The sequence below is a fragment of the Amblyraja radiata genome, chromosome 26, assembly GCF_010909765.2.
Source record: "Amblyraja radiata isolate CabotCenter1 chromosome 26, sAmbRad1.1.pri, whole genome shotgun sequence".
Taxonomy (NCBI): Eukaryota; Metazoa; Chordata; class Chondrichthyes; order Rajiformes; family Rajidae; genus Amblyraja; species Amblyraja radiata.
Genome location: NC_045981.1, coordinates 7,361,309 through 7,433,397, shown reverse-complemented (window position 1 = coordinate 7,433,397; position 72,089 = coordinate 7,361,309). Strand labels below are relative to the sequence as shown.

Here is a 72,089-nt window from a genome sequence, read left to right as displayed (position 1 = left end):
CGTGGCCAGTCGCCGCCCCTCTCCCACCACCGCCCCAGCCCAGTCAAAGTGTGGGCAGTCTTCCAGCAGACAGGAGCGGGCCAAGCGGCGAAGGGCCATGGGGGAGAGAAGATGGGACGGGTCCGGAGAGTGGTCCATGGCGAGTCTGGGGAAGAGAAGGGGGGGGGGTTAACATGACGAGCGGTTGACACTTGACCAACACTCGCTGGAGTTTAGAAGGATGGGAAGGGGGGGGGGGGGGGGGGGGCGCTCATTGGAACTTAAGGGCCTGTCCCACTTACGTGTCCTTGGCACGCAAATTACGCGACCCCGTTCTCCCCCTGGAAGAATAGAGGACAGATAGGCTCGAAGGGCCGAATGGCCTACTCCTGCACCTATTTTCTATAGAGGGGGAGAAAGGGAAGAAGAGATTGGGGAGATAATGGGAAGGGGAGCGAGGGGGGGCGGAATAATGCGGGAGAGGGATTGGGGAGACAGAATGGGGGAAAGGAAGGGGGAGAGAGAGAGGGGAGAGAGGAGGAAGTAGAGGGAGGGATGAGGAGAGGAAGAGTAGCACAGATAGAGAGAGAGAGGGGAAAACAAAGATGAGTAGCGGGTAGAGAGAGCTCGTAAATGCAAGGTTATAGGAGCAGAATTAGGCCGTTTGACCCATCAATTTTATTCCGCCAATCAATCATGGCTATCTTTTCGTCTCAACCCCATTCTCCTGCCTTATCCCCATAACCGCAGACACTCTTACTAATCAATATAAGATAGAGAGAGAGAGAAGGGGAGGGGGGGCTGGTAAATGGGCAAAGATCCATATCAAATCTTTCCCCCTTCACCTTAAGCCTCTGTCCTCTGGTCCTCGGTTCACCTACTTTGGGCAAGAGTCTCTCTCTGTGCATCTACCCGATCTATTCCTCTCATGGTCTTATACAGTTGATAGACACAAAATGCTGGAGTAACTCAGCGGGACACGCAGCGTCTGTGGAGAAGGAATAGATGACGTTTCGGGCCGTGACCCTATAAGATCACAACCTCATCCTCCCGAGCTCCAAGGAATAGAGTCGCAGACAATGGGTTATAAAGTAGAATTGGGGCAGAGAAAGATGGGGGAACTGGATGGAGGATGGGAGGAGGGGGTGGGGAGGGAGTGAGTGAGGGGAGTGAGAAGGTGTGGTGGAGATAGAGGGAGAGATAACGAGGGGAGAGAGGGAGTGTGGGAGAGAGGGAGTGTGGGAGAGATGGGATGGGGGGGGGGGGTGGAGCGAGATTGAGATAGTATGGGGGCGGAGCGAGACCCGATCATCTGTCTTCACCTTGGAACTGTGCAAGGGCACCAGTCGGCATCACTGGTAAACATATTCTGCTGATAAAGGAGGGTCCTTCGTGCTCCGTGTGGATACCTTAAGTTATTCGGACAGAGTCAGTGCCCCAGCAAGATTGGAGAGTAGAGGGACAGAGGGAGTGGTAAAGGGCGCATGATGTGGCGAGGATGTTTCCATTGGTGGGAGAGTCTAGCACTAGAGGTCGCAGCCTCATCAATAAAGGACGTTCCTATAGGAAGGCAATGAGAAGGAATTGATTTAGTCGGAGGATTGGAGAGGAAGAGAAAGAGTCGAGGAGAGGGAGTGGGAGAGATTGAAAGGCGGAGTGAAGAAGAGATCGAGAGAGGGGGGGGGTGGAAGAGAGGGGGTTGAACGACTCGATCGTCGGCCTCTGTCTTCGATTGCGTAAGGTCATCGACAGTCCGTACCATGGTAAACACTGACTGACGATAAGGGAGAGAGCAAAGGTTGAGTCTTTAGTGTGTAGGACCCGTCCTGAGTTCGTGCAGACCTAGAGAGAATAGAACAGCGGAGAGGGAAAGGCAGGGGTAGGGAGAGGGGGGGAGAGAAAACGAGAGAGAGAGAGGCGGTGAGGGGGGGGGGGGGGTTGAGAGAGAGATAGAGAGGGCAAGAGAGTTGGGGAGAGAGAGGGGTTGAAGGACTCGATCCCCTGCCTCTATCTCGCATTCAGTAAGGTCATCGACAGTCTATACAGGTAAACACTCATTGGTGATAAGCGAATGCAAAGATTCCTATTAAATCCTCCACCCCTTCACCTTAAACCTTTGTCCTTTAGTCCTCGATTCACCCTTTCTGGACATGAGAATGCCTGTACCCAATCCATTCCTCTCATTATGTTATACAGATGATAGACACAAAATGCTGGAGTAACTCAGCGGGACAGGCAGCATCTCTGGAGAGAAGGCATGAGTGACGTTTCACCCCTCATCCTCCTGAGCTCCAATGCATAGAGTTCCAGCCTGTTTAATCTCTGCCGGCAGCTCTGTCCATCTCGCCCAGGCAACATCCTCGTAGATCCTCTCTGTGTGCCCTTTGCAGTTTGACAACTCGAGGGAGTGGGGTGAAGATATTAGGTTGTAAAGTGGGATTGGGGCAGAGAAAGATGGGGTAGTGGGATAGAAACGGTGGAGAGAACGAGGGAGTGGGGAGAGAGGGAGGGTTAGGGAGTGGTGCAGATGGATGGAGAGGCAGCGAGCGCAGAAGAGAGGGAGAGACGGGGTGGATGGTGGGGAGAGAGAGATAGAGAGAGTATGGGGACGGAGCGAGACCCGTCCAGTCTTCACCTTGGATTGTGTAAGGGCAAAGACAGTCGTTACCACTGGTGATCATATTCAGGTGATAATGGAGGCCAAAGGGTATCCCCTTAGTGCCCAGTGGAGACGCCTAAAGCTATTCGGAGCGAGGGAGAGCTCCTGCAAGATCAAGAAGAGAGGGTGAGAGGGGATGGCAAAGTGTGGATGTGCAGAAGATGTTTCCTACAGTGGGGGGAGTCTAGGGCTAGACTTCATAGCCTCAGAATGAAAGGACGTTCGTTAAAGCAGGAATTTCTTGAGTCAGAAGTTGGTGAATCTGTGGAATTCTTTGCCACAGAAGGCTATGGAGGCCGTCAATGGATATTTCCAATGCAAGTGTCCAGTGATAGATGGATTCGTGGTTAGTACGTGTGTCTGGGGTTGTGGGGACCAGGCGGGTGGATGGGGGTTAGCAGGGAGAGATAAACCAGTTTTTGAATGGCGGAGTAGACTTAATGGGCCGAATGACCTAATTCTACTCCAACCACTTGTGTCCTTGTGACCAGAGAGGCACAGAAAAAGAATAGATGGGTTGGCAGAGAATGGGAGAGGGAGAGGGACGGGGAGAGGGACGGGGAGAAAGGCGGAGTGGAGAGAGCGAGAGAGACAGGGAGAGAGGGGGGGGGGGGAAGAGAGAGAGAGGGGGGTGGGGGGTGAGAAAGAGAGAGAGAGAGAGAGAGAGAGAGATAGAGAGAGAGAAGGGTGAGAGAGAGACAGGGAGAAGGGGAGAGAAAGAAAGAGAGAGAGAGAGAGAGAGAGAAGGGAGAGAGAGAGAGAGAGGAGAGAGAGAAGGGAGAGAGAGAGGAGAGAGAGAGAGAGAAGGGGAAGAGAGAGAGATAGAGAGAGAGAGGGGCGGGTGTCTCACCTTCCACACACACAAGACGGTCGCAATGCAGACTGAAGCACTCCTGTATAGACGACTCCTATAACTCCCAGTTCTAACTCTTTAAACCCCACCTGCACTCTTTATCTCCCACCCTCCTGTTTCCTCTAACCCGCCCCCACTCGCCCTCTAATCACGCCTCTCTCTGGCCGCCTTTACTTGTTCAACCTTTGGAACATCTAAATCTTGCTCTGTCTCTATTGCTGACCACTTCATTCTCGCATGTCTGAGCTTGTTTCCCCTATCATAACTCCCTTCCCCTCTTCCCTGTCCGCTCTTTCCCCTTCATTCCCAATCCTCTATCCATCTGCCCTCTTTTCCCTCTCGTTACCTTCTCCACCCTCTCCTTCTCCCCTTCCTCATCACTCTCTCCCTCCAACGTCCTACATCTCTCTCCCTCCATGTCCCTCTCCCGTACTCTCCTTCTCACCCACTCTCCCCCTCGCTCCCTCTCTGTCATTATCGCCCCTCTCACTTTCTCACTCCCCCTCTCTCTCATCCTCTCTGTGTCTCTCTCTCTCTCTCTGCACATCTGAACCATCCCTGTCTCTCTGTCGGTCTCAACCTCCGATCCATGAGATTGCACGCCGCCACTTGAGCCCCCTGACAGCCCGTCCCCGTCTCACCCCTTCTCATCCTTTACCGCTCTCCCCTGGCTCCCACCCCACCAGCCGGGAGTGGGGGGAAACAGATGGAGTAGGGAGGGGAATGGGAGAGATGGTGTGGAGGGAGAGAGGGAATGGGGACAGAGAGAGGAACTAAGGGGGCAGAGACAAGGGGTGTGAGATGGGAGAGTGAATGAGACAAGGGTGCAGAGAGACGGAGAGAAGAGGGGGGAGACGGGTGGGAGGAAATAGGCGGGGGGTGGGAGATGGGGAGGGTGGCAAGTGTGAGGGAGCATGGAAGATGCTCCAGAAAATGGGGGAGAGAGCCTGTTGGAGAAAGTGGGGGAGGATTGGAAGATGAAAGGTGTGTATGGTGAGAGAGGGAGGGAATGCGAGCGAGCGAGAACGTCTTGACTTCCAAAAGAGGCAGAGAGACGGGGTGGAGGGGGGTGGATGAAGTCAGTGTCAATCTGGGCAGAGAGAGAGAAAGGAGGGAGAGCGGAGAAAAAGGGAACAGACAGTGTGTATGTGTGAGAGAGAGAGACAGAGAGAGGAGGTTGGAGAGGGCGAGAGTGGGGGGGGGGGGGGGGGGGGGGGGGGGGAGAATGGAAGAGAGGGGGTTGAACGACTCGATCCTCTGCCTGTCTTCGATTACGTAAGGTCATCGACAGTCCGTACCATGGTAAACACTGACTGACGATAAGGGAGAGAGCAAAGGTTGATTCTATGGTGTGTAGGACCCGTCCTGAGTCCGAACAGGGCCAGAGTGAATAGAACACCGGAGAGGGGAAGGCAGGGAGAGGGGGGTGAGCGAGAGAGTGTGTATGAGAGAGAGGAAGAGAGAGGGAGGGAGGGAGAGAGGAAGAGAGAGAGAGAGAGACGTGAAGACAGAGCGTGAGAGACGCGAGTCTCACCTCCCCCACACACACGAGACCGTTGCGATGCAGATTGAATCACTCCTGTATAGACGACCCCTAACCCCAGTTCTGACTCTTTAACCCCCACCCACGTTATTTAACTCCAGGCCTCCTGTTTCCTCAAACCCCCCCCCCACTCGCCCTCTAATCACATCTCTCTCTCTCTCTTCCTCTCTCTGACCGCCTTTGCTTGTTCAACCTTTGAACAAACTATAATCTTGCACTCTGTATCTATCGCTGACCACTTCACTCTCACATTCCTGAGCTTTCTCTATCATAACTCCCTTCCCCCTTTCCCTGTCCCCTCTTCCTTCCTCTCTCCCAATCCCCTACCCATCTTCCCTCGCTCCCATCTTTACCTTCTCCACCCTCTCCTTCTCCCTCTGCCTCATTTCTCTCTCCTATGTCTTTCTCCCTCCATGTCCCACTCCCTCCCTCATATCTCCCTCCCTCCTCCTGTCTCTCCCCCTCCTCTTTTCCTCCTTCCAATCTCCGTCCCTCCTCCCTCCCTCACTCACTCTCCCTGTCCCTCTCCTCACCCTCTCCTCTCCCTTTCACTCACTCTCCCCCTCTCCATCTCCCCCACTCTCCCCACGATCACATTCTCATTCCCCCCCTCTCTCACTCTCTCTCTGTCTCTCTCTTGCCACGACCCTTCTCTGCACGTCCGAACCCCCCCTGGTTTTCTGTCGTTCTCTAAAGAGAGTTGAAAAAATGTCATGTTGAAGACTTCCTTCAACCTCCTTCGACTATGTTGAAGACTAGCTACGGCTAACTTCGGGAAAATTGGACTCCGAATACTGGAGAGTGAAAAGGACCTCCTTCGATCTCCTTCGACCTCCCTTCGACTATGATGAAGACTATCTACGGTTACCTACTCCGATTAAACCCACGAGTTAAAAAGGATCGATTTTTTCCATGGCGACCTTTTTCACTCGCGGATATTTTTCAACATGTTGAAAAAAAATGCCGCGGCCTAGCTGAGGCCTCGAGTGCATGGGGACTACTCTCGAGCATGAAGGAGAGTTACTTCATGCTTCATGCGAAATTTAAGTCCAGGGTCCGCGTACCGTAAGTGCGAATATCGCTCCCGTTAACGGCCGAGAAGCCAGGTCCTACCTTACGGACGCGGGCATCTCGAGGGGTCAGGGGGCAGGATGCTGGTTATGGCACCAGAGTCGACCAGGACACGGTGGCCGGAGTGGCGATCATGGACGTAGAGGCGTTCGTTCGGGCCGATCGCGTTTGCCTTTGCGGGCGATCGGCCAAGGCATTTCCCTGTAACGAACAGGGAACGCGACATCTTCAGGCTGAGCGAGTCCGGTCCTCCTTCTCGATTTCTCCTAGGCTGCACCCTGGCCGTGGCACCGGGGCTGGTGAAGGAGCAAACGTCTCGTCGTCTAGTGTTCCATAGCTCATCTGCTCTCTCCGCGCGGTGCTGGGGATCGCTGATTCCATCCATGTGAAGGATCTTCGCCGCCCTGTCTCGGCGGCTGAGCCCGAAGGTGTGTAACAGGACAGCCCTCAATCCCTCGTATTTGGCTGTTGCCGGCGGGTATCTTGTGTACGGCAGCAGCCTCGAGGCACAGTTCTGTGGTAGAGCCCACACCATGTGGAAATACATCGTCCCGTCAGCTGCGATACCGTGCAGATGAAACTGTGCCTCTATGTGGTCGAGCCAAACTTGCGCTTGATCCAGCCAGAACATCGGTAGTTCGTAACCCAGTGAGCTCTGCCTCGTGCCGGCCGATTCTGCGGGAACATATTCCTCCTGCATGATCCCTGTCTAACGACGGCTAGACGTCGGGGTCACCAATTTAGTGGATGCAGAGACGACGACCAGTTGATTTAAACAGAGTTTATTATGAAATCGTTTTATGGTCAACAGCTCTACACACATGCGACTGGCCACCACAACGGTCAGTCGCTCAACTGCCGCGCGAAAGCGAAAACCGCGCGAAAACAGCAGCCCCTCCCGGGTCATGTGACCGCGGCTTCCGAACACCGGGTTCGATACCTGCGTGCGCCACTATATCACTTTCAGATTGCTAATGCCAACATCACATGTGTTCAGGTTGTGTACCAAGGATCTCCCCTCTGCCTCAGCATAACACCCCAGTGAAGATCTTCAAAGAGACATCCATTCATCCATAGAATCCTAGTCATACAGCATGGAAACAGGCCATTCAGCCTAGCTTTCCCATGCTGACAAAGATGCTCCATCTATACTAGTCCTACCTTCCTGCGATTGGCCCACATTCCTCTAAACCCTTTGTACCTACTAATCCAGTGATCTTCAACATTTTAATACTTAGCGCACACTTTTGTAACTCTCGTGAGGGTGAAATTTCCATACCGCCCACTAATATTTAAATTTTTTTTAAAAATTACACGCCCAGAATAAAACAATAAAATTAATTGAAATTACCTTTAATTTAATGAGATCGTTGAGCCTGATGCTGAGAAACTAAATGTTGGAGATCTGGTTTGATTTTCTCCTCTTTCAGTGATTTTCAGACAGTTTCTCTGATTGGTGACAATACAGGGGGAGGCAACCCCTACAAACCCAATCAGAAAAGATACATGGAGTGACTGCTCCTTCACCCAATCATAAAACAGTACCTACAAACATCGTCATACATAATATCACAGTAGAAGCATCTTAGTACATAGAGAAACATACCATTGAAGACAATCAATCACGGGTGATGGTGGGGAGACACAGAAACAAAGTAGAAACATCTTTAGGGCAATAACAAACTTTCAGATGCAGGCCACCCTTCCTGACCAATTACAAGCAAGTATTAAGGGTCAGTGTTCTGGAGCTCCTGCAAAAGCCCAGACTTTGTGGCAACCAATGGGTCACAGGTGCAGAAGCTTCCTGAAACTTCTGCAAAGTTCCAGATTTAGTGGAGCCAGGTCCAGCAGCTTGCAAAGTGATGTCAGCAGCCCATTCTCACAGACACCCGTTTCCCAAGTACCCCAAGTACCTGCATATTTACATGTGCACCGGTGAATCAATATTGTGGCGTGTTGAATGAAAACGTTTTGGCACAATCTTGTTTTATGTACGTTCAATACCCGTATAAGTGAGTTTGGTATTCCGACTGCGCATGCCCAGGTTATAGGTCACTGGAGAAAAACATTGGATCGAACCGCGTCTCCTGCCATCTATCCCGTTGACTGCTGTTCCGTTGCGGGGACCGCTGCTCAGCGATTCCCGTCGCTGCACCAACTGAGGGTGGAGCTCCAGGTCTGTGGAGAATCACACCTGCCTTCCCCCACAGTGAGTGGGACCTGAATCCCTCGGCATCTTTACAGGTCACAGAGTGACCTCGGCGGGCCTGTGACCGTCTGCTGCGGCTCTCGCCTTTTCCAGTGGCTGTCGTTTGGCCCCTCGGTGCCGGAGTAGCGGCGGGGGAGGGCAGGTCAACGGGATAGATGGCAGAAGAGAAGAGGCAGGGACTGGGGAACGGGTGAGTGGCTTTTATTGGGCAGGTGTCCGGTGGCTGTCGGTTGTCCCACAGCCAGCACGGAGAAGCAGCACCTGCCCCTGCCCCGCCGCGCCAGCCGTCAGCCCCTGAGCTGGCGTGGGTCTCCAGCGCCGCGGGCGCCGCCGATCTGCGGCTGGGCCTTCCCCGTCCAAAGGCGGCCAGAGGTGTCGGGCTCGCAGCCGGGGCGGAGGGTGCGAGCCCGGAATTCGCTAGAATGTACTCGCTAGAATTTAGGAGATTGAGGGGGGATCTTATAGAAACGTACAAAATTCTTAAGGGGTTGGACAGGCTAGATGCAGGAAGATTGTTCTCGATGTTGGGGAAGTCCAGAACAAGGGGTCACAGCTTAAGGATAAGGGGGAAATCTTTTAGGACCGAGATGAGGAAAACATTTTTCACACAGAGAGTGGTGAATCTCTGGAATTCTCTGCCACAGAGGGTAGTTGAGGCCAGTTCATTGTGAGTTAGATGTGGCCCTTGTGGCTAAAGGGATCAGGGGGTATGGAGAGAAGGCAGGGATGGGATACTGAGTTGGATGATCAGCCATGATCATATTGAATGGCGGTGCAGGCTCGAAGGGCCGAATGGCCTACTCCTGCACCTATTTTCTATGTTTCTATGTTTCAGCCCGGCTCCACTCCAGCTCCCGGGGGGTTTGGTGGCAGTCAAACATTACAATATTTTACATAGTTAAAAATTAATGCTGCACAATAGTTTAAAATATATAATTCAAGTACTTTTCTATAAAATGATAATAACTTTTTCTTTTCACATACATTCTCTCACAGATTTGAGTTTGAATATTTTGGATGTTTTAATACAGCATGTAATTATTCTGCCACCCACCTGAAAGCTTAAATCGCCCACAAGTGGGCGCTATCGCCCAGGTTGAAGAGCACTGCACTAATCCAAGGTAGACACAAATGCTGGAGAAACTCAGCGGGCGAGGCAGCATCTGTGGAGCGAAGGAAATAAGCGATGTTTCGGGTCGAGACCCTTCTTCAGACTGATGTGGGGGTGGGGGGTGGGAAGAAGGCAGATTGGGCTTATTGCCACCCTTCCCACCCGTACCACCTCCTCCCCTGGTACTTTCCCTTGCAACCGCAGGAAATGCTACACTTGTCGCTTTACCTCTCCCCTTGAGTCCATCCAAAGACCCAAGCAATCTTTCCAGGTGCGGCAGAGGTTCACCTGCACCTCCTCCAACCTCATCTATTGCATCCGCTGCTCCAGGTGTCAGCTGCTCTACATCGGTGGGACCAAGCGCAGGCTTGGCGATCGCTTCGCCCAACACCTCCGCTCAGTTCGCAATAACCAACCTGATCTCCCAGTGGCTCAGCACTTCAACTCCCCCTCCCATTCCAAATCCGACCTTTCTGTCCTGGACCTCCTCCATGGCCAGAGTGAGGCCCACCACAAATTGGAGGAGCAGCACCTCATGTTTCACATGGGTAGTTTACACTGACTTGTGAACATTGACTTCTCTAATTTCAGGTAGTCCCTGCTATATCTTTCTTTCCCCTCCCCTTCCCAGCTCTCCCGCAGCCCACTGTCTCCACATCTTCCTTTCTTCTTCCCGGCCCCTCCTCACCCACACATCAGCCTGAAGAAGGTTCTCGACCTGAAACGTCGCCTATTTCCTTTGTTCCATAGATGCTGCCTCACCCGCTGAGTTTCTCCAGCATTTTTGTCTACCTTCGATTTTCCAGCATCTGTAGTTCCTTCTTAAACACTGCACTAATCCATGTACTTTCCTATCATGTGGCCTCCATGGTGAAAGTAGTTATCTTGGACTATTACTTTCAAAGATGGGTTAAGTTAAAGGATCAAATTCTAAATGCCAGATGAATATAATTTGTGCTTCAATGTATAGGCACTCCCAGACTTATGTAATAGGTAACTTATGTAAACTCGCACTTACGTAAATGGTCCCGTTTCCTGAATGACCTGTTATTGCAACAGGAGTATGGCGAGGGCTTCCCGCCTGCTTCATAGATAGAAAAGCGTTGCCTGGTCTCGCTGCTCTTCCAGTTTTGGCCGCTGTCTGTGCGACACTGGGAAGGCGAGTGGGAACGAGGCAGGCGGTGGAGAGCAACTCCCAGCCCAGTTGCCGACATCTTCCACAAGGTGCACCGGTGAACCCATCTTCACCAGCTGCTGCACCATCCTCGGCTGTTGTTGCAGTTCACGTTGTAGCCTTCCGCCTTCAAGCCGCCACCACTGCGCTCGGTCACCCTGGGTCTCACTCCGCTCTCACCAGCTGCCCTTCTTCCTGTAGGCTCTTGCTTTGTCTGCCCCCCCCCCCCTCCCCCCTTTCTGCATCACATGTTGCACCGTGGGACATGTCGACAACGCCGGGAGAGAAGGGGGAGGGGGCAGCAGTTCAGGGAGAAGCAGCGGAGTGGACAAAGCAACAGCCAACAGGAAGAAGCAGCGGATGTGGAGAGGGATGTGAAGCCCCATGGTGCTCACTTGCGTCCTGTTGGTGGTGGCAGCCTGAAGAAAGTGTTGCTGGCCTGGGGCTACAATGTGAACCCCTACAACAGACTCGCTGGTGTAGACCAGTACCCAGTTTAAATGATACCGCCTTGTGTAAAATCTGACTTTACCTACAGGTGTGAACCCTTACCTAAAGTGTCTGTAATAGTCAATTTATTTTTAAGTTAGGACACACGCAGACAACAAACAAAGTTATTTACTTTCTTTACATTCTAGCTCACAGTTGTGGAAGGCCGGTGTCTAAACGTTTAATGCCTCGTGTATTTACAAATCTAATGAAATCAAACACTTCCCATAAAGTGCTTGTTAGGTCTGTTTGCACAAAGATACATTTGCACCTTAGAGGCCCCAATTATTGGAGTGAACTGCAAAGCGTGATTTCATGTTTTGATGGGCTGTGGAATATGGAATCTGATATTGAAACAGAAGGCATAGGAGCCACTTTAATGCTGTGTAGAACCAGCACGCCAGGAAGTGTAATAATCATCAGTCAGATATGAACAGAGCTTTTTCACAAAGTACAATACTACTGTTGATCGGAGAAGCACATTGTAACAGTGCATTCCATTGTAACACTATCTGACATATAGCATCATAAACTTGTGGAGAAGGTAAACAATGGAGAGAAAACCTTCCAGGACGTGTAAGTGATATCTATCTTGATGACATGATGTATGGAGTGGACATGAAGCCCCGGGAATGTCAACAGTATTCTTCACCCTGCGCCTCCAAGATGTCATTCAGATCTGCAAAGACGGAGCCACTTGACATCTTGCGACCATTACTGGAGAGGTCGAGGAACTCCTCCGTTGAGCTTGGCACCGAGCTAATATACCGATCCCAGACTCGTTCTGCTGGCACTTCATGCTCAATCAGCTTTGGGGTTGTCTTTAGACTTCTTTCCAAGTTCTTCCTTTTGTGCTTGAACTCGAGGATGGTCTTTGTATAAGTGTTTATTGTAGTCACTGATGCAGCCATACAGCATGTAAATGATCCCCAAGCTAGACTGAGGGGAAACGTAAAATTAACAAATTAAAACTGAAATTGAATGTGCAGCATAAAATGTACAAGCTTTCCATGCCCAAAGCATAGTAAAGGATGATTTTAAAAATATATTATTATTCATAGGTTGTGTGGACATTTTGACATTTGCCCAAATGTCCCGTAAAGTGATGTGTTGGAAGGCAAATTCACAGGACAACAGGCGGCCTGAAATCACATATAGGCTGGTGTGACAAACATTAGTTTTCATTCCAGGATGTTGGGGAAGTCCAGGACAAGGGGTGAAAGTTTAAGGATAAAGGGGAAATCCTTTAGGACCGAGATGAGAAAAACATTTTTCACACAGAGAGTGGTGAATCTCTGGAACTCTCTGCCACAGAAGGTAGTTGAGGCCATAGTTCATTGGCTATATTTAAGAGGGAGTTAGATGTGGCCCTTGTGGCTAAAGGGATCAGGGGGTATGGAGAGAAGGCAGGTACGGGATACTGAGTTGAATGATCAGCCATGATCATATTGAATGGCGGTGCAGGCTCGAAGGGCCGAATGGCCAACTCCTGCACCTATTTTCTATGTTTCTATGATGTTAGCAAACCAAACTGTTTTTTTTTTACAACAATCCAATAATTTAGTAATAATAATAATAATGGATGGGATTTATATAGCGCCTTTCTAATACTCAAGGCGCTTTACATCGCATTATTCATTCACTCCTCAGTCACACTTGGTGGTGGTGAGCTACTTCTGTAGCCACAGCTGCCCTGGGGCAGACCGACGGAAGCGTGGCTGCCATTCTGCGCCTACGGCCCCTCCGACCACCACCAATCACTCACACACATTCACACACATTCACACACAGGCGAAGGTGGGTGAAGTGTCTTGCCCAAGGACACAACGACAGTATGCACTCCAAGCGGGATTCGAACCGGCTACCTTCCGGTCGCCAGCCGACCATTATTGAAACTATCTTTAATGCCTGACTTTATTTAACTTGAATGTCAAACGTTCTGCTGTTGCACCAGGAATCAAATGTGATTCTGGATCAAAGGTCCACATCCCTGGATATATGAGGAGTACCATGCTGATCAGTATCCAATTAACTGCAGAAGCTAGAAATCTGAAACATAACAAAATATATTAGAGTCGTTCAGCAGGTCAGGCGACAACTGTGGAAAGAGAAACGGTCAATGTTTCAATACTCTTCAGTACTCTTTCAGTGAATACTCTTCACTGGTAAAGTTAGCTTTCAGTAGCAAATATGATGGGAGAGTTGGATAGAACAAAGAAATATTTCTCATAGTGTGACAATGTAATTGTTGAAAAAGCATTATTCATTTTTGTTTGTGTTATGTATGTGTGTATACACACACCAAATTTCTCATTATATTGTTTACAGTGTACAGTGTCTGTTGTGCTGCAGCAAGTAAGAATGTCATTGTTCTATCTGGGACGTATGACAAAAGAATACTTGACTCTTCACTAATAGGAAGGTTACACTTTAATCAATTTGACAATCGAGAAGGTGGGACAAATATTCAGTCGTGACAAATATAGCGGAGGATTCTGCCAGATGAGCACAAAAGAATCAGCCATACTTTTAATTCCTTTTCTCTGCAGAAATATGACACAAAGCTGGGTGGCAGTGTGAACTGCGAAGAGGATGCTAGGAGGTTGCAGGTTGATTTGGACTTGAGTGAGTGGGCAGATGCATGGCAGATGCAGTTTAATGTAGATAAATGTGAGGTTATCCACTTTGGTGGCAAGAACAAGAAGGCAGATTATTATCTCAATAGTGTCAGATTAGGAAAAAGGGAAGTAACAAGACCTGGGTGTCTTTGTACACCAGTCACTGAAAGTAAACATGCAGGTCCGCAGGCAGTGAAGAAAGCTGATGGCATGTTGGCCTTCACAACAAGATGATTTGAGTATGGAGTAAAGTGGTCCTTTTGCAGTTTACAGGGCCCTGGTGAGGCCACATCTGGAATATTGTGTGCAGTTTTAGTCTCCTATTTTGAGGAGGGACATTGAGGCAGTGCAGCATAGGTTCACGAAGTTAATCCCCGGGATGGCATGACTGTCCTATGAGGAAAGACTGGGCTTGTATTCACTGGAATTTAGATGAGAGGGGATCTTATAGAAATGTATAAAATTATAAAAGGACTAGTTAAGCTAAATGCAGGAAAAATATTCCCAATGTTGGGGGAAGTCCAGAACCAGGGGCCACAGTCTAAGAATAAAGGGGAGGCCATTTAAGAACTGAGATGAGAAAAAACCTTTTCTCCCAGAGGGTTGTGAATTTGTGGAATTCTCTGCCACAGAAGGCAGTGGTGGCCAATTCACTGGATGAATTTAAAAGAAACATAGAAAATAGGTGCAGGAGGAGGCCATTCGGCCCTTTCCTGCAATTTCTTCTCTAGCTTCCCACAATGTCCTCAGATTTGTCTGATCAGGCCCGGGATATTTGGTTCCCTTTATAAGCGTGGGGACATTCAGCACCTTATTGACTGTAATACTGACTGCCCTCAAGACTTCCATTGACTGCCCCAGGTCTTTCTCAATGGTAAAAACAGAGGAGAAATACTCAAAGAGGATCTTGCTCATCTCCAGTGGCTCTGCACAGAGATGACTGCTTTGATTCTTGAGGGACCCTATTCTCTTCCTAGTTGCCCCTTTTCCCCTTCATGTACTTATATAAAACCTATTTGGATTTTCCTGAATATTATCTGCTGGGGCTATCTCCTGCCAGCTTTTCAACCACCTGATTTCCTCAGTTCCCGAAGCTCCTCCAGTGTACATTAGTGTCACAGTGGCCCCACCCACAGGTTTATTAGAGAGCTCTCTCTCTATCTCTATTAGACTAGTAGTATGCATGCTGAGATGAAACCTCTTTGAGTTACCTCTGCAGAGATGCTAATAAAAGACTGGATTCTAATCACTTTGTGTGAGCCTGATCTTTATCTAACATGGTGTCAGAAGTGGGATCGATATTTCACTGAAGTTAGGAATAAATTTCCCCAAGTAGTTTACCATGCCAAGGAATCTGCAGGCTGAGCACGTCTGTGGGTGCTGGTAACTCGTTAATAGCAATGGTTTTCGATGGATCAGCTTTGAGGCCATCTTTAGTGAAAACATGGCCTACATAGTTCACCTCATTTACCCTGAATTTGCACTCTTGAGGGTATAACGTGAGTTTTTTTTTAAATATGCGTCGTGTTCTTGAATAGTTTGTCCAGCAATAAGGATATCATCAACTATGATGGAGCATGGGTAGCCTTCAAACAATTGTTCCACAGAGCGTTGAAACACTTCACTAGCAGAGCTTATGCCGAATGGCATACGAAGAAATTTGTACCGTCCGAAGGGTGTGCTGAAGGTAGTTAACTTGGAGGAGTTGTGTTCCAGAGCAATCGGACAGAATGAACACTTGGCATCTAGTACTGTGAATAAAGTCGCTTCACCCAGCTGAGCTGCAATGTCTTCCACTGTGCGCATGGGATAGTGTGGTCACTTAATGGCTGTGTTTACATCCTTAGCATTGATGCAAATCTGTATTTCATCCTTATTCATTTTCGTTGCTACGACCATGATCGAGACCCATTCTGAGGGGTCAGTGACGGGGGCAATCACACCCATAGACACCATTCTGTCAAGCTCACCTTGTACAGGGTCCCGCATAGCATGGGCATCCGGTGTGCCAGACGGACAACTGGGAGTACATCAGGGTTAGTTGTGATCATGTACTTGACAGGCAACCTGCCCAGCTTGTCATCGAACAGACTTTTGTATTGTGTGTCAGGATTTGTTGAGTGAAGCCACATGTTGTCGACCAAGCCTCTTATGCTCACCTGCCTTGCCCTTCACTCTAACAGTAACACGCATGTCCTGAACATCCCATATTCCAGACGTTCCTCATCCTGAAAATAACTTGGCTCAATCAACTTGAGCGATTTCCTCTCTAACTGTACCATGTCCTGCGAGCGACTGACTCATTTTCATGGTGTCAGAAGTGGGATTCGAACCCACGCCTCCAGTTGGAGAGATTTGATGGACAGCAGGCCCAAAGGAGACCAGGCCTAGGTCCTGGCATGCATTGATGCCAAGCAGGATTGCAGAATCCCCCTGACCAATTAAAAAAATTAGTTTGTGAGCCTGTGACTCCACATTGCAGTTTAATTCAGTTTCTCCAAATAGGAGCAGTCCCTCTCCCCCATAGGCTTGTAACGTAGCCAAAGTGCTTTCAACACATTTAGTATTATGTATTTGTTTAAATTCAGATAAAGACATGACATTACATTTCGCACCAGTGTCTATCTTTGCAAGCGTATGTTCCCACTGAATGCCTAAGCAGCCTGGCATAGCACACGGCTGCTGATGTGACTCTACAATTACAGTCCTGTCACCCGGCGTGGCTGGCCAGATAAACAACACAGTACCCCACTTGTGATTCGCCCATACTATCTAGTTCGCGACAAACAGGACGGGATTATAATCAAGGGTCACAAAGTAGTTATCCCAGCTGTTCTCTGATGAGTACTTTGATGCTGTCCACAGGGTTCACCGCGGTGTGGAAGCAACTCTACGGCAAGCGCTGAGCAAGTTTTACTGGCCTGGTATGACCAAGTATATACGCGATAAAGTCAAAGTCTGCGCTATCTGCAACAGCCTAACGCCACACCAACAGAAACCTGCAAACAACAGCCCTCTGAACAGGACCAGTTCTTGGTAATGAAGGAGTCGGTAGCATGAACATTGAACTGGGATTATGGCCCAGAGCCCAAAGACCTTGTGTGGGAAGCAGTGAGTTCAGCGATTCTGCAAGCATGTTCAGCTCAGTCCAAAGTCAATTCTGTGTCCCGGAGCAACTCGTCTCGCATTTTGTCACTGTGTAAATGAGTCAGTCACTCGCACGACATGGTACAACATTATTTATTAAAGTTAGCTGACAGTACACTTCAGCATGTTGTTAAGGCAAGCGTAGCAGCTATTCGACTAACAGCAGGAGCTGAATTCTGATACTATGAACTGCATGCTAGGCGGTGCTTCTACTAATAAAGCACTACTATTGGTTAGGTGTGAGGTAACCAACCTACATTAACATCCTCAAAGTTGGCCTTGCCACAATTTAGAATTGTATGTCACGGGCCTGCCCCGTCTTTATTCATAACAATCTTAAAAGCTAATAGGTTGGTCACTGGTTCCATCCACGATCACGTCCCCCCCTCAATTTCTTAGGACGAGACCAAACATTCATTTCAGGAAATCTCACTACATTCATTTCAGGAAATGTGAAGAGGAAACAATTAGTTAAGACCAAAGTTGGATCCATGAGGACTGAAACAGGTGAATTTATTATACGGAACAAGGAAATGGCAGATGAGTTGCACAGGCACTTTGGATCCATCTTTGCTAAGGAAGACACAAACAATCTCCTGGATGTACTGTGTTCAAAAAGGAACTGCAGATGCTGGAATATCGAAGGTACACAAAATTGCTGGGGAAACTCAGCGGGTGCAGCAGCATCTATGGAGCGAAGGAAATAGGCGACGTTTCGGGCCGAAACCCTTCTTCAGTTTCGGCCCGAAACCTCGCCTATTTCCTTCGCTCCATAGATGCTGCTGCACCCGCTGAGTTTCCCCAGCAATTTTGTGTACCTCCTGGATGTACTAGTGGCCAGAGGATCTAGAGTGACGGAGGAACTGAAGAAATTAACATTAGACAGGAAATGGTGTTGGGTAGACTGATGGAACTGAAGGCTGATAAATCCCCATGGCCTGGTGGTTTGTGATAATTGCTCGTTTCTGAGCATCCCCCCCCAGTCTAGTTTCAGTAAAAACACACTAAATCAAGCACTTGAAGTAACTCAATTTTATTTTACCAAAGGCGCGTCACAGATCAAACACTGTGCCTATCCCCACCGCGGATTCGATCCCTGCGTCTGTCTGCTCAAGCCCTCTAGGCCTCGCGCAGACAGAGACACTCCAGAAGTTCTCCAGAAGATCGACCTTGAGCCTCGTGATCAATTTCTTCCAATTCCATCCTTCTTGGATCCCTTTGAACAATCCTTTCCATCCTTGTCTGCTTTTCTGAGGACGAAATAATAACGAAGTCAATTAACTATCAAAACCCCAATTAGTCCAAAGCCAGACTCCCCAAGTCCATTACAAATTCAAATTTTTTTTTAAAGTCTCCCCAATTCACCACCACCCAATTTCGAGACCGAATTCAGAATTTATAATGTTTAAGAAGGAACTGCAGATGCTGGAAAATCGAAGGTACACAAAAATGGTGGAGCAAATCAGCGGGTGCAGCAGCATCTATGGAGCGAAGGAAATAGGCAACGTTTCGTCCCGAAACGTTGCCTATTTCCTTCGCTCCATAGATGCTGCTGCACCTGCTGAGTTTCTCCACCATTTTTGTGTACCTCAGAATTTATAAATTTAGTTCTAAACCCCATAATTTAAATGCTATTCAAGTGTTCTGCCCCAAACCACAGAGAATTAATTTCTTCAAAATAATGTCTTCAAAAACAATTCTTCAGAGTAAGGACTGTCCCAAAAGTCATCGCAGGGCATTGATGTTATTCCCCTTCGAAAGTTTTTAAAATGTCTCTCATCCTCCTTTCTAATGTCTTTCCATTTATCGTTCTAGTAGCTAGGTGTTCAGATTCAGATTCAGATTCAGATTCAAACTTTATTGTCATTGTGCAGTGTACAGTAATAGAAACATAGAAACATAGAAATTAGGTGCAGGAGTAGGCCATTCGGCCCTTCGAGCCTGCACCGCCATTCAATATGATCATGGCTGATCATCCAACTCAGTATCCCGTACCTGCCTTCTCTCCATACCCCCTGATCCCCTTAGCCACAAGGGCCACATCTAACTCCCTCTTAAATATAGCCAATGAACTGGCCTCGACTACCCTCTGTGGCAGAGAGTTCCAGAGATTCACCACTCTCTATGTGAAAAAAGTTCTTCTCATCTCGGTTTTAAAGGATTTCCCCCTTATCCTTAAGCTGTGACCCCTTGTCCTGGACTTCCCCAACATCGGGAGCAATCTTCCTGCATCTAGCCTGTCCAACCCCTTAAGAATTTTGTAAGTTTCTATAAGATCCCCTCTCAATCTCCTAAATTCTAGAGAGTATAAACCAAGTCTATCCAGTCTTTCTTCATAAGACAGTCCTGACATCCCAGGAATCAGTCTGGTGAACCTTCTCTGCACTCCCTCTATGGCAATAATGTCCTTCCTCAGATTTGGAGACCAAAACTGTACGCAATACTCCAGGTGTGGTCTCACCAAGACCCTGTACAACTGCAGTAGAACCTCCCTGCTCCTATACTCAAATTCTTTTGCTATGAAAGCTAACATACCATTCGCTTTCTTCACTGCCTGCTGCACCTGCATGCCTACTTTCAATGACTGGTGTACCATGACACCCAGGTCTCGCTGCATCTCCCCTTTTCCTAGTCGGCCACCATTTAGATAATAGTCTGCTTTCCTGTTTTTGCCACCAAAATGGACAACCTCACATTTATCCACATTATACTGCATCAGCCAAACATTTGCCCACTCACCCAGCCTATCCAAGTCACCTTGCAGTCTCCTAGCATCCTCCTCACATCTAACACTGCCCCCCAGCTTAGTGTCATTCGCAAACTTGGAGATATTGCCTTCAATTCCCTCATCCAGATCATTAATATATATTGTAAATAGCTGGGGTCCCAGCACTGAGCCTTGCGGTACCCCACTAGTCACTGCCTGCCATTGTGAAAAGGACCCGTTTACTCCTACTCTTTGCTTCCTGTTTGCCAGCCAGTTCTCTATCCACATCAATACTGAACCCCCAATGCCGTGTGCTTTAAGTTTGTATACTAATCTCTTATGTGGGACCTTGTTGAAAGCCTTCTGGAAGTCCAGATACACCACATCCACTGGTTCTCCCCTATCCACGCTACTAGTTACATCCTCGAAGAATTCTATAAGATTCGTCAGACATGATTTACCTTTTGTAAATCCATGCTGACTTTGTCCAATGATTTCACCACTTTCCAAATGTGCTGCTATCCCATCTTTAATAACTGACTAGAAGTTTCCCCACTACCGATGTTAGACTAACTGGTCTGTAATTCCCCGTTTTCTCTCTCCCTCCCTTCTTAAAAAGTGGGGTTACGTTTGCTACCCGCCAATCCTCAGGAACTACTCCAGAATCTAAAGAGTTTTGAAAGATTATTACTAATGCATCCACTATTTCTGGAGCTACTTCCTTAAGTACTCTGGGATGCAGCCTATCTGGCCCTGGGGATTTATCGGCCTTTAATCCATTCAATTTACCCAACACCACTTCCCGGCTAACCTGGATTTCACTCAATTCCTCCAACTCCTTTGACCCGCGGTCCCCTGCTATTTCCGGCAGATTATTTATGTCTTCCTTAGTGAAGACGGAACCAAAGTAGTTATTCAAATGGTCCGCCATATCCTTGTTCCCCATGATCAACTCACCTGTTTCTGACTGCAAGGGACCTACATTTGTTTTAACTAATCTCTTTCTTTTCACATATCTATAAAAACTTTTGCAGTCAGTTTTTATGTTCCCTGCCAGTTTTCTTTCATAATCTATTTTTCCTTTCCTAATTAAGCCCTTTGTCCTCCTCTGCTGGTCTCTGAATTTCTCCCAGTATGCTGCTTTTTCTGGCTAATTTTTCTGGCTAATTTGTACGCATCATCCTTCGCTTTGATACTATCCCTGATTTCCCTTGTTATCCACAGTACAGAGACAACGAAATGCAGTGTTATAGGATGAGGCACTAGGGCAGGCTCTTTTCTTTCTCATTTTAACAATGGTGTCGGTTGCTAGGGAGTGGGGATTGCTGGGTGATTTTTAGGTATTTCTAAAGGGTAGGACAGTATTAATTATTTCCGTTTGGTTACCCTTTCCCTGCGGAGCTACATTACCTTCCGTTGTTTTCCTCCTGCTCTCAGAGATCTGCGTTCGAAATATAGAAACATAGAAAATAGGTGCAAGAGGAGGCCATTCGTCCCTTCGAGCCAGCACCGCCATTCATTGTGATCATGGCTGATCGTCCCCTATCAATAACCCATGCCTGCCTTCTCCCCATATCCCTTGACTCCACTAGCCCCTAGAGCTCTATCTAACTCTCTTAAATCCTTCCAGTGACTTGGCCTCCACTGCCCTCTGTTGCAGGGAATTCCATAAAGTCACAACTCTCTGGGTGAAAAAGTTTTTTCTCACCTCAGTCTTAAATGACCTCCCCTTTATTCTAAGACTGTGGCCCCTGGTTCTGGACTCGCCCAACATTGGGAACATTTTTCCTGCACCTAGCTTGTCCAGTCCTTTTATAATTGTATATGTTTCTATAGGATACCCCCTCATCCTTCTAAACCCCAGTGAATACAAGCCTAGTCTTTTCAATCTTTCCTCATATGACAGTCCCGCCATCCCAGGGATCAATCGCGTGAACCTACGCTGCACTGCCTCAATGACAAGGATGTCCTTCCTCAAATTAGGAGACCAAAACTTTATGCAATACTCCAGATGTGGTCTCACCAGAGCCCTATACAACTGCAGAAGAACCTCTTTACTCCTATACTGAAATCCTCTTGTTATGAAGGCCAACATTCCATTAGCTTTCTTCACTGCCTGCTGTACCTGCACGCCAACTTTCAGTGACCGGTGTAAAAAGACACCCAGGTCTCGCTGCACCTCCCCCTTACCTAACCTAACGCCATTGAGATAATAATCTGCCCTCTTATTTTTGCCGCCAAAGTGGATAACCTCACATTTATCTATATTATACTGCATCTGCCACGCTTCTGCCCACTCACTCAACTTGTCCAGGTCATCCTGCAATCTCTTAACATCCTCTTCTCAGTTCACACTGTAACCCAGCTTTGTGTCATCCACAAACTAGCTACTGTTGCTCCTAATTCCCTCTTCCAAATCATTAATTTATATGGTAAACAGTTGCGGCCCCAACACCGAGCCTTGCGGCACTCCACTCGCCACTGCCTGCCATTCTGAAAATGACCCGTTCACTCCTACTCTTTGTTACCGGTCTGCCAACCAATTTTCTATCCATGTCAACACCCTACCCCCAATACCATGTGCTCTAATTTTAGTCACCAGTCTCCCGTGCGGGACCTTATCAAAGGCTTTCTGAAAGTCTAGATACACTACATCCACTGGCATCCCATCATCCATTTTACTTGTCACATCCTCAAGAAATTCCAGAAGATTAGTCAAGCATGATTTCCCTTTCATAAATCCATGTTGACTTGGACTAATCCTTCTACTGCTATCCAAATGCCCCATTATTACCTCTTAAATAATTGACTCCAGCATCTTTCCCACCACCGAATCAGGCTAACTGGTCTGTAATTCCCCATTTTCTCTCTCGCTCCTTTCTTGAAAAGTGGAATAACATTAGCTATCCTTCAATCCACAGGAACTGATCCTGAATCTATTGAACATTGGAAAATGATCACTATTTCTAGAGCCACCTCCCTGAGGACCCTGGGATGCAGACCATCAGGTCAAGGGGATTTATCATCCTTCAGTCCCATTAGCCTACCCAATACTATTTCTCGCCTAATGAAAATTTCTTTCAGTTCCCCTACCCCCTTAGATCCTCTGTCCTCCAGTACTTCTGGGAGATTGTTTGTGCCTTTCTTAGTGAAGACAGATCCGAAGTATCTGTTCAACTCTTCTGCCATTTCCTTGTTGCCCAGTTGCGTTTTTTATACCTCATTCCCCAGGCAGTCCCTTGCTGGCCTACTGTCCTGCAGGCACAAAACTGAAGATGGGTTTCGGTCAGAAATGTCGCCTATTTCCTTTGCTCCATAGATGCTGCCGCACCCGCTGAGTTTCTCCAGCATTTTTGTCTACCTTCGATTTTCCAGCATCTGCAGTTCCTTCTTGAACATTAATACAGTATCTTCATTCCCCACTCCCATTCCTGCCCAATAAGCTTATTGTTTCTTTCCCCAGTGCCTCTATCTTTCTTCCACTGGTATCTTTCTCACCTAGCTACGCTGTTACTGTCCATCTTCCCTTCTTCCTTGAGAGTTTTCTGAGAGTCAGTTGAAGTGTTTTTCCCAGTCAAGAAAGGGGAAATGTCTCAGTACTTTGTTTAAGGCAGAGGACGCCTTTTAAATTTTTAGATGGTATGGTCACTCACTGGCAGGTCAGAGCCATTCGCTGCACTCTGAGTGGCTCCCTATGAGATTGATTATTGTTAGCAGTCTGAAGAATACTGATTGAGAGAGGAATTCAGCTGGGGGAGAATTGGAAAATTCAGTATTGAAGAGTTTCTGGGCTGAGGTAAAAACAAAATTGGCAACTTAGTTCAAAAATTGGCACTGAGGTCGAAAGTCGGGACTAAAATAAGATTGATGAATTACTTTGAAAAACTGCACTGAGTAAAATGTGTAATAATGTTGGGAAGAAGCGTCTGTGATATTCCAGGACTCTGTGATCCAAAGTTTTCTGCTCTAAATTCCGCTAACGTCTCCTGGACTTGCCGTGGAGGAGAGGCTCGTGTACTCCAGTGATCCTGAGAGCTATGCTGGATGGGGTTTCATATCCCTGGCAGGTTCAACCAAACCGGACTGGTCTCGGGTGAGGAGGCAGATGCAGCAGTCCCTGGTCCTCCAGGTTGGGGGTTGGGCGTGTTGTTAACTACCCCACCCTGGAAAAAAGTGTGAGTTACAGAAACTTTGACGAATGAAAACCAAATGATACGCTTGGTTGAAGAAGGTGCCCCAGCGATGGGGAACATGACGCTTCCCAGCCAAACCCGCAATGGCACTGCCAAGCTGACACGCCTACTGACGCCAAATAAATCCATCCTTGTGGGGACATGGAACATCCCAACCATGTTCCAGGCTGACAAGGCTGCCACAATTGCCAACAAAATGGTGTGCTCCAATCTCATAGTAAGAAGATGGACACAGTCAGGGGAGATCAAATTGGTCTTGAGCGGGCAGTCCATTATCTACTCTGGACAGGAAGAGGAGGGAGAGAAACATATAGAGGGAGTGGCCATCATGATTACGAAGGACACTAGAAAGGCTTTAACGGCATGGGAACCCATCAACTCTCACCTCATCTCTGCAACCTTCAAATCCAACAAGAGAGTGGACGCCCACGTAATCCAATGTTATGCACCCACCAATGATGCAGAGGACAAGGTCAAAGGCAGGTTCTATGACAGCTTGAACCACCTACTTGGTAGTATTGGAGGCAGAGACCTCATTATCCTGATGGGTGACATCAACGTTAAGGTTGGAGGCTACAACGAAGGATATGAGGCAGTAATGGAAAAGCATGGAGTGGGGAAAATGAATGAAAATGGCGAGATGCTCGCTGAGACCTGTGTTAACAATAACCTAGTGATTGGGGGGGGGGGGGTGTATTCCCTCATAAAACAATCTACAAAACAACTTGGGTGTCATCAGATCATGTCACAGAAAATCAAATTGACCACATTTTTATCTGTAAAAAGTTCAGAAGGTCCATGGAAGATATCAGAACAAGAAGCGGAGCAGTCACAGCTTCAGACCACCACCTCCTGGTAGGGACACTCAAGCTAAGGCTGAAGAGACACCACCAGGCCTAAAGCCAAAGAGCTAAATACAACATTGAATACCTCAGTATTACTCCAAGTGGTGATGGAGTTCAAGGATGCCCTCTCAAGGGAAAACACAGGGGCACAGCAGAGGAGGAAGGAAAGATGGGCAATAAATGAGGAGTGGGAACACCTAAAAGTTGCTTTAAACTCAACCTAGGGAGAAGGACCCAACAGCACAAAGATTGGATAAGACCAGAAACCCTCAACACAAGAGGAGAAAGTTAAAGGAGAAAATGAACAACTCTAGAACAAGAGCTGAAAAGGTTTGGGCCCAAAAGGAGTACAACAGGTGCCACAAAGAAGTGCGAAGGAACATCGGAAGGGACAAGAGACCACAGGTGGAGAGGCATATCCGGGACATATCCGCATAGTAATAAACCAATTACAGACAAGAATGGTCATCTGCTTTTAACCCAGGAGGCGAAGCTCGACAGATGGGTAGAACATTTCGAAGAAGTCCTAAACAGGCCACCACCGGTTGTACAGACACACATTCCCAAAGCCAGGACACCACTACATATTAACTGTGACAGATCAACAAAATCAGAAATAAAGCACCAGAAAACTGGCAAGGCTGCTGGCCCTGACTAGATTCCACCTGAAGCCATGAAAGTAGATATAGACTCATTAACCCTCTGGGAGAATTTGTGAAGAGGAAAAGTCACCCATAGAATGGGCAGAGGGATACATCATGAAACTGCCAAAAAAAAGGTGACGTAAGAAAATGTGACAATTAGCGAGCGATCACCCTGCTTTCTGTAGCCGGTAAAATTCTCAACCGGGTCATCCTCGACCATCTTCAGGAAGCTGTAGACAAGAGGCTACGGGACCAGCAAGCAGGATTCAGGAAGGATCGCTCATGCACAGACCAATGGCAACATTACGCATCATCATTGAGCGGTCTCTTGAATGAGACGCGTCCATGTACATCAACCTCATCGACTTTGAGAAAGCGTTTGACAGCTTAGACAGGCCAACACTATTGCACCTAATGGACCACGATGGAATTCCCACCAAGATCATAAAATTAATTAAGAACTCGTATGATGGAACCTCATGCAAAGTTATGCATGCAGGCAGTGACGTAGGGTGGGTTTTGAGCGCCGGGGCAGTTTAAAATATTGCGCCTCCTCATTAGCGGCTAGCCATGGCCCATGAGCTGTTATAAATCCAAGTTTTGTATTTATTTTCTCAACCTAACAAAAAGATGGCGGCGCTGCCTTAGCAGCTGCGGCTCGCCTGCAGTCTGTCTGTTTTTTTCTTCTTTTTTTGTGTTGTTCTTTTGTCCTGTTTAGTTGATTTTTGGTTTATTATGTTGTGTATGCGGGGGTGGGGAACACGTTTTTGGTTTCTTCCTTTGGGGGATGCGACTTCTTTTGTCGTATCCCCCGTCTCCGCCTGCGCCGAGGCCTAATGGCGGAGCTGGCGGCCTCGGAGCTGGGGCAACGGCAGCGGCGGCTTTGACAGTGGCAGTGGCGGCCTGGCCTCGGAGCTGGGGCAGCAGCAGCGGCAGCGGCAGCGGCAGTGGCGACCAGAACTTGGAGCTGGGCAGCGGCGGCTTTGACAGCGGCAGCGGCGGCCTGGCCTCGGAGCTGGGACAGCGGCAGCGGCTGGGACGGCGGCGGCAGCGGCGGCCTGGCCTCGGAGGGGGGACAGCCGCGACCAGAACTCGGAGCTGGGGCACGTTCCGGCGGCAGCGGCCACTCGACCCGACCGCGGGCCCAGTGGACGACAGCGGCAGCGGCCTCGGCGCAGAGATCGCTGGTTGGTTAAAATTGTTGGATACATTTTTAGGGGCGCAAAAAAATTGTTGGATAATTTTTTTTTATAAAATGGCAAAAAAATGTTACATTTTATTACAAAGAGGTGCAGCGTGCCTCTAGAACAAATTTGTTTGCCATTTTATAATTTTTTTTATCCAACAATTTTTTTGCGTCCCTAAATATTTAGCGCCCGGGGCAACGGCCCCTCTGCCCCCCCCCCCCCCCCCCCCCCCCCCCCCACGCTACGCCACTGCCTGCAGGCTAGCTCGCTCAGAGCTCTAGTGTCAGGACGGGTATCAAACAGGGATGCCTATTGTCACCATTCTTATTCCTTCTGGCAATTGACTGGATCATGATGGAAACAACTGAAAAGGGATATGAAATGGAATTCAGTGGACAATGTGGGAGCAGCTAGATGATCTTGACTTTGCAGCCGACATAGCTCTCCATTCACGCACACAGATACAAATGCAGGGGAAGACGGACAGACTCTCGCAAGCTGCAACAAAACTTGGTCTTACACCCAATACAGCAAAGACAACAGGTGATGAGGATCCACTCCAAAACCAGCAACCATATCCTTATGCACAGCACTGCTCTAGGGAGGCAGAAACATTCACATACCTAGGCAGTGTTGTGGACATCACTGAAGGGGCTGAGGCAGACATAAAATGTAGAATCAATAAGGCTAGGGTGGTGTTTAACATGCTCACGAACATCTGGAGCTCAAAACACATCTCAATCAACACCAAAATATGCATCTTTAACTCAAATGTGTAACAGGTGATGTTGTATGGATCAGAGACATGGAAAACAATAAACACACTACAAACAGGCTGCAAACATTCATTAACATCTGCCTTAGGAGAATATTTAACATGTGGTGGAGAGACAAAGTAAGCAATGTGGACCTGTGGAAAAGAACAAGCCAGGAGCCCATTGACTTACAAATTCGAAGGAGAAAATGTAGTTGGATTGGACACACCCTCAGGAAACCTGCCACAAACATCACCCGGCAAGCCCTGAAATGGAACCCCCAAGGGAAAAGGAAAAGAACAGCTGGAGAAGAGATGTCCGGGGCTGACAGAAGTGGCTGAGAGTGAACTCAACTGGGGAGATCTCGAAAGAACTACGAACAACCGAGTGAGGTGGAGGACATTTGTCAATGGCCCACGCTCCCTAGAGGAGCAAAGAGCTTAAGAAGAAGAAGAAATTCCGCTAATTCAAAGTTGCTTAAGTTTGTGTGATTTTGCTTTAAATTTGAAGTGGTGACGGCTTCCAGCCGGCTTTCACATTACTCTGCTTTGGATTTCAAGCGGTAATGTCGAATACTTCTGATTTAAAGTGTTAAAATCAGAGACTTGTATTAGAGTTAGTATGATTCTGTTCTTGCATTGTTAACTTTTGTTGTTTTAAGAAACTGTGAGTTTTGTTGCGTGGAAAGCTTGTGCCATGGAATTGATTTTGTTGTGTGGGAATTTTTGGCCGAAATGGTAAACTGTGTAGATGCTCCAACTGATCCCTGGAGTCTTTTAATAAATTTATGTGATAAGTACCCTGATAAAGCAAAACAATTTTGAGAATTATCTGGTGAGTTAAATGAGATTAGGGAGTGAATCGTGGTCACTAGGGGTACACTGAACCGTGTATAAACAAACAAGTTTATTTATATAGCACATTCCAACAACAAGGTAATTCAAAGTGCTTTACACAAAACATCAAAGAGCAATCAAAAGCAATTAAAAATAGTCATTAAAAAGAATAGAAAATAAAAACAAGCTAAATAGAATAGGACAAGACTAAAAGTTACAGTGCAGTGTAAGAAATGAATAAGTATTTAATTTAATTGAAGGCAGCGTCAGAAATGTCTTCAGCCCCGATTTAAAAGAACTGAGAGTTGGAGCAGACCTGCATTTTCCTGGAAGTTTGTTACATATATGTGATGCATAAAAATATACGCTGCTTCTCCATGTTTAGTTCAGACTCTGGGGACAGAAAGCAGACGTGTCCCAGACGACCTCAGAGGTCTGGATGGTTCATGATGTAGCAGATGATCAGAAATGTATTTTGGCCCTAGACCATTCAGTGCTTTATAAACCAACAGCAATATTTTGAAATCACTTCTTGGACAGACTGAAAGCCAGTGTAAAGACCTCAAAACTGGAGTGATGTGATCCACTTAGAGAGGACTCGAGCAGCATCGTTCTGAATCAGCTGCAGGCTGATTACAGAGGGAGAAGTGACCGAAGATTGCATGATCTAATGGTTGGCTTTGATTTGATAGAAGAGAGACAACGAGGATTGATTTGGATGGGTGAGGGAGTAGAACCCATACCAGTCCCCACATATCCCAACAACCCCCACTGTATGAAGTAGTGAACACTGACTGCATACCACTAGAGGGCAGAGTGAAAGCCCTGCAAACACAAAGTTGCTTAACTGACTGCACTCCACTAGATGGCACAGTAAACCCCGGCATGGATCAGATCAGCAATGTAGTGATTGACAAGTATCGGCTTTGCCTGTTCATACCCCATCTCTCACCATGGGCTTAGACTGTACATTTCAGTTGAAGATCGATTGTGGAGCTACCAGGATAACTGTGAGCCCATGGGCCCCAAAAAGTAAGTAAGTAAGTAAGTACATTATATTTATATAGCACGTTTAGATCAACTCGCGTTGAAACCAAAGCGCTTGACATAGAAAAAATAACTACGTTTCCGTACATCCATAGAAAAATTAAAAATAAAATAAAAATGACACAACACATTATAGAATTCAACATGAACGTCCGTCCCCCCCACAACAGATTCAACATTTTCCACTGTGGGGAAAGGCACCAGAACGTTCCGTCCTCTTCCTCTGTGACCACCCGAGGTCGGGGCCTATTTGTGGCCAGTCCGATGCTTCAGGCCCTCTTGCCGGGAAGGTGGAACTCCGGAGTCGGGAGAACACTCCTCAGCGGCTTGGAATGTCTGGAGCGGCCGCTTCCTCCCCGGAGACCGCGGCACCCGATGTCCTCAGGCCATCGTTGGAGCTCCGACACTGACCGATCTCGAATCCCAGACTCCGCGGTGTTTTAAATCCAGCGCCGCCCTCCCGCGGCTGGACGCCCGCAGCCACAGCTCCTCGGATGTTGGAGTCGGCGATCACAGCGTCCGGAGCTTACTGCACGGCGACCCGTAAAAGGCATCGCCCGCTCCGTGATGGTGTCCCAGCGCTGTACCGCCGCCGACCGGTCCCGACAGGAAACGCCGCTCCAGTCCGATGGTAGGCTGCGAGGAAGGGGTGAAGAAGCAGCTCAGAGGGAAGCTGCCTCTCCGACCAGGTAGGGACTAGGAAATGAAGTTTCCCCCTTCCCCTCCCCTCCCCAACCCACCACATAAAAGAAAACCTCCAACTAACATTTGGGAACATTTTTCCTGCATCCAGCTTGACCAGTCCTTTTATAATTGTACATGTTTCTATAAGATTCCCCCTCATCCTTCTAAACTCCAGTGAATACAAGCCTAGACTTTTCAATCTTTCCTCATATGACAGTCCCGCCATCCCAGGGATCAATCTCATGAACCTACGCTGCACTGCCTCAATCACAAGGATGTCCTTCCTCAAATTCGGAGACCAAAACTGGACACAATACTCCAGATGTGATCTTACCAGAGCCCTATACAACTGCAGAAGAACCTCTTTACTCCTATACTGAAATCCTCTTGTTATGAAGGCCACCATTCCATTAGCTTTCTTCACTGCCTGCTGTACCTGCACGCCAACTTTCAGTGACTGGTGTACAAGGACACCCAGGTCTTGTTGCACCTCCCCCTTACCTAACCTAACCCCATTGAGATAATAATCTGCCCCTTTGTTTTTGACGCCCAAGTAGATAACCTCACATTTATCTATATTATACTGCATCTGCCACGCATCTGCCCACTCACTCAACCTGTCCAGGTCACCCTGCAACCTCCTAACATCCTCTTCACAGTTCACACTGCCACCCAGCTTTGTGTCATCCGCAAACTTGCTAGTGTTGCTCCTAATTCCCTCTTCCAAATTGTTAATATATATGGTAAACAGTTGCGGCCCTAACACCGAGCCTTGCGGCACTCCACTCGCCACTGCCTGCCATTGTACAGCAGGCTCAATAAGCACTGGTCACCAGTGCCACCCACTAACATAAACTGGGCAATTTTGGGCCCCACCAGGGGCCAGAGGGGGTTTTCGGGAATGATACCAGGAATGATTGTGTAACATTTTATGATGCGCACAGGGCCTGTACATGCTGGAATTTAGAAGGATGAAGGGTCCCCTCATTGAAACTTACCGAATAGTGAAAGGCGTGGATAGAGAGGATGTGTCCACTAGTGGTAGATTCTCAGACCAGAGCCACAGTTTCAGAATAAAAGGATGTACCTTCAGAAAGGAGAGGAGGAGGTATTGAATGTGGTGAATTTGTGCAATTTATTGCCGCAGATGGCTGTGGAGGCCATATTTTTAAGGCAAGAATTGACAGATTCTTGATTAGTATGGGTGTTGGGGATTATGGGAAGATGGCAGGAGAATGGGGTTGAGAGGGAAATATAGATCATCCATGTTTGAATGGCACAGTACACGATGGTCCAAATGGCCTAATTCTGCGTCTTGTGCCCAGGCACCCATTACATCCATGCCGTTCTTGCACACACACCCCTAGCTAACCTGAATGTTTATGCTTGCTTCTCAACAGCTGTCTTTCACCTGTCTGAGTAATGCAGCAATCTCTTGCATTTACCGAACTGCATAAGTTAAAGCTTGTTTGGCAATCTCCTCTCTTTCATGCTCTAATTTAAAGGAAATAAACTAATCAGTAAACAAATTCTTGCAGAATTCAATGGAAGCCAGCTTCAGGAATATAACTGGGGCAATGTCAAGTGTGGAATAACAGTCAGCACCAGTTTCGTTATTGACTGAATGCATCATCAGTTGCATCTGCACATTCCCTGTGGAGGCAGACTGCAGTGAGAAGGGTTTCAGCCCGAAACGTTGTCTATTTCCTTCGCTTCATAGATGCTGCTGCACCCGCTGAGTTTCTCCAGCATTTTTGTCCACCTGCAGTGAGACTCAGCAGGAAGTTGTGAATAAAATTTAGAACAAAATCTCCACCATTCCCAGCTCATGAATTACTGTAACAATAACCTCCAGAAATTCTTGCACAGTCTTAAAAATACTGAAATCACATGGATGTGCCCTAGATGTACCTGTTGTCGTGGGGTTGAAGAACAAGAATGGTTTGGTTGGGAGTGGGTAATTACCATAAAATATCAATAATCATTGAGCAGTATTTATCATTTTTGAACATTTCCCAAATGTGAAGGAAAAATATGCTTTATAATTAGTAAATCGATTAAAACTGGAATTAAATTGGATTAAATCACAGGCTATAAGTGAATGGTTGGAAAGTGTAACATTACCATAGAGGGAGTACAGAGAAGGTTCACCAGACTGATTCCTGGGATGGCAGGACTTTCATACGAAGAAAGACTGGATAGACTCGGCTTGTACTCGCTAGAATTTAGAAGATTGAGGGGGGATCTTATAGAAACGTACAAAATTCTTAAGGGGTTGGACAGGCTAGATGCAGGAAGATTGTTCCCGATGTTGGGGAAGTCCAGAACAAGGGGGCACAGTTTAAGGATAAGGGGGAAATCTTTTAGGACCGAGATGAGAAAAACATTTTTCACACAGAGAGTGGTGAATCTCTGGAATTCTCTGCCACAGAAGGTAGTTGAGGCCAGTTCATTGGCTATATTTAAGAAGAAGTTAGATGTGGCCCTTGTGGCAAAGGTATCAGGGGTATGGGGAGAAGGCAGGTACGGGATACTGAGTTGGATGATCAGCCATGATCATATTGAATGGCGGTGCAGGCTCGAAGGGCCGAATGGCCTACACCTGCACCTATTTTCTATGTTTCTATGTTTCTATGTTAACCACAATGGGGAGGTTAAGGACAACTGAAGGAAAAGCAATGAATGGTCACTAAGTTGGGATAGAAAGGGATAGGTAGAGGCTCTTGTCAGCATTAAAGTACAGACATGATCACGGGTGTGTTTCAATGGTGCATATTCTACATAATAAGAACAGCTAACATTCAGCTGTATTCTAACTGCACAACAGATTAATGTGAATTGCATTATTTTACATACAGCGATTTGTACAATGCCACTTACCAGTATGACCACCCGTAATCCCAGGTTTGCGGCCTCCAATCTTCAGGGCCAAGGTTGACAGTCATCTGAAACACAGTCGTATACATCATGTGGGCTACCATCCCCAGGAGACCTGCAACACCAAGTCACAAGGACATTGGGGATTAAGCAAAGGTGAAGGAATGGGTGAATCTTTTTTCCAAGTTCCAGCCTTAATATTTTAATGCAGCATTTTCAGTTTATTTCACATACATTCAGTTCTTTTCCATATAACCATATAACCATGTAACAATTACAGCACGGAAACAGGCCATCTCGACCCTTCTAGTCCGTGCCGAACGCGTATTCTCCCCTAGTCCCATATACCTGCGCTCAGACCGTAACCCTCCATTCCTTTCCCGTCCATATAACTATCCAATTTATTTTTAAATGATAAATTCGAACCTGCCTCCACCACCTTCCCTGGAAGCTCATTCCACACAGCCACCACTCTCTGAGTAAAGAAGTTCCCCCTCATGTTACCCCTAAACTTCTGTCCCTTAATTCTCAAGTCATGTCCCCTTGTTTGAATCTTCCCTACTCTCAGTGGGAAAAGCTTATCCACTTCAACTCTGTCTATCCCTCTCATCATTTTAAAGACCTCTATCAAGTCCCCCCTTAACCTTCTACGCTCCAAAGAATAAAGCCCTAACTTGTTCAACCTTTCTCTGTACCTTAGTTGCTGAAACCCAGGCAACATTCTAGTAAATCTTCTCTGTACTCGCTCTATTTTGTTGACATCCTTCCTATAATTAGGCGACCAAAATTGTACCCCATACTCCAGAATTGGCCTCACCAATGCCTTGTACAATTTTAACATTACATCCCAACTTCTATACTCAATGCTCTGATTTATAAAGGCCAGCACACCAAAAGCTTTCTTTACCACCCTATCTACATGAGATTCCACTTTCAGGGAACTGTGCACAGTTATTCCCAGATCCCTCTGTTCACCTGCATTCTTCAATTCCCTACAATTTACCATGTACGTCCTATTTTGATTTGTCCTGCCAAGATGTAGCACCTCACACTTATCAGCATTAAACTCCATCTGCCATCTTTCAGTCCACTCTTCCAACTGGCATAAATCTCTCTGTAGACTTTGAAAATCTACTTCATTATCCACAACCCCACCTATCTTAGTATCATCTGCATACTTACTAATCCAATTTACCACACCATCATCCAGATCATTGATGTACATGACAAACAACAGTGGACCCAACACAGATCCCTGTGGCACCCCACTAGTCACCGGCCTCCAACCTGACAAACAACCATCCACCATTACTCTCTGGCATCTCCCATTCAGCCACTGTTGAATCCATCTTGCTACTCCACCATTAATACCCAACCATTGAACCTTCTTAACCAACCTTCCATGAGGAACCTTGTCAAAGGCCTTACTGAAGTCCATATATACAACATCCACTGCTTTACCCTCATCAATTTCCCGAGTAACCTCTTCAAAAAATTCAAGAAGATTTTCAGAATGTAATATCTCTAAGTTAGTACTAGCGTGATTTGGATCTTTTATAGTCCCACAACAGGAGATGGCAGTGTGAGTTCAAACTATGTGTATGCAAATATTGGTTGCCAGGAGACAAAGGGGGCCCACTTCATCAGGGGTCCACTTGATATAGGGGGGCCACTTCATCAGGGGCCCACTTGCCATCAGACAAGCTGACACCCTGGCCCGTCCGCCACTGTGCGTATGATCTCCCATTATTAAAGCTGGCAGAATTTTGGATTCAGCCCATCCGTAACCTTGCTACACTTAATGCAAATAAAAAAACCTGGATCTAATTCTCAATGTGACCTCCTAGCGTTGACACAGGCAAATGCAAGGATTCAAGCCACTGCTGTTGTTTCTGACTTAGTGCTGAAAATATGTGAAATTACTTCCAAGTAACTGGCGAGTTGTAATGTTGTCGTCAATTACAAACTGAAGAGATGTTTAAGAAGGAACTGCAGATGCTGGAAAATCGAAGGTACACAAAAATGCTGGAGAAACTCAGCGGGTGCAGCAGCATCTATGGAGCTGAAACGTTGCCGAAACGTTGCCGAAACGTTGCCTATTTCCTTCGCTCCATAGATGCTGCTGCACCCACTGAGTTTCTCCAGCATTTTTGTGTACCTACAAATTGAAGAGAGTTCACTTCTAGTTTCTCGATGTCCCTGCCACTGATGAGGAGGGTACAAGCACTGACGAGGGGATGGAGGTGGTGGTGAGGTTAATCTTAAATGGACTAACGCATATGAACGGAAGGAATGTGTGTGTGTACAGTGCCCTCCATAATGTTTGGGACAAAGACCAATAATTTATTTATTTGCCTCGACCTTATACTCCACAATTTGAGATTTGTAAATCACACGTGGTTAAAGTGCATCTTGTCAGATTATATTAAAGGCCATTTTTATACATTTTGGTTGCACCATGTAGAAATTACAGTTGTGTTTACATTATGGAGGGCACTGTCGTTCCTATGGATTTGGTAAAGGTGTTAGAGTCAGAAAGGGATAGTGGAAAACAAATTTGAGAAGAAGGGAGAGATTATTTATCAGTACGGTGCTGACAGGTTTGGAGTTCTTGCCATAGAGGGAGTACAGAGAAGGTTCACCAGACTGATTCCTGGGATATCAGGACTTTCATATGTAGAAAGACTGGATAGACTCGGCTTGTACTCGCTAGAATTTAGAAGATTGAGGGGGGATCTTATAGAAACTTACAAAATTCTTAAGGGGTTGGACAGGCTAGATGCAGGAAGATTGTTCCCGATGTTGGGGAAGTCCAGAACAAGGGGTCACAGTTTAAGGATAAGGGGGAAATCTTTTAGGACCGAGATGAGGAAAACATTTTTTACACAGAGAGTGGTGAATCTCTGGAATTCTCTGCCACAGAAGGTAGTTGAGGCCAGTTCATTGGCTATATTTAAGAGGGAGTTAGATGTGGCCCTCGTGGCTAAAGGGATCAAGGGGTATGGAGAGAAGGCAGGTACAGGATACTGAGTTGGATGATCAGCCATGATCATAGTGAATCACGGTGCAGGCTCGAAGGGCCGAATGACCTACTCCTGCACCTATTTTCTATGTTTCTATGTTTCTATGTTTCTATGAGTTATTGAGAAAAAGAAGATCCAGGTTCTATAAGTGGTTAGATCTAGACAATAGAGAGAAATTGAGAGATTAGTGAAGGAGAGGAGACAGTTAAGAAAGCAGTGAAGAAAGGCTGCCATTGATGGGAGAGAGGGAATTAATGTTTTGCAAGAAGTCGGGTAGCAACACTAAGGAGGGCAGAACACATGAGGAAGAGAAACAAGCGGAGCAAGTTAGGTTAGTATTTCATAGGGATCCATTTAAATTTGTTAAATTAATGTTTAGTCATGTAAAGAGTGGAAAGCTCAAAGCTTCAAAGGAAGACAATAGACAATAGACAATAGGTGCAGGAGGAGGCCATTTGGCCCTTCGAGCCAGCATCGCCATTCAATGTGATCATGGCTGATCATCCACAATCAGCACCCCATTCCTGCCTTCTCCCTATATCTCCTGACTCCACTATCTTCAAGAGCCCTATCTAGCTCTCTCTTGAAAGTATCCAGAGAACCGGCCTCCACCGCCCTCTGAGGCTGAGAATTCCACAGACACACAATTCTCTGTGAGAAAAAGTGTTATCTCGTCTCCGTTTTTGTCAGTCTCCCTACCTTCTTCCACTACCTGCAACCTCCGGCAACCACCTGCAACCTCCGGCAACCGCACGGAAACCTTGGGTGGGGCGCAAAGTCTCCAGAGGTTTCCGTTCAGGTTTCCTAAGTGGGACAGTGGCATTAATTGGGGGGGGGGGGGGGTTGGGGGATATATCCCCTCATTTTTTGAGGTGGGGAATGGCCTGTATTATTATCCCGCAGTTTTTGGCGGTCGAGCAATAACAAAAATAATAATCACATATCTCTTATGTAGGCCCTACATTATCTTAAAAATACTTCAAACAAAAAACATTGAAATCATACTTCTACAATGCACTAAAACATGATTTTAATACATCAAATTTCAAAATGTCCCCCTCCCACACCCTCCCCTGCTCGGTCGCTCTGCTCCCTCATCAGGTACCCCCGAGGCCGGTGATCAGTGATCGCTCAGCCCCCCACTTTCAAAAACGCTTTGCGGCCCCTGTTGGCCGGTGTGGGAAAGTTGGGTCAAAGCACCTGTTTCCACACTATCACTTTATCACTCTATGTCTCTAACCAATCCTCATGCCAGCTGCCCATCTGATTAAGACCCCTGCTGCAATCTTTACACAACCATCTTCACTATCTGCAAAACCACCCACTTTTGTATCATCAGCAAACTTGCTAATCGTGCCTTGTATGTTCTCATCCAAATCATTGATATAGATGACACACAGTAACGGCCCCAGCACCAAACCCTGAGGCACACCACTTGTCACAGGCCTCCATTCCGTGGAGCAAACCTTCCACCATCACCCTCTGCTTCCTTCTAGGAAGCCAATTTTCAATCCATTCTGCTATCTCTCCTTGGATCGCAAGCAATCTAATTTTCTAGAGCAGCCTACTATGCAGAACCTTGTCAAATGCCTTAATTTTCCATATACAAACTCCATATATACATCTACAGCTCAGCCCTCATCCACCTTATTGGTCACATCTTCAAAAACATAATCAGATATCTGAGACACAATCTCCCACGTACAAAACAGTGCTGTATACAACCCTTGTCCATCTAAATGTACATATACTATATCTTATACCTCAGAACACACTCGAGCAACTTTCTGAGCACAGATGTTAGACTCACTGGTCAAATGCTTGATCTGTTGTATCAAGAATTTGAAGACACTGACCTCTCTATTATATAAATAATTTCAGCTGCTCACTCATTTGAGTTCAGACTCTCTTACATCCAGTTACATCTGTTACATACTAGGCACAATTTCAATGCCCTCCAATGATCGTCATGTCAGGTAGGAAAGCAACTAGAGAGGATTCTTTAGAATATGATTTACTTGCATTCAGAAGTAATAGATTAATTAGGGATAGACAGCGTGGCTTTGAACACAGCAGGTCGAACTGTAATAACTTGATCAAGTTTCTTGAGGAAGTGACAAAAGTGGTCAATGAGAATTGTAGCTGTGGATGTTGTCAACATGGGTTTTAATAAGGCATTTGATGAGGTCCCCAATGGCAGGCCGATCTAGAAGATTAAGATGCACAGGATCCCCAGTGACTTGGTCGAGTGGACTCAGAACTGGCTACTGATAAAAGACAGAGTTAAAGGGGAAGGATTTTATTCTGGCTGGAGGTCTGTGACAATGGAGTTCTGTGCTGGGACCTCTACTATTTGTGTAATATATATACATATATAAATAACTTGGAAGCAAATGTAGGTGGGTTGATTAGTAAGTTTGCAAATCACAGATTGATGGAGTTGACAGTGAGAAAGGCAGTCAATGCATACAGACCAGCTATAGACCAGCTGAGAGCTGCAGGAACTATACATCAGGAGGTGCAACTCCAGAGCCAATAAAATCATGGGAGACCCCTTCCACCCCTGCAACGGACTGTTCCAGCTGCTACGGTCAGGTAAACGCCTCCGTTGCCATGCTGTGAGAACGGAGAGGTTGAGAAGGAGTTTCTTCCCAGAGGCCATTAGGACTGTAAACTCCTATCTCACCAGGGACTAACTTTATTGAACCACTCTATTGCTTTTTTTTAAAAATTGCTGTTTTTTTCCCTTTTTCCTTCCGCCCACAATATTTAATATGTAAAAGAATATGTGATTCTGTTCCATTATGTTTGTAGTTTGTTTGGTTGTTTGTTTGTTTGTCTTTTTGCACAAAGTCCGCGAGCATTGCCACTTTTCATTTCACTGCCCATCTCGTATGTGTATGTGACGAATAAACTTGACTTGACTTGAGAGGCAGCTACAGAAATGGGCAGAGAAAAGGAAGATGTGATGCAATCTAAGCCGGTGTGAAGTGTTGCAATGTGGGAGATCAAATGTAAGGGGAACGTATGCAGTTACGAGCAAAAACTGTTACAGGGGAAAGTACATCTGTAGTTGCAGAGCAAAGCATTGTAACCACAGGAGATGTAACACCTGTCCCTATACCTCCTCCCTCATGTCCATCCAGGGATCCAGCAGCCCTTTCAGGTTTTTATGTGCACCTCCTCTAACCTCACCTACTGCATTCGCTGCTACTGATGTGCGCTTCTTTACATAAGCCAGAACAAATGGAGACGAGGCAACCGTTTCGCCAATCACTTGTGTTCGGTCTGTCAAGCCTGCTAATCATTTTGACTACCCTTCCCATTTCCCACAGATCTTTCTGTCCTGGGCCTCATCCATTGTCAGAGTAATGCCCCTGTCCCACTTAGGAAACCTGAACGGAAACCTCTGGAGACTTTGCGCCCCACCCAAGGTTTCCATGCAGTTCCCGGAGGTTGCAGGTGGTTGCCGGAGGTTGCAGGTAGTGGAAGCAGGTAGGGAGACTGAAAAAAACCTCTGGGGAACCGCACGGAAACCTTGGGTGGGGCGCAAAGTCTCCAGAGGTTTCCGTTCAGGTTTCCTAAGTGGGACAGGGGCATCAGGCTACATATCATATGCTGCTTGGGTAGCTCACAACCTTCCTGTTTATGCATTGAACATTTAAATTTATGTCTCGGTTCCTGATCACATATATCCCATACTTGTGTTTCAATTGTACAAGTTCTTTTGGAGGTTGTGTTTTGAAACACACTCATTATGTCGTGCAACCTTCCAAGAAGTTAAAACACGCCAAGGCAATGGCAAACCGTCTGGGCCCAGTGCTGGCTCAAGTGATCCACCCTGACCAGTCTTACACGGTCCCAGGCCGGTCCATCCAGGACAATATCCATCTGGTCCGGGACCTGGTCTACCTGGCTCAGGAGACCGGTGTACCCACTGCCTTTCTTTCCCTCGACCAGGAGAAGGCTTTTGACAGGGTGGATCACGAGTATCTGTTGAGGACTCTGCGGGCGTTTGGGTTCGGACCGCACTTTGTGTCCCGGATCCGACTTTTATACGCCACCGCAGAGTGCCTCGTGAAAGTCAATGGATCCTTGACGGCCCCCATTCCCTTCCACAGAGGAGTACATCAGGGATGCCCCATGTCTGGCCAACTGTACGCCATCTGCGTGGAGCCATTCCTTAGTCTGCTTCGGAGGAAGTTGACGGGCATGGTTCTACGCGAGCCGGTCATGGAGGTGGTCCTCTCGGTCTACGCCGATGACGTGCTCCTCATGGTCACCGACCCCGTCGACCTGCAGAGGATGCATGAGTGCCAACGAGTCTTCTCGGCAGCCTCCTCTGCAAGGATCAACTGGGGGAAATGTTCTGGACTCTTGGTGGGTCCCTGGCAGGTGGACTCCCTCCCGGAGGAGATGAGGTCTTTCACGTGGAGTACCACACACCTCCTCTACCTGGGAGTCTACCTGAGTCCCGGTGCGGAGACCTGGCTGGCGAACTGGCAGGAGCTGGAGGTGAAAGTCATCACCCGGCTGGGGCGCTGGGCGGGTCTCCTCAGAGTGCTTTCGTACCGGGGCAGGGTGTTGGTCATTAACCAACTCGTGGCCTCCATGCTCTGGTACAGATTGACCACATTGGTCCCATCAGCCACTTTTGCTGGGATCATCCAGAAGAAGTTGGTGGACTTCTTCTGGGGCAACGGAAAGCACTGGGTCTCTGCAGCGGTCCTGAGTCTCCCGATCGAGGAGGGCGGTCAGTCGCTGGTGTGCATTCGCACCAAGGTGGCGGCTCTCCGCCTCAGGACCTTGCAGAGATACCTGTACTCAGGGCATCCTCCCAGGTGGCACGTGCTGGCAACGCACTTTTTCCAACGGAGCCGCTGCCTTCAAGGAGGTACGCGGATCCCGATGGTGGGGGTCAGCCGTGCGGTCCTGATGGGGATGCCTGGCTTCTACAGGGACTTGTTGAGAGTCTGGAACCTGGTTGCCGTTGACCAGGCCCCACCTCCACTGGCGGAGGGTGACGGCCCGGGCTTGAGAGCAGCCGGTCCCTGTCCCGCCCCATCGGGTGACCGGGGGGCTCAAACGTGTGGAGTACTGGTGGTTGAGCAAGCCCCCGCTCAGCCGGAAGTACTCATCGGACCAAGGCGCCGTAATCCATCCCGGGAGCCGGTCCCACACAATTTGAGCCGCCTTTCCTCGACACCCTTCGTCTCCCTCCGAGACGCAGGGAGGCGTGTCCTGTACAGGCTCCTCCTCCACACCCTGCACTTCCTCGCCCTGGTCCACCGTCCGGACACCAAGTGGCGGTTGGTGTTCCCTTCCGGTCGCGAGGGGGGCCCCCGGTGGGGGTCCCTCTACGCAGGGATTCTCCCCCTCTACATTGGGGACCTGGGGTGGAGGGTATTGCACCGAGGTGTTCCCTGCAACCTGTTTCTCTCGCGGTTCACAGACTCGCCAGCCGCCTGCCACTGCGGGCTGGAAGAGTCTGTGTACCACGTGTACATGGAGTGTGTGAGGCTGCAGCCACTGTTTGAATATCTAAAGGGGCTGCTCCTTGCCTTCTGGCTGCATTGTTCACCCACCATCCTCATCTTTGGACACCCTGTGCGTAGGGGAGAGGGTAGGGCTGAAGATGTCCTGGTTGGGTTGCTCCTGGGCCTGGCCAAGCTGGCCATCCGCGAGTCACGGCGCCAGACGGTGGAGGGCTCTACCCGAGCTGGCTGCCTGCCCCTTTTCCGGGGATACGTCCGTGCCCGGGTGCGGATGGAAAGGGAATACGCCCTGTCTACGGGCACCCTGAGGGAGTTCCGCGACCGCTGGGCACCGAGGGGGGTTGAATGTATCCTTGACAAGGATTGTAATATAGTTGTTTAGCAGTTGATTAGCATATTTGTTGATCTTGTATTATGGTGGTGTTTTGTTTTATTGTATTGTAAATACAATTTTAATATTTGAATAAATATTTTTGATTAAAAAAAAAAAAAAAAAAAAAAAAAGAAGTTAAAACACATATCCTCAATAAGGATTGTATCATAGTTGTATAGTAGTTTATTACATGTTTGTATTGTATTATTGTGGTGGGTTCTGGCTTGTTTTATTGTAGTGTAATATTATTTTTTAATAATTGAATACATTTATTAAAAAAAAAAAAAATTTAAAAAAAAGAAGTTAAAACACAAAAGCATATCACAAATATACTGAACTTTTGTCTACCAAGGGATGAATACAGAATAATCAAATAGCAATTACCTGATAGAACTGTAAAGATAGCAGCAAAGGCGTTCAGCTTTAACCCATCAATCACATTTGTGTAGTGGCAGACCTCTATACACATGAGGCTGAGACCAATGACCAGCAAGAGAATATAAAGGATTTCAGCCACAATGGACAACCAGAGGACACCTGGAGAAACAGATCAATGGAAAGAATAAATCTACCTGCAATGCAAGGAGCCATCAGATTAACAGCAGCTGTTAACTAGGAATGATTTGAATTACTGATCAAAAGAACAAACTTTCCTGATTTGTGATTTATAATTGTAAAACATTCTTCCAATAGCAAAGTTATCAAATTCATGGGCAAACTACTGGTGCGATTTAAAGAGAAGTTAATTGTTACTGTCTCAATGGATGAGGCCTGATCTGCTGATTAGATCTTGCATGTTCTGCGAATATTGTGAGATGTATTTTGACCTTGGTTGAGATGCCCTTGTATTAACAGTCACCAAGAACTGCCTGAGCTGTTGTCCTACATAATGATTATTCTGCTGAGGAACTGTCAAATCATACAGCGACATAGCTCATTGCCTTTGAGAAGAGACAGAAGAAACACCAGTGAGGAAAAATAACACAAAAGACTCAAAATTCCTTTTCATTTGTTTTGCACTTGAATTAGACGTCACTCTAACATTGTTTTTAAAAACTCCCAGCAAAAATATTATCATCTTCAGTTGCACGGTAGCCAGTAACAGCACTGGGCAAGAACGGTTTTCATGTATAATCTTACACTTTTGTGGAGGAAGGTGGAGAGATGGTGGGAAAAACGGGAACACACCGGGACAAGTTGAATCAGTTGTGATCTTATTGGATGACAATACTTGATCAAGGGACCAATTGGGGGAGAGTTCTTTTCACAGCGCGTGGGGAGTCTGGCCAGGGGTAAAGTTGCGGGGAGGGCAGGAGCGTTGAGAAGGAGGGGGTCGGGGATCATGCCAGTAACTCGCTCACTCACCGCTGCCGCGGTGCTCCGGGCGTGGAGCCACCGCATTGTGGCCGGGGAGGGAAGCAGCTCGAGCGGCCTCGGGACCGGACAGCAGAACTGGAACTCAGCGCCTTCTGCTGGCCCGCTCACCTCTGGCAGTGCTCTCCGTCTGAATATCTCTCACCTGCCGCTCGCCGGCTTCGCTCTTGTCAGCCGCTTCCCGCAAATCCTTAAATTCCGACAGCCGAGTAACCTCAATTGTTCCCTTGCTCGTGCTGTCGGAATTTATGTTCTTGATGTTGCTGTACTGAGGGGTAGCCAAGTCTATCTTTCTTGGCTAACAACCTTCCAACTTCGGCTTCCAAGACACATGTCAATTTGCGTGCCTCATTTTTGGGTAAAAAATAGCGTCTTCCTTGCCAGGAAATACGGTATTTAAAAACATATAGCACCAAGAAATGTACTTACCACATCATTTGTGCACGAACTCCATTCTTCTCTCTTTGTTTCTTAAGATAATGGCAATCCATGTTTGAAAACCCCGCCAAGAAACTTGCGCTGTGCATGAGCAGTACGCTGCTGTGCATGAGCTGTACGCTGCCGTGCATGAGCAGTACGCTGCTGTGCATGAGCAGTACGCTGCTGTGCATGAGCAGTACGCTGCCGTGCATGAGCAGTACGCTGCTGTGCATGAGCAGTACGCTGCTGTGCATGAGCTGTACGCTGCCGTGCATGAGCAGTACGCTGCTGTGCATGAGCAGTACGCTGCTGTGCATGAGCTGTACGCTGCCGTGCATGAGCAGTACGCTGCTGTGCATGAACAGTACGCTGCTGTGCATGCGCAGTACGCTGCCGTGCATGAGCAGTACGCTGCTGTGCATGAGCTGTACGCTGCTGTGCATGAGCAGTACGCTGCTGTGCATGAGCAGTACGCTGCTGTGCATGAGCTGTACGCTGCTGTGCATGAGCAGTACGCTGCTGTGCATGAGCAGTACGCTGCTGTGCATGAGCTGTACGCTGCTGTGCATGAGCAGTACGCTGCTGTGCATGAACAGTACGCTGCTGTGCATGTGCAGTACGCTGTTGTGCATGAGCAGTACGCTGCTGTGCATGTGCAGTACGCTGCTGTGCATGTGCAGTACGCTGCTGTGCATGAGCAGTACGCTGCTGTGCATGAACAGTACGCTGCTGTGCATGTGCAGTACGCTGTTGTGCATGAGCAGTAAGCTGCTGTGCATGAGCAGTACGCTGCTGTGCATGAACAGTACGCTGCTGTGCATGTGCAGTACGCTGTTGTGCATGAGCAGTAAGCTGCTGTGCATGAGCAGTACGCTGCTGTGCATGAACAGTACGCTGCTGTGCATGTGCAGTACGCTGCTGTGCATGAGCAGTACGCTGCTGTGCATGAGCAGTACGCTGCTGTGCATGAACAGTACGCTGCTGTGCATGAGCAGTACGCTGCTGTGCATGAGCAGTAAGCTGCTGTGCATGTGCAGTACGCTGCTGTGCATGAGCAGTACGCTGCTGTGCATGTGCAGTACGCTGTTGTGCATGTGCGGTACGCTGCTGTGCATGAGCAGTACGCTGCTGTGCATGTGCAGTACGCTGCTGTGCATGTGCAGTACGCTGTTGTGCATGCGCAGTACGCTGTTGTGCATGTGCGGTACGCTGCTGTGCATGAGCAGTACGCTGCTGTGCATGTGCAGTACGCTGTTGTGCATGTGCGGTACGCTGCTGTGCATGAGCAGTACGCTGCTGTGCATGTGCAGTACGCTGCTGTGCATGTGCAGTACGCTGTTGTGCATGCGCAGTACGCTGTTGTGCATGTGCGGTACGCTGCTGTGCATGAGCAGTACGCTGCTGTGCATGCACTGTACGCTGCTGTGCATGAGCAGTACGCTGCTGTGCATGTGCAGTACGCTGTTGTGCATGTGCGGTATGCTGCTGTGCATGAGCAGTACGCTGCTGTGCATGTGCAGTACGCTGCTGTGCATGTGCAGTACGCTGCTGTGCATGAGCAGTACGCTGTTGTGCATGTGCGGTAAGCTGCTGTGCATGAGCAGTACGCTGCTGTGCATGAGCAGTACGCTGCTGTGCATGTGCAGTACGCTGCTGTGCATGTGCAGTACGCTGTTGTGCATGCGCAGTACGCTGTTGTGCATGTGTGGTATGCTGCTGTGCATGAGCAGTACGCTGCTGTGCATGAGCAGTACGCTGTTGTGCATGTGCGGTAAGCTGCTGTGCATGAGCAGTACGCTGCTGTGCATGAGCAGTATGCTGCTGTGCATGTGCAGAACGCTGCTGTGCATGTGCAGTACGCTGTTGTGCATGCGCAGTACGCTGTTGTGCATGTGCGGTACGCTGCTGTGCGTGAGCAGTACGCTGCTGTGCATGCACTGTACGCTGCTGTGCATGAGCAGTACGCTGCTGTGCATGAGCTGTACGCTGTTGTGCATGCACTGTATGCTGCTGTGCATGCGCTGTACGCTGCTGTGAATGTGCAGTACGCTGCTGTGCATGAGCAGTATGCTGCCGTGCATGAGCAGTACGCTGCTGTGCATGAGCAGTACGCTGCTGTGCATGTGCGGTACGCTGCTGTGCATGCGCTGTACGCTGCTGTGCATGCGCAGTACGCTGCTGTGCATGCGCAGTACTGCAAAGGCAGAATTTAATCTTCCTTCAGTATCCTGGAAATTGATGGCTTGAAGCAGCGTCGACGGCACGTCAGCTACACAGACCATCGCGTGTTACATGTATGTAACATGTATGTAACTGCGGCTGAAAGGCACGGAGAATTATGCCCACCTAGGAGGTCGATCTCTAAGGTAGGCATTATTCTCCCATGCCTTTACTATCTATATATTTAATAATTACCATTCTATTAATTTATTCAGGGTGGGCAGTGCATACCTTGCCTACCCTGATGGTACGTGCCGGCATTAGGGTCAAGAGTGGTTACAGAGGACTTGAAAATTGCAAATGTTACTCCATTGTTCAAGAAGGTAGTGCAGCAAAAGAGGAAAATAAAGGGCGGTTAGCCTGACTTCAGTGGTTATTAGATACTAGAGTCCATTATAAAGGATGAGGTTTCCAAGTACTTTGAAACACATGATAAAATAGGCTGAAGTCAGCATATTTTTGTGAAGGGGAGATCTTGCCTGACGAATCTGTTGGAATTCTTTACGGAAGTTAATAGCAGGACAGACAAAGGAGAGTCAGTGGATGTTGTTTACTGGGATTTTCAGAAAGCCTTTGATAAGCTGCTGCACATGAGGCTGGTAAAGAAGATGAGAGCCCATGGTATCAAAGGGGAGGTACTAGCATGGATAGCAGGTTGGCAGGATGGCAGAAGGCAAAGAATGGCAGTAAGGGGGGCTTTTTCTGGTTGGCTGCTAGTGACCAGCAGCCAACCAGAGTTCCACAGGGGTTGGTGCTACGCCTGTGTTGTATATCAATGATTTGGATGTGGGAATTGAAGGCTTTGTGGCCTAGTTTGTAGATTGTATGAAAATAGGTAAGGAGTGGCAGGTAGTGTAGGGAAAGCAGGGACTCTGCAGAAGGACTTGGACAGGTTTGGAGAGTGGACAAATAATGGAATGAATGAATGAATGAATGAATGAATGAATGAATGAATGTTTATTGGCCAATTATGTTCACATACAAGGAATTTGCCTTGGTGCTCCGCTCACAAGTAACAACACGACATACATTAACCAATTAAGAATAAAACATAAAACATTAAAACATTAAGAATAAAACTATAGTTTAAACATGTGAATGAAATAAAATACTAGAGCAAAAGAAGACTACAGATTTTTGGTTATTGGCTCGTGGATAAAAACTGTTTTTCTGTCCGGCTGTGGCAGCTTTGACAATCCGGAGTCGCCTTCCAGAAGGAAGTGCTTCAAAGAGTTTGTGGCCAGGGTGAGAGGGGTCAGAGATGATCTTACCCGCTCGCTTCCTGGCCCTTGCAATTTAAAGTTCGTCAATGGGCGAAAGGTTGCAGCCAACAACCTTCTCAGCTGATCGAACGATTCGCTGCAGTCTCCGGATGTCGTGCTTGGTGGCTGAGCCAAACCAGACCATGATGGAGAAGGTGAGGACAGACTCTACGATGGCCGTGTAGAATTGGTGAGGAATTCCGGAGATTCATTATTCTCCACTAATTCTCTCAATTGCTCTCCGTTGACAGGTTTGCAGATGACCCCAGCACAGTGGGCTGAATCTCAAACAATGATGAAACAGACTACTGGAATGAAATAGAGAGCGTAGCAGCATGTTGTCAAGACAACAACACCCCCTCAAAAGGAATGAGTTGGTCATCGACGTTATGAATTGGGGAGGACTGCATGTCCCAGTCTCTATCAATGGTGCTGAAATTGATATGGGGAGAGTTTCAAGTCTCTAATGCCCCTGTCCCACTTAGGAAACCTGGACGGAAACCTCTGGAGACTTTGCGCCCCACTCAAGGTTTCCATGCGGTTCCCAGAGGTTGCAGGTGGTTGCCGGAGGTTGCAGGTAGTGGAGACTGACAAAAACCTCCGGGAACCGCACGGAAACCTTGCGTGGGGCGCAAAGTCTCCAGAGGTTTCCGTTCAGGTTTCCTAAGTGGGACAGGGGCATTATAGTGTATCAAAATCAATTTAGCCAGGCCCAACTTCATTGATGTTACCACCAATAAAGCACACCACTGCCTCTATTTTCAGAAGGCAATGGAAATTTGATATATTCAATAGGCTTATGGTTATTAATGTAATCAAGGGATATGAAGTTAGTGGAGAAAAATAATGCTGAGGTAAAGGATCAACCATAAACATAATGAATTGCCAAGTTTATGAGGGTCTGAATGTTTCATTGTGTTTCTATATCTGATGATCTATGTATGTCCATTAGGACCCAGGTAAAGCATTGAAGTCCATCTGCTATGTTCCATAACAATTTAGATGTTGTAATTATGAGCTTATGGAGAGGATGAAACTTGAAGATACTTCATTACACAGGTAAGGAGACCTATTAACAAGTTTCCAGAACTTTGTGTTCTGAAGTAGGAATGTTGGGAATATGGAGATAAGGATAACTGAGAGAGAAAAATGTACTGAAGTTTAAGGGTTAAGGGGTGAAACTCAGTCTCCTACAGAGAAACAAAGTAATCGTTCACACAGTTTGGGTCAGCTTCAGTGACAGTTACATGGCGGAAATAGCAAGAAAAAGGCACAGTGGTGCTGCATTGGTTACTGCCTTACAGCACCAGACACCCGGGATCGATCCTGACTATGGGTGCTGTCTGTACGGACTTTGTGCATTCTCCTTGTAACCACGAGTGTTTTCTCCAGGAGCTCCGGTTTCCTCCCATACTTCAGATATACAGGTTTGCAGGTTAATTGGCTTCTGTAAATTGTCTCTAGTGTGTAGGACAGAATGTTTAGTTTAGTTTAGTTTAGAGATACAATGTGAAAACAGGCCCTTTGGTCAGTGTCTGTGTCCGTGCCGACCAACCATCACGATACGACACGACGTTATCACCCCAACACTTGTTCTATCCTAGCATTGTATGAAATTTGAAATGATCAGATTTTGAATAAGGCAGATTATTGGATGCACCAGGATATCTTACTTCCAGATCCCAAGGTCAGTTTGCAGGTCGATTATGTATGAGAGCTAGATAAGAATAAGGTGGTGGTGAATGATGCATTGGGTGTTTCTCTGAAATAATGATAGACTAATTAGAGCACAAATATATCTTTGACTTTTGGTGAGGTTTCCTGCTTTATCCATATTGTCCTGAAACACACATTGACAGAATATTTATTTTGATCTAATTGCTTCTTTTACTAACTCCCAAAAATCAAACTTGTGCATCACCCATTGATCTTTCCTCAGTTATTAATTAATTATTTACTGACTGCTTAAATGTTCTGTAAAGAATGAAGTGCTGGAACTCGTACTCTTATGTAGTCATTCACAATTACACCCACTGCATTAATTCAGCTTAATGGACACTCTATTCCGACCTCTGTCAGAGAGTCTAGGATGTTCTTAAAGCCTCTGAAAAATGCAACATCCTTAAGCCCCTGTCCCACTTAGGAAACCTGAACGGAAACCTCTGGAGACTTTGCGCCCCACCCAAGGTTTCCGTGCGGTTCCCGGAGGTTTTTGTCAGTCTCCCTACCTGCTTCCACTACCTGCAACCTCCGGCAACCTCCTGCAACCTCCGGAAACCGCACGGAAACCTTGGGTGGGGCGCAAAGTCTTCAGAGGTTTCCGTTCAGGTTTCCGAAGTGGGACAGGGGTATTACTGATTCCTGGTAATCTTTGGACTATCACCACTCACTGGAGCAGGAACATTAATGCATAAGCTCCGAACAATCGGTGAAAGTAGTTCACCAACTCACAAACTGTGATTCCACTCAACCTTAACATTTAAAGGATGGATTCCTGGTACAAAGGCAGTTTATTAAGTATCAATCTTTGGGTTAATTAGAAAAGTCAGACATCCCTATTATTACTATCACAAAGAACTGCTGGAGTAATTCAGTAGGTGAGGCAGCATCTGTGGACAAATGGATAGGTGTCGTATCTGTTCGGGACCCTTCTTTATGATCTTGTGATTGTATTTGACTTGACCTCTGCATAATAAGTTAATGAAGTGGCAGAAGTACAGCTTAAATAGAAGGGTTTTAAAATAGCCTGATACCTTCGTGATGCTAATGTGACTGAAGAAAAAACCCTCTGAATGTAGGAGCATAGAAATCACTCCGATAATTCATGAATGTTTGAAAGGAATGAATCATGGTGCAGCTGAGAATGGAAGGCTACTAAGATGCAACACAACTTGGCTGTGTAAATCCAGCCTTCACACCTCACCGCAGTTAATTAGGAATTGTATGGATCCAACCACGATGCAGGTGGAGATATTGCTAAAGAGAATTATAGACTGCAGAATGTTCAAGAGTCAAGGATCGAGAGTGTTTTATTGTCATGTGGCCCAGATAGAAGAATTAAATTCTTACTTGCTGCTGTACAGCAGAATATGTAAACATAATGCACTGTAAACAATATCATAGACGAGAGAGAAAAGAAAGAAAGAAAGAAACATGATAATCTGAAGAAGGGTTTCGGCCCAAAACGTCGCCTATTTCCTTCGCTCCACAGATGCTGCTGCACCCGCTGAGTTTCTCCAGCATTTTTGTGCACCTTAGGTTTGTAGGTTAGTTGACCTCTGGGAATTGCCCCGACAATGTAGGGAATGGAAGTGGAAATGGATAATGTAGAACTAGTGTGAACGGGTGAACGATGGTCGCAGTGGGTCGAAGGGCCCGTTTCCATGCTGTTATCTCTAAAATAAACTAAACAGATGAGTACATTTCCATAAAAGGGCCCAGAACCAAATTTCACCATAGTACATAGCCACACCATCTGCACATGCACCAAGAAATGCAAGTTGGAAAAAATTACATTTTGAGTCGATTTATTTACTTTGTTTCCCATATAAATGTAATCAGAGCTAATTATATTCAATCTATAAAGTCAGGAAGGTGATTTTTTTATTACCCAAATGGTCAATAGGTGGGGGGTCACCTGTATTATCCAAAATGACATCCAAAACTGTGCCGATGCAGAACGGGTTGTGATGTCTATGTGACAGGATGAGGGGGATGGACAAGAAACAGACTCAGAGAGAGGTGGTAAGACTGGGTGGTGAGGACAGTGATAGGCATCTGAGCCACAAGGACAAGAATAAAGACCCGGCCACAAATTCCGGACAGCCTTATTTCTGGGAATGCTTGAGAAAGCGCTATAGGTTTAATTGTCGTTCGCCAATGGGAAATGATGTTGGGAAAAGTCAACGGTAACAGTTCGGTCAAAACAGTTGTTTATTTATAAATTTGGAATTACAAGGGAAGAAATGCAATTTGTATGCATTGTGTGCAAATAGCAAAGGGCTATATAATTATTAGTGAAAAACAAAGGAGAGTGCTGGTTTGCAAAAAGGATTGTTTTTTTTTAGCTTTAACAGAGGTGTTACAAGAACAATGGATTGCTTCTGAATGAGCTTTTCATAAATGGACACATTGTTCCCAAATCTCAGCAAAGATATAATGACAGGTTACCTATCATGGTCTCTGCTACTGGTTCATAAATATGGGGAACATATAATTCATGGTGTAATCCAACAAACAGCAGTGCAGTCCCTAGGCACTACATCGACTGGGTGAGAAAAGATGAGATATTAACAGACCAGAAGATTGAAGAGGATAAAAGAAATAATCAGGTCAGGTCGAAGGATGTATTATCAAAAATAATGTTATGTTAATCAGAGAGCATGCCTAGCCAACTGTATAGGAGCATCAAGGGATGGAGGTATAATGAGATGCCTGAACACTAGTAGCATTTTAACTAATTGGTTAAACAACATGGCTACTGCCGATTTATAATTCTAACCCTGTAGGAATCATTCAAATAGCCTCAGGGTTGCTGTCGAAAGCAACAGAGGTAGACCCATATTAAATTCTTACTGCGTCATTTGCAATGAATCTGTAAAAAAAAATTTTTTCAAGTTCGGTGAAAACTGACTCCTGTTCAACAAATTAACATTCTTGTTAAAGTCACCCATGTTAAAATTGTAAATCTTTACAAATGCATTTTTCTTGTTAGTAATAGGAACAGAATAATTCTTCTGTTGTGTGACACCTCCACGTGGAATGTGTTAGCTTTTACCTCAAGTGCATGTTAGAATCATAGATATTACAGGAGGACTTTGGCACTTCATGGCCTGATCAGATGCAAATAATTTGGTAAATCCAACTTTCTCAGTAAATAGGTTATAGCTTTGCACATGCCGTTCAGCTATTTTATTTAAATTGGTAATACCTTCATCTTCCACCACATTGTCAGACTGAGCTCTAAACTCTCACCATTTTACTATGTGATTTTTTTTCTCAACTTAGTTGTGTAGAAGATTGCAACAGGTCACTTGTCTCCAAGGACCGCTTGTGTTACATAATGGCTGGATTTGCCAAGGAGGGCAAGGTGGAGGAGACGCGGGGGATGATGAAGCTGGTGGAGCAGCTGAAGGATGAGCGTGAGCAGCTGCGTTCTGCCGGCTCGGCCGTCGAGAGTTTTGCGGCGCAGATGGAAGTGTTGTGGTGTGTGGTGCCTTTATCATCGTGGGTGATGCCCAGTCCAGGGTCGACGATCACGTAATGGGGAAACAGCACATGGGATATGACAAGATCAAAGCCACGGTGGAAGAAGTGAAGGTGGTTCGGAAGAAAACCGAAGAACCGGAACGTGATGACAAATTAAAACGGGAGACGGAGAGAAGGTCGCCTTCCGTGATGGCCAGAGGAATTGTCAGCCTCTCCCAGAGGGAGTAATGGCCGCAACCGCACTGCCCCGGACCATCACCCGCGCCCAAAGATCAGAGCTCACATCCGCGCAGCAATAACAGCCGCCGCCGCCACCTTCTAGAAGTTTCAGTTGATTGCAGATTAAATCCTTCTTACAAGATGTCAGACGTGTATTCATTGTGCTAGTCACAACAAGGTCTTACGGAAGACATTACATACCCAATCTATTCCTCTTATGATTATATACACCTCGAAAAGATCACCCCTCATCCTCCTGCGCTCCAAGAAATAGAGAGCCGGCCTACTCAACATCTCCCAGTCCTGGTGACATCCTCGTAAATCTTCTCTGAACTCTTTCAAACTTGACAATATCTTTCCTATAACATGGTGCCCAGAACTGAACACAATACTCTAAATGCGGTCTCACCAACGTCTTGTACAACTGCAACATGACCTCCCAACTTCTATACTCAATACTCTGACTGAAGAAGGCCAATGTGCCAACAGCCTTTTTAACCACCTTAGCACCTGCGACTCGATCTTCAAGGAACCATGCAGCTGCACTCCTAGATACCTCTGCTCTACAACACTCCCCAGAAGCCTACAATTCACTGTGGAGACCTTGTTAGACATCCCAAAATGCAACACCTCACATTTCTCTGTATGTGGGCAATGCCAGCAAAGGTGACATTTACTAAGCTCGGTTGGTTAGAACAAGGGGTCACAGTTTAAGGATAAGGGGGAAGTCTTTTAGGACCGAGATGAGAAAAAAAAAATTCACACAGAGAGAGGTGAATCTCTGGAATGCTCTGCCACAGAAGGTAGTTGAGGCCAGTTCATTGGTTATATTTAAGAGGGAGTTAGATGTGGCCCTTGTGGCTAAGGGGATCAGGGGGTATAGAGAGAAGGCAGGTATGGGATACTGAGTTGGATGATCAGCCATGATCATATTGAATGGCGGTGCAGGCTCGAAGGGCCGAATGGCCTACTCCTGCACCTATTTTCTATGTTTCTATGTTATTCTGGAGAAGCTAGTGGTGAAGCCATTGAGTCATTGTGGTCAGCATGATGGATGCATTCCTATCGAACTCTCTGGCAGAGAATTCTCAGATTTTGATGCAGTAATTGCAGAAGTTTGGGGGTGTGTACTGAAAACAATATGACCATTGCTTCCACTACCTTCATTGTCTGGTGCGGGAGGGTAAACATTTGTAGTACAATTGAATCATTTGTAAAGGCCACAATAATTAGAGGGATTATAGGATTTCCAACATACATATTCTGTTGTGCTGCAGCAAGTAAGAATGTCATTGTTCTATCTGGGACATATGACAATAAAACACTCTTGACTTGACTGGGACTTGTGGGAAAGCAGCGCATGTTCGCTCCAAACTAACCTCGTTCAGCAGGTGGCGTCAGATGAATGAAACTTCTGCACTTCTCCCCTGCGAAGCAACATAAAACAAATAATGTATTTTGAACATGAGGTAGAATAATCGTTTAAAAATGTAGAACAACATATCGCCTCATATCGGGGTAACAACATATCGCCTCAGCGCAGAGGGAGAATGAGGAGGGTAGAGACAGTAACTTTCAGATTTTTGCCTGCATCACAGTGAGGAGGTGCCTGGTGAACTCACTGGTGGATGTTAATTTGTGTTTATTGTTTATTATTATATGTATGGCTGCAGGCAACGTCATTTCGTTCAGACCGAAAGGTCTGAATGACAAATAAAGGATCTAAGATCTAAGATCTAACAACTTCATACAGTCATGCTATTTATCAATAACGGAAGGGTCAGATCCGGAGGTTTTTGGACCTTGTGCAACAAGGAAATTCCTGGAGTCGTTTTACTCCAAATGCTTGCAAATAAATCAATGTAGTTCATGTTTAAGAAAGAACTGCAGATGCTGGTAGTATACATCGAAGGTAGACACAAAATGCTGGAGCAACTCAGCGGGTGAGGCAGCATCTCTGAAGAGATAAGGGGGAAATCTTTTAGGACCGAGATGAGAAAATCATTTTTCACACAGAGAGTGGTGAATCTGTGGAATTCTCTGCCACAGAAGGTAGTTGAGGCCAGTTCATTGGCTATATTTAAGAGGGAGTTAGATGTGGCCCTTGTGGCTAAAGGGATCAGGGGGTATGGAGAGAAGGCAGGTACAGGATACTGAGTTGGATGATCAGCCATGATCATATTGAATGGCGGTGCAGGCTCGAAGGGCCGAATGGCCTCTACTCCTGCACCTATTTTCTATGTTTCTATGAGAAGGAATGGGCGACGTTTCAGGTCATGACCCTTCGTCAGACCTTTCTTCAGTCGCCCATTCCTTCTCTCCAGAGATGCTGCCTCACCCGCTGAGTTACTCCAGCATTTTGTGTCCACCGTCAATGCAGTTCTTGCTCCACATTAAAGGCATTAACGGGGCAAACGTCAATTATAAACTGGAACATCTAAATTCCCTGTCCAATAGTTGTGTGGTACGCACTCGGATAAAACACTAATCTTATTAGATATGGCGATTTTGTTTTGTTTTGTTGCGTTTCCCTTTCATTAAACTCCTATCAATAGGTTACATATCAACAACGTAATACGCAAAGTAGTTATCGTGTTATTTTCCGTTTAAAACGTGGGTACTGAGTGTGAAAGAAACATAGAAAATAGGTGCAGGAGTAGGCCATTCGGCCCTTCGAGCCTGCACCGCCATTCAATATGATCATGGCTGATCATCCAACTCAGTATCCTGTACCTGCCTTCTCTCCATACCCCCTGATCCCTTTAGCCACAAGGGCCGCATCTAACTCCCTCTTAAATATAGCCAATGACCTGGCCTCAACTACCTTCTGTGGCAGAGAATTCCAGAGATTCACCACTCTCTCTGTGTGAAAAAATGTTTTTCTCATCATGTTTTGAAGTAAACCCCTCTCTCGCCCGCCATGAAGGAGTCTCCAATGTTGGTCGACCCCACCCGTGCCCCCACGGCCTCCACAAGTCTCTCTCGTCTGTCGCTAGGAACAGTCCTCGCTCCGGCGCCATTCCTGATCCTTCCAACATAGTGAAACCAAAAACAAAATCGCAATTTCCAATCCCCTCCCCTCCCACCCACCGCTGTCCGGATCACCTGCTGATGTGGGCAGGTCAGTGTGAAATAACAAGCAGGTTGGACTATTGACATACCGAGGGGAAGTAAGTAAGGTAAATGTACACAAACTACGAAGCGCCTTGGCTGTGCTTCAGCTACCGTGCGCCCAGTCGGGCTCAAGGCTGTGTGGAGTATCTTCGGCCTGGATTATTGCCAGACTGTCCACAGATAAACACACGCTGTCACAGCACCATAGGAAGGACAGTACCTCGAAAATAGCCAGCAAAAAAATCTAGACCAACGTGGAATAGAATGACATCAAATGCCGTTAGTTTTTGTTTAGTGTGTATGTGTTTGTGTCTCCATCCGTGAATATATTTGAATGAGGTATGTATAGTACAACACAATCTGTACCCATGTCTTGCTCTACATGTATACGTCATGTGGCCCTTCGGCCCACATGACGTATACATGTACAAGCAAGACATGGGCACAGATGCACAGAGGTACGCGGATCTTAGAAAGAAACAGATTTTTGGATAAAACGCCAAAGTAAAGTGTAAATGTTTAATACTGATGTATTAAAACAGAATTATAACCGGGTATACAGAGAAAGGAACTAAAAAGTAATACATAGATTCACAGCGGCATAATTGCATACACGATTGTGGATATGTACACACACACACACACACACACACACACACACACACACACACACACACACATATACACACATATACACACACACACACACACACACACACACACACACACACACACACACACACATATATACACACACACACACACACACACATATATACACACACACACACACACACCACACACCCACACACACACACACACACACATATATACACACACACACACACACATATATACACACACACACCACACACACACACATACACACACACACACACACACACACAAACACACACACACACACACAAACACACATATATATACACACACACACACACACACACACATACATATATATATATATACCCACACACACACACCCACACACCACACACACACATATATACACACACACACACACCCAAAAACACCACCCACCCCACACACACCCCCCCCCACACACACACACACACACACACACACACACACACACACACACACACACACACACACGTATATATATATGTGACCCCCACCCCCCCATCAGTCTGAAGAAAGGTTTCGGCCCGAAACGTTGCCTATTTCCTTCGCTCCATAGATGCTGCTGCACCCGCTGAGTTTCTCCAGCATTTTTGTCTACCTATATATATATATATATATATATGCGTTTGTGTGTGTGTGACATTTATATGCGTGTGTGTGCCTGTGTGCCACGTTAAACGGATAGATCAGAAGTAGCAAGTGATTGAATTACCTTGTCCACTGATATTTTCTTCGCAGGAGAACCAGATGCCGGCGTGGAAATAACAGATCACATACTTGTCATCTCCGCTTTCCCAGCTGTACTGGACTACGCTGCTGTCGTTACTGCCCGGGATGTTGTACTCGATACAGTTATTCTGCTTCTCCTTTAAGTTGGTTTTACAGAAAGGTTTCACCACTTTCCTGGTCCCTTCACACCAGTAGCTGGTGCTGAATGCGGTGACACAGAAGACGAGAGCAACAAAGTTGAGAGTAAGAGCCAAGCACGCTCGGTGTCTCCTGTCGATACCCATTTTTTTTAATCGCAGACAGATTTCACACACAGTAATCCGTTCTGCATTGGTTAAATAAATGCTCAATGCTGGTTTACCACATCGTTCATCACTCCCAACATCCATATGCGTTCAAGCTCTCGGTTGCTTGGAGGTCGATCCGGTACATGTTCTGTCTGAGACTGGAGTTGCTGTTGTGTCAGATAGGAGGCAGCACTCCCTCGCTCCGTAAACGACAACACACTCTCTCTCTATCTCTCTCTCGTCAGCCAAACCCATCCATCGCTGTTCATTCGGTCCATGAAATAAAACGCGCGACAGTCAAATCAGCCAGCGGGTAGCGCTCAGTGTAACAGGACACCGACTCTCGCCTGCTCGATGGCCTTTGGATGAGTTAGTGCAAGAAGCAGGGTGTTTGTAACTGCTGCTCTGATGACCGGGGAATCGAGAAGTACTTGCGCGCAACTGCACTGCAAAGTTGCCTTTCATTCACAGACAGACGAGCAGGGACAACCTGCCTTGAATAAGACTCTCAAAATGTTCAGTTGAAGAATAGGACTGGAAACCTGAAAGACTGAATTAAGGACTGCAAATCAAAACCGTTTAAAAAAGCAATTCTGGGAAGTTTGATATTTTTGTTGTTACTACAAATAACTATTAGTTGAAGGACTTACAGTTATTCTGGAAACGAGTGTATCCGTGGATTCACTGAAGGATAGGTTGGTTTAAGCCTGGACACTGGGTAGTGCTGTTCACCCAGGGAACATTAGCTTCCACTGGCTTCATTCACCACGGCAGCAGGGTTTGTATTTACATCACCCATTACACAGCATCAGGGCGGTGCGAGGCGCTACACAGCGATTAACATAGAACATGGAACAGTACAGCGGCCCTTTGGGCCCACATGTCTGTGCCGAACATAATACCGAGCTGAACTGGTCACATCTGCCTGTACGTGATCCACGTCCTTCCATTCAATGCCTTACCTAAAAACCTCTTAAACCACTATTGTATCTGCCTCCATCTCTACCCCTAACAATGTATTCCAGCCCCCCTCCCCCACAGTGTAAACTTGTATATCTAGAAACATAGAAACATAGAAAATAGGTGCAGGAGGAGGCCATTCGGCCCTTCGAGCCAGCACCGGCATTCATTGTGATCATGGCTGATTGTCCCCAATCAATAACCCGTGCCTGCCTTCTCCCCATACTTAGAAACTTAGAAACTTACAAAATTCTTAAGGGGTTGGACAGGCTAGATGCAGGAAGATTGTTCCCGATGTTGGGGGAGTCCAGAACAAGGGGTCACAGTTTAAGGATAAGGGGGAAATCTTTTAGGACCGAGATGAGAAAAACATTTTTCACACAGAGAGTGGTGAATCTCTGGAATTCTCTGCCACAGTTGAGGCCAGTTCATTGGCTATATTTAAGAGGGAGTTAGATGTGGCCCTTGTGGCTAAAGGGATCAGGGGGTACGGAGAGAAGGCAGGTGCAGGACACTGAGTTGGATGATCAGCCATGATCATATTGAATGGCGGTGCAGGCTCGAAGGGCCGAATGGCCTACTCCTGCACCTATTTTCTATGTTTCTATGTTTCTATATCCCTTGATTCCACTAGCACCTAGAGCTCTATCTAACTCTCTCTTAAATCCATCCAGTGATTTGGCCTCCACTGCCCTCTGTGGCAGGGAATTCTACAAATTCACAACTCTCTGGGTGAAAACGTTTTTTCTCACCTCAGTCTTAAATGACCTCCCCTTTATTCTAAGACTGTGGCCCCTGGTTCTGGATTCGCCCAACATTGGGAACATTTTTCCTGCATCCAGCTTGTCCAGTCCTTTTATAATTTTATATGTTTCTATAAGAACCCCCCCTCCCCCTCATCCTTCTAAACTCCAGTGAATACAAGCCTAGTCTTTTCAATCTTTCCTCATATGACAGTCCCGCCATCACAGGGATCAATCTCGTGAACCTACGCTGCACTGCCTCAATCACAAGGATGTCCTTCCTTAAATTAGGAGGCCACAACAGTACACAATACTCCTATACTGAAATCCTCTTGTTATGAAGGCCAACATTCCATTAGCTTTCTTCACTGCCTGCTGTCCCTGCACGCCAACTTTCAGTAACTGGTGTACAAGGACACCCAGGTCTCGCTGTACCTCCCCCTTACCTAACCTAACCCCATTGAGATAATAATCTGCCCCTGGTTTTCGCTGCCAAAGTGGATAACCTCACATTTATCTATATTATACTGCATCTGCCACGCATCTGCCCACTGACTCAACCTGTCCAGGTCACCCTGCAACCTCCTAACATCCTCTTCACAGTTCACACTGCCACCCAGCTTTGTGTCATCCGCAAACTTGCTAGGGTTGCTCCTAATTCCCTCTTCCAAATCATTAATATATATGGTAAACAGTTGCGGCCCCAACACCGAGCCTTGCGGCACTCCACTCGCCACTGCCTGCCATTCTGAAAATGACCCGTTCACTCCTACTCTTTGCTTCCTTTCTGCCAACCAATTTTCTATCCACGTCAACACCCTACCCCCAATACCATGTGTTCTAATTTTAGTCACCAGTCTCCCGTGCGGGACCTTATCAAAGGCTTTCTGAAAGTCTACATCCAATGGCTCCCCTTCATCCATTTTACTTGTCACATCCTCAAAAAATTCCAGAAGATTAGTCAAGCATGATTTTCCTTTCATAAATCACTGCTGACTTGGACTAATCCTTTTACTGCTATCCAAATGGCCCATTATTACCTCTTTAATAATTGACTCCAGCATCTTTCCCACCACTGGTCAGGTTAACTGGTCTGTAATTCCCCGTTTTCTCTCTCGCACCTTTCTTGAAAAGTGCGATAACATTAGCTATCCTCCAATCCACATCTACATTAACCTTTAACTTTCCCCCTCTCACCTTATAGCTGTGCCCTCTAATGTTGCGCATTTCCACCCTGGGAAACTCAGTTATCCTGACTTCAGTGGTTGGTAAGCTTTTAAAATCTACTATGAAGGGATGTCAGGGGTTATGGAGTTAAGGCAGGAGAATGAGGTTGAGAGGGAGAGGTGAATCTGCCATGATTGGCAGACTAGACTTGATGGGCTGAATGGCCTAATTCTAATGTATGAAAGGGTTCTGAGTACTTAGAAGCACACGGTAAAATAGGCTGAAGTCAGCATGGTTTTGTGAAATTAGACTATTGACTGACGTCTATTACAAACCCACTGACTCCCACACCTATCTCGACTACACTTCTTCCCACCCTGCTTCCTGCAAAGACTCTATCCCCAACTCCCAATTTCTCCGTCTATGCTGCATCTGCGCCCAAGATAAAAGAAGGACATCCAAATGTACTCATTCTATAGGGAACGGGGGTTCCCCTCTCCCATCGTAGATGAGGCTCTCACTTGCATCTCCTCGGTACGCCACAGCTCCCCCTCACCCTAGTAACAACAGACACAGACTCACCCTAGTCCTTACCTGTCACCCCATCAGCCATCACATACAACACATAATCCTCCAAAGTTTTTGACACCTCCAATGGGATCCCAACACTAGTCACATCTTCCCATCTCCACCCCTTTCCAACTTCCACAGACACCGCTCTCTCCGCAACTCCTTGGTTAACTCATCCCTTCCCACCCAAACCACCCTCACCTGAGGTACCTTCCCCTGCAATCGCAGAAGATGCAACACCTGTCCCTATACCTCCTCCTCCCTCGACTCTGTCTAGGGACCCCAACAATCCTTTCAGGTAAGGCAGAGGTTCACTTACATCTCCTCCAACTCATCTACCATATCCGTTGTTCAAGATGCGGACTCGTACATCGTCGCGACCAAATGTAGACTGGGCGATCATTCCGCCTGGACCTATCTGATCTCCCGGTTGCTAAGCCCTTTAATTCAACTTCACGTTCCCACACTGACCTTTCTGTCCTAGGTCTCCTTCATTGTCAGAGCGAGGCTAAAAGCAACTTGGAGGAACAGCACCTCCACTCTGACTACACTTCCTCTCTTGCTATCCCTCCCCTACCCAAGTCACACCAGCTTCTCATTTTCATCCAACAAATAGCTACCAATGGCCTGTTTCCTTTATCGTCATTCCTTTTTCGATATCTTTGATTCATTGTTCTTTATCTATATCTCTCGTTTCCCTTATCCTTAACCAGCCTGAGGAAGGGTCTCGACCCGAAACACCACCATTCATTTCTTCTCTCCAGAGATGCTGCCTGTCCTGCTGAGTTATTCCAGCTTTTTGTGTCTATCTGCGATTTAAACCAGCATCTGCAGTTCCTTCCTACACATGTTTGCAGATTAATTGGCTTCTGTAAATTGTCCCTATCCTGTAGGATAGAACAAGCGTACTAGCGTCTGTGCAGACTTTTGAGTATTTCCTGAGGACAATCTGTCCAGTCAGGAAGTGACACATTGCTTGGTGGCCCGTGGTGTCCAGCAGCTAATGGATCAACTTGCAACTTCCACTGAAGAATGAAGTTGAGATAAAGCAAAGTTATTGCAATTTTGTGGTGTTTTTGCTACTACAGCAGAGGATGTAGCTGCCAGCTGGGAGCAGGCTGCTGATCCACAAGTGCAGTACAATGCCCCCTGAGAAGATACTGAACAATAGGGGACCAGACTGGTGCTGTGCCAAAGCTCATCATCAGTGTCCTTCAGAGTCTGGAAGCAAGGACATGGCAATACCGTCTGGATTCACACCAGTCGTGGAGTCCATTGCATTCCTGATCCAAGAACATTGCCAGTGGCATGGTGACACACCTATTGTACCCAGAAAGCTGCCCCAGTGTGTAGGATCATTGAGCTGCAAAACTGACTGTAGTCAACCACTTCTGGTTGCCTTTACTGAAAGGAAGCAGTCTTCCAGCAGTCTCACAACCTCCTCTCTAACTGCCCCCTCTCTGTGATCCCCTCTGCCCTCCAACACTCCGGAGACAGTCTTCCAGCATCCTCTACAACACTGGGGAGAATGCAGGTGTGTGGAAAAGGACCAGGGACTTCCGAAAGGCTAAAATCTCACTTTGTGCCATGACTGGAATCACTGGGTTTAACTTGGTTTATCACTTTATGAGTAGTTCAGGTGAAACTCATCCCACAAGGCCTTGTCTAGACTTGCACCTTCAGACATTGTTAGAGAGTTACAAGACTAAGTGGGACCCATTGAGTCCCAGCTTCACACGGGAGGGCTGGTCCCCCAACGCAATATTCCACCTCTCCATCAATTGAAATATTGCAGCCAAGTAGTGGGGGGGGGGGGGAGTTTTCTGGAGCACTAGCATGGTGTTGTGGGCCAAACAGGTTTTTGAATAGGACTCGCACAGGTTTTTGAAGAAGAGCGCAGGCCCATAACCAAGAGGCAAGTACTCAGCTTCTCAACTGCAGCAATTCATCTGTTTGTTTAACCCTGGTCTCGAAGCACTGGGAACGTGATTCAATGTCACTATCAAAATAGTGAAGAGAGGAATTATACGACCTGATACTACTTGCCAAGCTTGTGACTTGAGATCATTTCGAACGCAATAATAGAACAAAGTTAGTTCATCTAAGGAGGTGATCCCTCATACCCATGTGTTCCACATTACACTTAGTAATAGGGCATAATTTTAGTTTAGAGATACAGCACGGAAACAGGTCCTTCGGCCCATTGATTCTGTGCCGACCAGCGATCCCCGCACACTTACACGATCCCCGCACACTAACACGATCCCCGCACACTTACACGATCCCACACACCATAGGGGTAAAGTACATTTATACCAAACCAATGAATTTATAAACCTGTACATCTTTGGATAGTTGGAGGAAACCAGAGATCACAGAGAAAACCCATGCAGGTTACAGGGAAATTGTTCAAACTCAATACAGACAGCACCCGTAGTCAGGATCAAAGTAGATCCAGATCAGATCCTCTGGTGCTGTAAGGCAGCAGCTCTACTGTTTGACACCCTATAATTATAATGTTGGAAGTAAACATTTTGCAGTATCTCATTACACATCTGAAACAATTGCAAAATTGACTTTTAGGACATTTTGAATGAAATTTCAGTATAAAGGGGGGCAAATACATAAATGTACTCAGAAAATTACTCCTCCTTGACATAGAAAACTAGCTAAAAATATCAAAATGAATATATCTATTTAAAGTGGTTTATAATAATAATAATAATAAATTTTATTTTCGGGCGCTTTTCAAATCTCAAGGCCACCTTACAAAGATTAACAGAAGAGAAAAAAACATATAGTCGGAGAAAAATAAATAATAAGGACATCATCAATATACAAATTAAAGATAGAAATCGCTCCAAAGACACAAAATCAAAATAAATCAAAAAACACAATGTGAAGAGAGAGCAGCGGCAGCTAAAGCGCGCCAGCGTCCACTCTCCCTTCCGACAGCCATCTTGGACACAGACTAACATAGTAACTACACACAGAAAAATCATCCCCCCACAATGGTTACCACAGTGGGGGAAGGCACAAACTCCAGTCCCCAACCCCAGTTCTCCCAGAAGTCAGGCCTATTTGAGGCCACCGCTATTGCCTCTACGGAGGCCCGATGTTCCTGGCCGTTCTGGCCGAGTGGTCTTGCCCCGGCGTCGGGAGAGTCCTCACAGTGGCTGGGCCACCTGGAACGGCCGCTTCCTAGCAGGGGATTGTCAGCTTCCGAAGCCGACAGGGACGCACCGGGTTGGAGCTGCCAGGCTCCCGATGTTAAAGTCGGCGCCGCCCGCTCCGCTCCGCAGACCCGCAGCCCGGAGGTGTTGCTCTCGGCGGTCACATCTCACCGGAGCTCCAGCGCGTCAATCCAGCGTGGCGATCGCCCGCTCCGCTCCGCGATGGCGCTCCAGCGCTGTGCCGCCACCGAAGCCGAGGTGCTGGGCGGTCCCCGCCAGGAACCGGCGCTCCAAGCCCGCTGGTAGGCCACGAGGACGGGTCGACAGAAAAAGCTGCCTCACCGACCAGGTAGGGACCTAGAAGTAAGATTACCTCCTTCCCCCCACATTAAGAAGTCAATTTCTCCTACAAACGAAAGACAAGACTTACTAAAAACTGGAAAAAAAATGGATTAAACGGACGGCTGCTGGTTAGCAGCCGTTCCCCAAGATGGCTCCTCCTCCATTTTTGATGAAGAGCAGGTCACCATTTATCATTTGAACTCTCCAAATTTGAGGAGCGATTAGAAATTGCATGAAGTACTACTCTGCTTCAGTAATACACTATTGACAGCATAAATGAGATATTCTATTCATAAGCCAGCTTTAGCAGGACTGGCATGAAGCCAGTGTTTACTGATTAAATAATTCCTGCACAGAATAATGAGATTTTGCAGGATTATATGCTGTATATAATCCTCCACCATTTTCGCCACCTCCAACAGGATCCCACTACTGGCCACATCTTCCCAGCTCCACCCCGTCTGCTTCCCGCAGAGACCGTTCCCTCCAAAACTCCCGAGCAACTTGTCCCTTTCCACCCTCTCCCCAGGTACTGTCCCCTGCAACCGCAGGAGATGCAACACCTGTCTCTTTACCTCCCCCCTTGGGTCCATCCAAGGACCCAAGCAGTCTTTCCATGTGAGGCAGAACTTCACCTGCACATCCTCCAACCTCATCTACTGTATCCACTGTTCCAGGTGTCTTCTCTACATCGGCGAGACCAAGCGCAGGCTCGGCGATCGTTTCACTGGACACCTCCGCTCAGTCCGCCTTAACCTACCTGATCACCCGGTTGCTCAGCACTTTAACTCCCCCTCCCATTCCCAATCTGACCTTTCTGTCCTGGGCCTCCTCCATTGTCAGAGTGAGACCCAGTGCAAATTGGAGGAGCAGCACCTCATGTTTCACTTGGGTAGTTTACACCCCAGCGGTATGAACATTGACTTCTCTAACTTCAGATAGCCCTTGCTTCCCCTCTCCGTGGCTTCACAAGCTGCACGGGCAGCGCGCAGAAGCTTCATCGTGTGAGGCGCCTCACGGAGCCCCTCTCATCCTTCTAAATTCCAGTGTATACAAGCCCAGTCTTTCAACAGATGACAGTCCCCATGAACCTCGTGAATCAACACTGTACTCCCTCTGGATACATTCAGCCAACTTACATCTGTTTTTAGTATTCCTTTTGTAACGAATAATTTCAACAACTTAGAAACTTTTTTTCTTCACTTCAGGGAAGTTTGAAGGAGGGTTGCTGAGGGAGCAACTCATTCTGTTCCATTGGTACTTGGAGCACAGCCCTGGAGTTTGGGTGTGGAATGACATCAGGAATGGCTCTCAGTAGCTGGACAGGATAGATTCAGGCCGTCAATCCACCTGGGGGAAATGGCTGCTGTGTCTTTGCTGTATTGACTGTGCAGAATATTCAGCTAACTGTTGCACTGCCTTGGGTGACAATTTGAATGATTCAGTGAACTAAAATAGTATTGTATTGTTGTATTGATCAGGATGCTCTGTACATATCCAGTGCACATGGCACAATTCTTAAAACAATTGAGATTGAAGTGCTCTGCTTGATGTAAGTATCAGATGCTAGTAAGTCTCAGGTCCTGTTCACTACAGATGAACTCACCAGTGGCAATATCCTTTCACGACTGCTGTTAAAAGTTCTGTCCATCATTAAATATTCACTGCAGGATGGACATTTGAAATGTTTATAAACAGATTGTGGTTCCCTGATCTGTTCTGTGACCATGTATATTCAACCCTGTGGCTGAGGACATGGTTCACTGACTCTCTACGATCTTTCTGACCAGGTATTCTGCAGCAAGGGGCAGTTTGGAAGGGCTAGCTGGTGGAAGGAGATAGAGGAGGGTCTGGTGCAAGAATTTCATTGTGTAGTGTATACTCGACAATAACGAACCATTGAATCATTCAACCACAGATATTTGACAATTCCAAAATGGGAATAAAACTTTATCTATCCCATCTGTGTCTCTTTTAATTGTATATACTTGTGCCACATTACCCCGTAGCCTCCTCAGAGATTATATTAAAGAAAACAATCCACCTTTGTTCAATCTTTCCTTTTAGCTGATGCCCTTGAATCTAGGGAACATCCTCACAAATCTCTTCTTCCCCCTCTCCAAAGCCTCCACATCCTTTCAATAGTGTGGCCACCGGATCTGAACCCAATACTCCAAAAATGCCTCAACCAAATGTTATACCAAATGACTTGCCAACTTTTACACTCAGTGGCCAACTAAAGGCAAGCATGCCACCCTATTCACTTCTGTTGCCATTTTCTGGGAGCTATGAATGTTACTTATCGTGAACGATTGCAACAGCATCTGGATCGATTGGCCAGGTCGGCGGAGGAGTGATTGATGGAATTTAATACAGAGAAGTGTGAGGTGTTGCATTTTGGGACGTCGACAAGGGAAGGACCTACACAGTGAGTGGTAGGCCTCTGGGTAATGTTGTAGAGCAGAGGGATCTAGGAGTATGTGTGCATGGTTCCATGAAGGTCGAGTCGCAGGTAGATAAGGTGGTCAAAAAGGCCTTTGGCACTTTGGCCTTCATCAGTCAGAGTATTGAGTATAGATGTTGGGAGGTCATGTTGCAGTTGTTCTTTTTTCGTGCCCATCTTCCATGTTTCAAAGAAACATGTTTGAAGAAGGGTTTCGGCCCGAAACGTTGCCTATCTCCTTCGCTCCATAGATGCTGCTGCACCCGCTGAGTTTCTCCAGCATTTTTGTGTACCTTCGATTTTCCAGCATCTGCAGTTCCTTCTTAAACACATTCCATGTTTCAAATGTTGACATCGCTGTCATCGTCTGTCCTGAAAAGGATGCAAGCTTCCGGCAACAATCAGTGGGAGCCATCACTTGTTGCAATAGATGATGATGGTGACAGAATTAGCTCAGGATACTTCCAGTTTCCAGTCCCGCGACGTGGACGCTTCTGCTATGGGGCCGTTGCAATTGTATAAGACTTTGGTGAGACCGCATTTGGAATATTGTGTTCAGTTCTGGGCAACATGTTATAGGAAAGATATTGTCAAGCTTGAAAGGGTTCCGAAAAGATTTATGAGGATGTTGCCAGGACTAGAGGGTGTGAGCTATAGGGTGAGGTTGAGTAGGCTGGGGCTCTATTCCCTGGAGTGCAGGAGGATGAGGGGGATCTCATAGAGGTATACAAAATCATAGGAGGAGTAGATTGGGTAGATGCACAGTCTTTTACCCAGAGTAGGGAAATTGAGGACCAGAGGACAGGTTCAAGGTGAAGGGGAAAAGATTTAATAGGAATTTGAAGGGTAACTTTTTCACACAGAGGGTGGTGGGTGGATGGAACAAGCTGCCAGAGTAGGTAGTGGAGGCTGTGACTTTCCCATTGTTTAAGAAACAGTTGGACAGACACATGGATAGGACAGGTTTGGAGGGTTATGGACCAAGCGCTGGCAAGTGGGACTAGGGTAGGTGTGACATTGTTGGCCAGTGTGGGCGAGTTGGGCCAAAGAGCCTGTTTTCACACTGTATCACTCTATGACTCTACTCACGCTCCTGACATTTATTGATGAAGTTGGATAATATGTTCTATTTTGTAGAGTATTTTGTGCAGTTCTGGTCGGCTCATGACTGGAAAGATGTTGTGGCTTTGGAGAGGGTGCAGGCAGAGCATTACCAGAATGCTGCCTGGATTAGCTACATGGAGAGGTTGGATAGATTTGGATTGTTTTCCCTGGAACATCGGAAGTTGAGGGGATACTTAATAGAAGTATATAAAGTTATGGGAGCCAGGGATAGGGTAGACAGGCAGGACTTGTTCCCCAGGATTGAAATGTCCAACACTAGCGGGCATAGCTATAAGGTGAGTGGGAGAAGGTTTAATGGAGATGAGCGGGGCAAGTTTTTTATACAGAGAGTAGAGAGGGCCTGGGTGGTAGGGGCAGATACTATAGCAGTGTTTAAGAGACTTTTAGATAGCCACATAGAAGTGCAGGGAATAGAGAAATATTGATCATGTACATGCAGATGAGATCAATTCAACTTGGCATTATGTTCAACACAAATATTGTGGGCTGAAGTGTCCATTCCTGTGCTGTAGTATGTTCTAATAATAAATGTGCATTGATGCTGTTCAGCATGGGATTAATGAGAAAATCCATCTTTCACCAGCAAATCGGCGGGGAAATCTCAAATTGTTTTCTTTTCTTTCAGCTAATGATGGATATGGTGCAGAACAAAGTGTTTGACCAGGCTAGCAAACGGAAGGGACAAATGGAAAACATTACAACTCCTTTGGTTTAACCAAAATGCTGATGATCAGAACGAGGGGATTACAATTTAACATTTCCCTAGATGTGTTTAGTGGGCTGTACTGAAGATGATATATTGTAATCCACAGAGATACTGAGATGATGGAATTTTGAAATATTAAATTGAGATAAGCTTGTTTGAAATGTTTGTGGAGCCAGGCTTATATAAATCCCCAGTAATTAAAGCTTACTGGTGTTTTTTCGGAGGAATACACTTTTCAGACAAGTATGATATTTCTTGTAGGTACACAAAAATGCTGGAGAAGCTCAGCGGGTGCAGCAGCATCTACGGAGCGAAGGAAATAGGCAACGTTTCGGGCCGAAACCCTTCTTCAGAAGAACCGTTGCCTATTTCCTTCGCTCCATAGATGCTGCTGCACCCGCTGAGTTTCTCCAGCATTTTTGTGTACCTTCGATTTTCCAGCATCTGCAGTTCCTTCTTAAACAACATGATATTTCTTGTCTTGTGTTAATGTCCTTTGAGTCCCTGCTGGCTGTCTGGAATAGACCTGACATTTTGTCATCTGCAAATCCTGAAAGTAAATGGAATCATTTGGTAAGAAAGGGGAAAGTTCACATCCAGCACATCCTAACCCGATTCTACTCCTTTTTGCTGTCTTCATGTAAACAGATAAACTGCGGTAAATGTGTACATGACATTGTCCCAGTAATGGCAATGTGTAAATGTACATTATTTTTATTCAGCTTTTTGTGGAAGGATTATTGATTATTGGTTATTGATTATTGATTATTGGAAGGATTATTGATGACCAGGAGTATTTCCATTAAGCTGTGCCACAGCTTTCTTGTGTATCCATGGGCGAATATACAGTGCTGTGGGACTTGAATCCATGTTGTCCTATATTCAAGGTAATATGTAATCACATGTACCATTACTTTTATTTTCCTTAACTTAATATTTCAGGATTTGAGTAGTGATGGCAGGGCCAGCATTCATTATCTATATTAGACACAAAAAGCTGGAGTAACTCAGCGGGACAGGCAACATCTCTGGAGAGAAGGAATGGGTGATGTTTCAATATCTAAATATGGCTTGAATCTGAATACTGACAATCCCCAACCAAGGTCCCGTGCTGAGACAGAATCCCAGTTGGCCTGTCCCCCGACTTGTTCAGAACCCCAAACAAGACTCTATTTTGACCACAACTCATGACCAAGCATATCTTGACTCAGGATCTATGGGCAATGACCCAATGATGGGGTGTGCAATGGAATGTGTAGAGTGGACATTCCGTATCCCAGTGTCTCAGAATATTGATTTCGCAGGGATGTGAGCTGAATGGTTTAAGAAGGAACTGCAGATGCTGGAAAATCGAAGGTACACAAAAAAATGCTGGAGAAACTCAGCGGGTGCAGCAGTATCTATGGAGCGAAGGAAGGACATTATTGCCATAGAGGGAGTGCAGAGAAGGTTCACCAGACTGATTCCTGGGATGTCAGGACTGTCTTATGAAGAAAGACTGGATAGACTTGGTTTATACTCTCTAGAATTTAGGAGATTGAGAGGAGATCTTATAGAAACGTACAAAATTCTTAAGGGGTTGGACAGGCTAGATGCAGGAAGATTGCTCCCGATGTTGGGGAAGTCCAGGACAAGGGGTCACAGCTTAAGGATAAGGGGGAAATCCTTTAAAACCGAGATGAGAAGAACTTTTTTCACACAGAGAGTGGTGAATCTCTGGAACTCTCTGCCACAGAGGGTAGTCGAGGCCAGTTCATTGGCTATATTTAAGAGGGAGTTAGATGTGGCCCTTGTGGCTAAGGGGATCAGAGGGTATGGAGAGAAGGCAGGTACAGGATACTGAGTTGGATGATCAGCCATGATCATATTGAATGGCGGTGCAGGCTCGAAGGGCCGAATGGCCTACTCCTGCACCTAATTTCTATGTTTCTATGTTTCTATGAAATAGGCAACGTTTCGGGCCGAAACCCTTCGTCAGACTGTTTTTCGTGAACTGAATGGTTGTTGGTGCATTGTTCAGTGACCTTTTAGAGAATGAATAGCATAGTATCCTGATGTCTGCCTGATTAAGTATGGTAAAGGCCAACTTGGAATCTAATTCAAATTCAAATAATCAGAGTAGGACAAAGGTGAATGAGCACAAATTGATATTCCGAATTAGAATTGATATGCACCTAGATAAAGTGGAGATAAAGACTCTGGAAATATTTATGAAGCTTTGATTGCTGCAGTTACAGTAGCATCAGCCACAGAGTGAACATAATGAAATAATAACTTTGTAAGTCATGGAGTCATAGAGGTAAAAAGCATAGAAACAGGCCCTTCGGCCCAACTCAGCTGTGCCCAATCTCAGCTAGTCCCATTTACCCATGTTTGGCCCACCCTGGGTAAAAGATTCTGTGCATTCACCCTATCTATTCCCCTCATGATTTTGTACATCTATAAAATCACCCTTCAGCCTCATGTGCTGTAATGAATAAAATGCTAACCTACTTAACCTCTCCTTATAACTCAGGCCCTCTCTTCCTGGCGTCATCCTTCCTCTAGCTGGGTGATGGAAACTGAGCACAGAATGTGGCCATACCAACATCTTGTACAACTGAAACATAACATCCCAACTTCTAAAATCAATATGTGGAGGAAGGAACTGTAGATGCTGGTTTAAACCGAAGATAGACACAAAATGCTGGGGTAACTCAGTAGGACAGGCAGCATCTCTGGAGAGAAGGAATGGATGAGGTTTTGGGTCGAGACCCCTCTTCAGTCTCAACCAGAAACGTCACCCATTCCTTCTCTCCAGAGATGCTGCCTGTCCTGCTGAGTTACTCCAGCATTTAGTGTCTACCTTCTAGAATCAACACCCTGATGAATGAAGGACAATGTACCAAAACCCCCTTTTACCACTCTACCTATTTGTGATGCCACTTTCAGGGAACTACCTACTACAACATTCCCCTGCAGGTTACCCATTATCCCACTATTCCCTGCATATCCATATACCGATCCAAAGGTCTTTTAAATGCCACTAATCTATCTACTTCAACCACCACCTCCAACAGCGCATTCCAGGCACTCACCATCCTCTGGGTAAAATTATTTTCCCTTTGCATTTGCAAAATACACCTCACACTTGTTCAGATTTAACTCCATCTGCCATTTCTCCACCCATTGATGTAGATGATATATACATATATATTGATGTATACTTTGTCAGCCTTCCTCACAGTCCACAGCCCCAGCCATCTTGGTGTCTGCAAACTTACTAACCAACCCGTCAATATTTACATCCATGTCATTTGTATATATCACAAATAGCAGAGGTCCCAGCATAGATCCCTGTTGTAGAAAATATATTGTCAACCTTGTAATGGTTGAGAAAAGATTTACGAGGATGTTGCCAGGACTAGAGGGCGTGAGCTATAGGGAGAGGTTGAGTAGGCTGGGTCACTATTCCATGGAGCTTAGGAGGATGAGGGGAGATCTTATCGAGGTGTACAAAATCATGAGAGGAACAGATCGGGAGAAGGTGCTTGGGAAGCAGAAAGGGCTGAAGGTGGATAGGTCTCCTAGTCCAGGTGGCCTGCACCCTTGGAATCTGAAAGAGATTGGGGAGGTATTAGTGGTGATCTTTCAAGAATCACTAGATTCAGGAATGGTCCGGGAGGATGGGGAAATGGCAAAGGTTACTCCGCTGTGCAAGAAGGGGGCAAAGCAGAAGAGTGGGAACTTTAGGCCAGTTAGCCTGACTTCAGTGGTTGGTCAGATGTTAGAGTCCATTATAAAGGATGATGTTTCCAAGTATTTAGAAGCAGATTAGAAGGTGAGTTGCTGCCTTACAGCGCTTG

The 72,089-nt window shown here is 46.6% G+C and overlaps 2 protein-coding genes across 4 annotated transcripts in view; both read right to left on the bottom strand.

Moving 5' to 3' along the window:
- qprt (quinolinate phosphoribosyltransferase) overlaps positions 1 to 3,839 on the bottom strand; it is a 6,302-nt gene extending 2,463 nt beyond the window's left edge. The window contains exons 1-3 of one of the 3 annotated variants that reach the window (XM_033044108.1): positions 3,489 to 3,839; positions 1,302 to 1,348; positions 1 to 145 (exon numbers count right to left, since the gene is read on the bottom strand). The exon at positions 1 to 145 is cut by the window's left edge and continues 414 nt beyond it. In XM_033044108.1, the coding sequence (XP_032899999.1) occupies positions 1 to 145; positions 1,302 to 1,345 (189 nt within the window). In that variant the 5' untranslated portion in view covers positions 1,346 to 1,348; positions 3,489 to 3,839. Of the gene's footprint in view, positions 146 to 1,301; positions 1,349 to 2,086; positions 3,062 to 3,488 lie in introns of those variants that run through there. The other 2 variants (XM_033044109.1, XM_033044107.1) reach the window with 2 other exon arrangements.
- A 7,835-nt stretch (positions 3,840 to 11,674) lies between these two features.
- On the bottom strand, positions 11,675 to 57,229 carry gsg1l2 (GSG1 like 2). Its single transcript, XM_033044106.1, has 5 exons — positions 56,712 to 57,229; positions 53,602 to 53,649; positions 41,904 to 42,056; positions 32,632 to 32,743; positions 11,675 to 12,027 (listed from the first exon to the last, which is right to left on the bottom strand). The coding sequence occupies exons 1-5, from the start codon at positions 57,115 to 57,117 to the stop codon at positions 11,724 to 11,726; spliced, it is 1,023 nt and encodes a 340-aa protein (XP_032899997.1). The 5' UTR covers positions 57,118 to 57,229; the 3' UTR covers positions 11,675 to 11,723.
- Between the last annotated feature and the right edge of the window lie 14,860 nt (positions 57,230 to 72,089).

Coding starts and splice junctions, on each gene's coding strand:
- gsg1l2 (XM_033044106.1), bottom strand. CDS start 57,117: ATGGATGTTGGGAGTGATGAACGATGTGGTAAACCAGCATTGAGCATT. Junction 53,650..56,711: donor AGAAAATATCAGTGGACAAG/GTAATTCAATCA, acceptor GTTGCTTCGCAG/GGGAGAAGTGCAGAAGTTTC. Junction 42,057..53,601: donor GACGCCACCTGCTGAACGAG/GTTAGTTTGGAG, acceptor CTGTTTCTCCAG/GTGTCCTCTGGTTGTCCATT.